A 72089-nucleotide genomic window follows, 5' to 3' on the forward strand; every position below is an offset into this window, starting at 1 on the left:
ATGACTTCTGACAATTTACAGCATGTCCTACGAAAACACACACAAAAAAGAAAAGAAAAGAAAAGAAAAGAACACATTGTTTTATAATGAGACGGATAATAAGAATCCCAAGGGGAAAAGAGCTAGAATACCACACCCACACAGTTTCACAAGCATGAATGAACAAAATTCCTCAACCATGATCTAAAATATATAACATTGGGAATCGATAAAAATTTGAAGAGTTTGATAGCAAAAACCGATAAGTCCATTTTTGAAGATTTTGAAGTACGGTCTCTGTCATAAAGTACAAAATAATACCTTTTAAATTATATATTCGTTACTACATATAAAGGTACATTTTTGAAGTTATGGTCAAAAGAAGCAAAAAATTTCTTATTGTTCTCTTTATTTTTCTTGACCTTTAATCGCAAATATCTCCATTTGGCAAATATGGACTTATCGGTTTTTGCGAACAAACTCTTCATTTACACTTTTTTTAAAAAGCAGAGCAACAAATTCATTAGAGTAAACTATATGCAGGCCTAAAGCTGAGGTTTGAATCTGCTGTCCTATAACCTGCCTATGACAATAATATGTTGTTAGCGTTTGTCATTTTGTTCACCAAATTTGCCAACAGTCCTTTAAACACCACACATGTACATTTTGTATTTCTGCAAAAGCAATATAAACTGGTGACAAGAGGTGCATCAGTGCTTTGAAATAAATTACATAATCTTCAATTCTCTACACAATACGTAATTCCTGCGTGGGTATAAATGCAATTCAAAGTTTTACCAGTCTAGGTGCAAACTTTAAAAGTGTGCAGAAATCGACCACACAATGACTGGAGAATCATTAAGAGCATTTTCCTTTTGTGCTTTTAAAGTTTAGAACTATGAATGACTCCACTTCTCAGATTGGCATCTGGTCTGATCTCATTACGTCTACCCCCCCCCCCCCAATACAGTTGATTCAAAGCTGTTAAATGCAAATTATAGTGAAACATTATTACTGGTACATTGTAAGTTGCAAATACTGTATTGGGATCATAACAAAACATGTGACCCTCCATCACACAAACCAACAAAAAGTCGCCTGACATGAATATTTGGTTGACGGCAGATTCTGAAAGAGCAGCTATAAAATACACTATATTAAGTCAATGCAAACGAACTTACCTATCCTATCTACATATTTCTCAAAGGTTTTCTCAGGCAGCATCAGTGTGTTTTCTTTGACTCAGCTCATTCTTGGCTAGCGTAGGTTTCTGGTCGATGCTGTCAACGGGCTATCGGGCTAAAACTGTCATTCTGATCGATGTATTCTTTTGGTCACCCAGCTCATTCTTGACTAGCCCATCGGTTCTGTTTGATGCTGTCAACGGGCTATCACAGGCTGTCATTCTGGTCGATGTATCGTCTTAGCCACACAGCTCATTCTCGACTAGCCCAGGGTTCTGGCTGATGCTGCAAATGGGCTATCCCGGGCTCTTATTCTGATCGATGAATTCTTGTGGCCGCCCAGCTCATTCTTGGCTAGTGGTAAGCCTACGGTTCTGGCCGATGTTGTCAACGGTCTGTCACGGGCTGTCTCTCTGATCAATGTAGAGTCTACCTTTTTCCCTAACCGCACCAGCGACCCAAACACGTACGTACTGCTTCATCGTCCCGGCCAGAGTTACTTGTTCCCTGGTTTCTGTGCATGTTGGTGTGTCCACTTCCCTGATATATGAATTGAAAGATACAATAGACCTACACCGCGTTAATAAAACAATGTCATTGCTATAATTCGATAAACAGATCTAGAACACGGCATTACACGGCGTGACTCCTCACTAAGAACAAGCCTGAAAACATACTGAAGAGATTTTGACCTAACAGTTAGGCCTACTGGGCTGTAGACAGACCTCTAATTGGCTCTAACGTTAGCACAGTTATACATTGTAACTTATAAGCTTCTAACATTAGATAACAAATTTCCTTATTGCACGTAGACGGTATAGACCTTACCCCGGGGCACTCCTTGTACACAGTTATCTTTGCGTTCGGCGTTTGGGCTATGTTTCGGAGTTAGTAGACTCTATTTTTGATAGGCAAAGAAATGTCTAACGTTAAACGTTACATGCATGTAGTTAAGTAACTTAGCCCGGCCCGGTCACTGTAAAAACGTGACAGCCATGCTCCGGCCCCGCACGGCGTCTGTTCGGGCTAGCCCAGAGACTCCAACTCTCCCGTTTTCGACGGGAGATCTCCCGCCGAAAACCCATTTTTGCAAAATCTGCCGTTCTCCCGTTCGTGACTTCGAGATTTAATTTCTCCCGCCCTGGCTCAATGTCTCTCGTTGGAAAGGATTTCTTACTTATTGCTATCGTATGTTGCAAAAATAAGCCTTAGATAGCACCAAAGAGCATCTACAACCCTAGGAACTTCGCGCTTCGCACACATAAACTTGGGTCTCCCGTTTGCTAGGAGTTTCAGGCGGGAGAATCTCCAGATCAGAAGGTGCTTGGGGTTGGAGTCTCTGCTAGCCCATGAGCCGTATTGCTATGCCAAATTTCTAATTGTAAAGTGTCAGCTCAGCCTAACATGTTATTGATAGATCTGGATCTACTGTACCTGGTAAACATTACACAAGATAGCAGTTTCGATCAAATTAGATCTAACATTAGGATCTAGCTAACCGTTAACTGTTAAAGGTTAATCACTGACTGAAAACAAAAACTGAGTGATGAATCTAACACGTAACATTCTAACTTGATTTTGTACCAACGTCGAACGAATGTCATCTAAAAATGAGATAAAACCACATTAAAACTAAAAATCTTACCTCTTCTCCTAAATTGTGATGACTGCCATGGCGAAAATGAAATTGACAGTGACACGTTTCCAGTCCACTTTGTCAAAAGTAATCGTTACCGGGTGCCGTTCGTTATGGGTGTGATGTGTTTGTGTAAGTGTCTACACTATAGCCGGCTGCCGCTGCATGTATGTAGGTATTGCATTGGCACTCTGCCGCTATGTGGTGGTAGGTTTGCGATAGGCGCAGGCAGGCAGCACAGGGCTACATAGCCGCGGCGCGTGCCGCCGCGGTTACATACTAGTAGTCCTACAGTGCAGTACTAGTATGTGTACGTTTACGCGTACGCATATCTGATCGAGCGCTAAAATTGGATGGTGGCAGCTGTCAGTTGGCACGCAGCCAAGAGAAGTCATTAGTCTACGATAAAAACAATATGTACTTTTTATTATCACAGCAGTAGAAACACATACAATATCTTTGTATACCAATACCACAGTTTTGGTGATTCTTACATCTGACATTCGAATATACAGCAAGGGGAAAAATGAAAGTGGACCTAAAGATATTGTTTGACCTGCAGGAGTACCACAAATAACACTCGGGGACTGGGTCGCATACTAGCAAATGGTGACGAACGGAACCATTTCGATTGGGAACCATTTATAGGTGCTCATCGGAACCATTTTGCGAGAACCATCTGATGAGAACCATTTTGGAGCCGACGAGAACCATTTGAGAACCTTTTTTTCTTAGAGTGTAGAATGACGGCAAACAATTTGCCGGTGGATTGACGTTGATGAAGCTTTGTCTCGCCGTTCAGTAATGACTTCCCAACCCCAAACTGGGGAGCTGTTTTCCGGTCCTCAAAGGGTGGTCGTATACTAAATGAGAAGAGGGGGGTTGGGCGTATATAAGGACCAAGCATGATGAAGAAACAAGGTGGTGGGACCTCAAACAGCAATGCCAGTGCCTCATCTAACACTTAAACTTACAGTGGCAAGCAAGACGATGTATTTACGTGCAGGGAACCAAGAAGCTAAAGAGACACACTGGTGTTTGGGAAAAATTCACCCTGAATGCACCATAAAAAACATGAGCAATAGTAATCTAATCAATCATCTTAGATGATGGAAGTGCTCAGTCTCAGGTGAAGATTCAACCCTTCCCCTCCCCCTCTCATTCCCTCTCTTTCTTCTTCTTTTTTTTCTATCTAGTTATCTGTGAATGTTCACATTTTTCCTTATCTTCATTTTCGAGAGGAAAGAAGTGCTAATCATTCATTACCACAATCACCACCATAATCTTAATGATGAACGTACGTGTTGACCTGAATCAATGCAATTTGCCTGTACTGTATACCTCATCATATAATGTTGACTTCATGAGTTTTTAGGCTTTACTCCAATGATAACGAGCAATGATATGCGAAATACGTCGTTAATTATGAAATACCTTTGTTGACTTAAAGGGGGTGGCTAGTAACTGACCAGTGGGAATCAGTGGGAATGCTTGGGGATGATTGTTCCAATCCTTGAGGGATTCATTTAAGAGTACATTATATATCTATTGTTGTGTGAAAATTATTTGCTTCAGAATGGTTTCATACTCAAGTAATGTGCAGTTCAACGGGCCGTTAACGATCGCCCCGACACTGTACAGGCATGCTAACCTGGAAACATTGAAATGCACATTACTTGAATATGAGACCATTCTGAAGCAAATAATTTTCACACAACAATAGATATATAATGTACTCTTAAATGAATCCCACAAGGATTGGAGCAATCATCGCCCAGCATTCCTACTGATTCCCACTGATCAGTTACTAGCCATCCCCTTTAAATCATATAAAATTCTGTGATTGCTGCATTGGCCTTCTCACCTATAGCTATTCAAATTTTATGACATTATTTTGGTATGTGATAATGTACGTATTGTGCATAATCTCTGCAAGGTACAAAATCAATCAAATTACTGGAAGATAGATAGGTCCAACATGTTATGTAATAAATCTTAAAATTCCAGACAGCTATCCGATCACGCATCTACAGCTTTACATCGGTGATGACGACGTCGATGTCGAGCCAGGCCTCAGCATTCCCAGCTTCAAGATGACGAAAATCGAAACGAAGAACATCACCGTCCCATACTCCACGGGTACGTTGTCCTTGTCTGTGTGTCACATGACTAGAACATGACCAGAGGGCCCCCCACACACACACACATACACACACACAAACACACACTCACACACAAGCTCACACCTACGCTCACCCACACATACACGCGCGCACGCATGCGCACACATAAACACACACATACACACACAACACACGCACAATCTAATTCTGACTTGTTTCACATCTAATCAATATTTTCTTTCCCTCCTTTCCCGATCACTGGGTCCCGGTCAACCGCAAATGCATGTCATCCACGGTAGACGTGCATGCGTTTTTATTCTTTAACATCGACAGTGATCGATGATTTATTCATTAATTTGTCACGGTACTTACATCCAGATTTGAAAACACTCCACATGTTTTTTAATGTCTGGATATTAATGTATAATCTATTGTTTGCTGTTTTTGCTATTCTAACGATTAGATTTTCCCATCGGTGCAAAAACGTTGAACTGACATGGTACAATTTCATGTTTGCATGTAGTTTTCTTTGGTCGGTGGTTGCTTTTTTGCAAGTTACGTTGATGATCTAATAAAGTTCACCTTTCTCTTGTACCAATTTGATATTGAGTTTGCACTATATAGACGTGTAAGGTGAATGGTGTTGCACCGTCGGGTCTTGGGAGCATAAATACTGTTTGTATTTTAGGCCTTTGAAATGTTTTGCGGTTAGCTAATGACTGTCAATTTTTTTAATAACAAACATCCTTCCTTTCATGCATAATCCCGCCATATTTAGTCCCATAACCTTTTGCGTTGATGAAAATTAAAATAACCAACCTTTATCCCTGTACCCATTCTGCACTCTTGTCTTGATCCCTTCCCTCACAAATCAGTGTGACAGCACACTAGAAAAAAAAAACCCAAAACAAAACAAAAGTTGAACAAACAAACAACATAAACACGGATATTTCAGGATGATAAACGTGTTTCCATGGTTACAATGCCCCAAATGACTCTCTTCCTCTATTTTATGCCCATCTTTCGACACGAGCAATTACCTTGATGGCAACATTCCAGCTAAAAGTAAGCCGTGTGCGTGACATGAATGTGAAAAAAAAAAAAAGATGACGCTAACGAGCAGACAGCGAAGTGTCTTACTAATGCTATACTTAGTCATCCCGTATAATCCTCGCGATGCACGGAAGGGCCAATACGCGATTTGGTGGCTCTGTTTAATGCTATTCAAAGTGGAAGGGGAAACCACGGCTGTTCCTGAATTTTGGCACCCTCCTAGCAACGATATTTCGATTCGACACGCGCGTCATAGGCTAGAAGGGAATTTACCCCCACAATGATATTGAAGCGAAGGAGATAGAATGATAACTTACTGGCCGAAATTAGTCCAGCACACTTTGAAGTATCACAATAGCGACTCGAAATGTAATACCCAGAGTAGAATAATGTTGGTCAATGATTGTAACTTAACTTTCGGGGAATTCCTCATCACTTTGTTCTGTGCTCGATTCTCACAATAATTTTCTTCAGAAAAAAAAATGGAATGATTCCCCATTGTATTGGAATTGTATCAATTCTTTCCTCGACGATAGGTGTTGGTCACAATCCACAGACGACCATTTTATACGGTGCCTGATGCGGCAACATCTTCCGATATTCTAACGACTGAGCTTTTATCCAATGTCACGTGAATATGAATAGACAAGATGCTTGCACTGATCTCCCTCTGATATTGCAGGTCAGAGATTTTCTTAAATTGACGCAAATTCACATGAGTGCGAGTGCTCATCACAGGGGGGTTAGACCGGGCATGCCGTCCATGGAAACACGTTTAACACTGCAGGATGAGATGGAAGGGGAAGGGGGGAAAAATCTGGGAAGGGAATTAAGAACTTGGAGGGAAGGAGAAACGTTTTGGGGAGATGATAGTGACACCCCTTCACTCCTCTTTTTCGGGGCCATTTCTTCATCCCGGGACCCCTGAAGCAGGGAACTTTAGTCTGGCTGTCGTGCAGTTCCACTTCCAGCGGCAGATGCAGTCTTTTCTCCTCACCGTCTACATCCCGAGTATCCTGCTGGTCACCGTGGCCTGGCTTTCATTCTGCATCGACGCCCAGGCAGCTCCGGCCCGCGTCTCACTCGGCATCACCACCGTGCTCACCATCACTACCATGACGGCCGGTATCCAGGAGTCTCTCCCCGTGGTCACCTACGCCAAGGTAAAAGATAGAAAGAAAGAAAGAAAGAAAGAAAGAAAGAAAGAAAGAAAGAAAGAAAGAAAGAAAGAAAAAGAAAGAAAGGCGGAAAGAAAACTACAACAAGGAGATTCTACCCACAAACATACCTCTAACCAAAAATGTAATAGTCACATCAATCTAAATCTGAAACCCTATCCCAAGCCTATAACCCTAACCCTTAGTAAGTACTTGGAGAAAACATTGCCGGTACACTTGTCACATTAACAAAATGTCGTGTCGCCTACACTGGCAGGTGGATTATGTGTGCTCAGAACAGAGCCAGAAGGACCAGAAAAAGCTCCTCCAGATTGAAGCATTAACATTTCCCGTTCATTAGTATGTCCACTCCATAAGTCAAGTTTGCATTCGTTTTAAAGACACAAATCAGACAGAGGAGAAAACGATGATGATTGTGATAATCCCATAAAATGATAAGCAGATAAGGGGATAAAAATCATTGCCTTACGAGTATACCGCATGACAAGAAACCTTCGTTTTTATTGAGCTTCAAACTGATAACAATAATTGTTACTTGTGAGTACTGCTTATGATGCTTCAACAATAACGAGTAATATGATGATTTTTACTTCATTCAAGTATATATTCTACAATGTATTATATCTTAACTCTTCGACCAGCATGATCTAAGGAGGCAAATCAGCTTTTGAGACCTATTATTCGTGTCGTTTTTGTAGGTTTTGAACAATAAATATCTGTTGATATCGTCCTTTCACCTCGAGTGATTAGGTTGATTATTTGAATTTGGATTCAATTGACCATAAGTTTATAGCTATACGGCACATTTTGTGAAAATATATTTTTGCATTTTTTTCTGATGATTAATAGTTGACATATTTATGGGTGAAGATTTTGACGCATTTTCGTTATTTCCCCCATTTTCCCAGGCAATCGATATATGGCTGGCTGCGTGTCTTGTCTTCGTGTTCGTTGCCTTATTAGAATACGCCTTGGCCAACTATCTCCTCCTGCTGCAGGTAACGGACTCTATGCCCCATGTGTTGTTGATGCTGTTGTTTCTTATATTTTGCTTTGTTCTGTTTTTAAAGACTCAAAATCTGCCCATGCATTGATGCCCAATCCATTAATCCCTTTGCAAAATGTCAGCGCGGCGCAGTCGCGACGTCGAATGTTGATGAGGAGACTTGACAAGGACAATACAACTGCCATGGGAAGAATATTATCATAATATGCCACTGTCTTCTTGAGTATCCATTACTCAGTAAAAGGAGAAGGCAATATCCTATGATATTCATACCATCCTTTCAATCATTAACCGTTCAGCAAAGTTGTTCAGTGCCAAAATGGACAATATTGTTGGCATCATGGGGGACACAGCGGAAGGTATGCGTTTACGTTACACACATAGCAGATTGATGAGTTTCAGAAAGTTGAATGTCCATATAACTTAAATTCAAGTATTGAATCTCTTTTATTGCAAAATTTCATTGTCGAATTGAATTGCCGACGTGATGAACATTTTATTTAACAGATAGCTCAAGTGGATGACATTATTTTGTAATGAGGCTGGGAGGCAGCGGCGCTGACAATGACGAGTTTGAATTACCTTCGAAATGAATTTTTCGATTCGCTTGATTGTTCGTTTCTTGCCTGCTTGGCATTGACGTGTTATTCTACATTTGGCCGAGAATAGTAACGTTGTGTGCTATAAATGCGTTCGTGTTTCTCCATGTTTCGGACAACAACAAATTTTTCTTGTGTAATCATGTCTCTCATACGCGTTTTTAATCATAGATAAATAGTTAAGAGCCGTTCAAGACGCTGAAGTTAATACAATGTCAAGCTAAGTAGGGTCCAGCCCAGCAATCGTGTTTTTAAATAAAACTGTTTAGCGAGCCAAAGGACGCCCATACAGTCGAGCACAAACAAAATAATCCAGATCGCCAAATGTGAATGAAAATAGTGCTGGTATGAATGTGGTTCAAGGTGTAAAAGAATGAGAATGATGATGATTATGTTGATGATGGTAACAAAAATGATGATAATAATCATAGTAAAACTAAAAAGTAATAATGATAATTGGTTATGACAATGATAATGATAAAAATGATAGTAATGATACTAATTCAAATAATAACCCTCTATTAGCATGAAGCGCCTTTCTAAACTGATGTTTCAAACGAGTTCTTTTTCAAGTCTGAATTCTCTTCCTGTCGATGAGCATGACAATAATATGTACGCGTGTTTATCTGTTTATTATAGTGTACGACTCACGTCGTCCTAACATAAATTTCTTCTGTCGTTACTTACATATCCCATAACAGCGTTGTCAGACTGCTTACCGAGAACAAGGACGTATCAGCAATGATACCTCCTTGCCGAGGATAATCATCCTGTCATGATTTAGTACATATAGTGATGACGTCAAATACCAGAGTGTATAGTACATGCCATATAAATTTCAGCATTTCTCAACCCGCTCTTCAAAAGTTTAAAGAAGTGTTAAACGGTCGAGGAGGGCTTGTATTAAAGCACCCAGACGGAGAAAAGAAGATAATCATAATGGAAATGGGTCGCCTTATTGTGTCGCTAGACAATAAGAATGTGAATTATGATAACAATGAGGAGGTACTTGGTGGTGATGATGATTACACCAGCATGGGGATTAAACATCTGAGGTTCTGCTTATGGTAAAATGTGTCAATTAGCTGCTTCTTCTCAGTGGTCGTATGCCTACATGGAGATAAGAAGTGGTTGAACTTGTGAAACACGGAGAATTCTCCAAAATTTTACATAAGTCATGCCTCCTGCGTGACCCCCGGTTTAATCTTTAGTTTTGCGTCTTGTTGTTTTCGCTCGACTAAATGAAGGCCAAGCGAGAAGAGAGACGTAAGGCACGGGCTGCCACCGAGTGTTCCCAGACCAGCGACCGGGACAGTCCCCTGTCCAACAAGTCCGGATTGGACGAGGAACGGTTGAGCAGGTACCAGACCCAGTACTTCTCTCCAGGAGGCAAGGGTGATAACATGTCCGGTGCTGGACACTGCGAGGAGAACCCACCAATGGTGTACGGCGAGGAGATGTACTGGACATCGACTCAACTCGACCGAATGGCCAGATACGTCTACCCGATGCTCTTTCTCATTTTCAACCTGGTGTACTGGCCAGTTTGCATTTGGGTGAAATAGTTTAGGAGGAGGAGTAGGAGGAGGAGTTAGGAAGAGGTGAGAGTTCATCTCCAGACTTTGTTGTTTCGAGACCGAAAATTAAAGATGTCAAAAATTAATGCTGTTTTTTAGATTTCTTACAAGGACTAAAAGATACAAGCTGTCCAAATTTCAAGTATTCGATGGTACGCACCAATTTTCATTGGAGTGAATCAGCACAGACTTTTTTTCTCTATTTTAAGAATTTACAGGGGCTCAGAGACGATATTTGATTTTGATGGTCATGGTCTCGCGATGAACGATAATCGGCCCAATTTCAGATCTTGTATACTGACGAAACTTTTTTTTTTAATCGTATTGAACGCTCATTGGACTTCAAAATTTTGGGTGTTTTCTTTCTTTCTTTCTTTCTCTCTGTGTATTGACACATGCAATTGATAGCTCAAATTATTATATCATACACACATCCCCAGTGGTGCTACATCCATATTTTGTTATTAATATGAGAATATGAGTCCGATTTTGCCCCAATTGAGTATCACATCAAAATTGCAGACGTTTGACGCACGAGAGCGGGGTGCAATCGCTATAAAAATGGAACATTAATATGCTGCGGTGAGTGAAGTGTATTCATGGTTAACGATAAGGTTGTTTGTGGCATTGGTATTGGTCGGTATTCTACAGCTTGTGACGTCAGCGCTGTATACTTCGATACGAAAATACCTCCTTGCAACAATATGAGAGCAAATGTAACGAAAAGAGGGCGTTAGATCAAGCGGTGAATACCAAGACTTTTCTAGGTCTTCATTTTCTTTATTTGAAACTATCGAATTAATGTGGAAAGATAATGATGCCAATCGGTGATTTATTTGCCATTATCATTTCATACGGATTGTTTCTATTTGTTTTTGTCCGTCTGTTTCTTTGATTAACTTAATTGAAAAGTGTGTGAATGAAAACTCAAGTATTAAGCCGTATGCATCTTATTGATATTGTCTGAAAGATTATTGACAATTGAAATTAAGCATGTCCTTTGAAAATGTTCTGCCTTATTTCATGGATCTGCGAAAAAGTCCGTGTTCGTTGTTCTTTAGATTTTCTTTTCAAAGCTTCTTGCTGTCCAACCAGAAGATGGCACTATCAGCAAATAATTATGTGAAAGACATTATACAAGGCAACTGACAGCAACTTGACTGTTAATGCAAATGCATGTGAGCTGCTGTGCGTAGGAACATGCAATCTCAATTTCGGTGATTTTGCATAATCATATACATGGCATGGTGAGATCGTCATTGGACATGAGGGGTTAACTCATCAAAATGACGAACTAATGAACTGCATAAGAGATTGCTGTATCAAATCAGAGTTGTTGTTGTTTTTTTTTTGAGGGTCAGACAAATGGTTTTGGAGTGAAAAGTATTTCAGTTTCATCATTTTGCTGCTTTGAAATACAAAAACAAAGTTTGGTATGGCTGCGATCGGACGCATGGTGATTGGCTGAACGTATCCATTACGTCATCAAACGATATAATGAGTATAGATTTATAGATTCACCCATGGAAGTGGTTGAAGCCTTTAGTATGCAGCTCTTTTATTTTCAATTTCATGCAGCTTGCATCTTGTTCCTTTGCGTCGCGTGTTGTATGATACGACAAATTCACAAGAGCAACTATTTGAATAATCCTTGTAAGCTTTGATGCAGTTTCATTCACAGTATCATTCATTATTAATTTGTTGTTTGAGTTTTTTGTTTTGCTAAAAACAGCACATGAACGAAGACATTTTAATGTGAGGAGAGCATGTAAATATCGAGTTTTTGTGACTGTGATTATCATAGGTGTCTAGGAAACGTAATTGGACGTTGGTAGTTCAAGGGGTTCGAAATCATGTTGCCATGACTACGTAACTGAGTGACAGACTTGATGTGTAGCTGATGAAATTTTGTTGCATTTTTTTTTTTCCATTGAAGGGGCGCCTCCGAACCTTGTTCGGGCGTGAATTTATTCAGATATCTTTCACGACTGGTTTTGTGTTTCACGGAATACTGGCATTTTTGTGGTGACGAAGAAAATGATATTGAGCATGCACATTTCCAACAAACTTTAATATGTACATTGGTCCTACGGGGGTCTACGAAAGACTATCTATACCTGCGACCATGATTACACACAAGACCAATATTAATATGTATAGAACTATATTCCGGAAGGTATTTGATATAACGACAGGATAGGCATGTAACGTATGACCATACACACAAGACCATGACGCACGACCGTACTCATACGACTGTCAACGTTGGACCTTCACAATGCGACATGGTACGTGTGACAATGGTTATACATAGGAACATTGCTAAATTGTACGTACCGATATACGAAGATAATGTACTTAATGTGGACCCCCTGAAAACCAGCCTTTGGTTGACGAGGTATTCCACCCCATGATTGGAAAATGAAACTTGAATTGAAATGAATTGAGGGGAATTGAATTGAATTGAATTGAATTGAATTGAACTGAATTAAATTGAATAGAATTGAATTGAATTGAATTGAATTGAATTGAATTGAACTGAACTGAACTAAATTAAATTGTATTGAATAAAATATACGTAACACCATAATTATATCATGCAAATACGCAAATTTGTCTATGTATTTATCAGAACTGTGTTATACGAGAGCACAGGACATAACTTTTGATGCACGTATAGGTGATGCATTCTAATACTCATCAAAGGTTACGAAAGTTATGTTCCCGTCGTTATATTTTACTGTCCAAATTTTAAGCAGTATCAGTTCTTCTCAGGCTCAATACTTTTCTTGCAGATAGTGTATGATATCTCTGGTATACATTTTTGGCAGCTATGAGAAGCTGCAATGAATGTTTTCATAGTTTTATCTCAGGGTTGCTGGAATAAAAAATGAAGAGACCCATGCAGAATACAGAATGGAGAGATGATTATAATACTGGCACTATCAGTGGCTACGGGGATGACAGTATATTCGCCTATCAAATTACTACTATTAACTGGCGCATAGCATTCAATCTTAGACGTAGCACTAAAAGTTCTGACGCTGCATGAGTCTGGAAAAAAAATCGTTTGATGACTGCATCTATCCTGTCATCGTCCGGACACAAACTGGCCAATGTACAGCAATTCAGCCGGTGTTCGAATAGACAAGGAGGTAGGCCTACACTATCAAAGCTAGTACGTCTGTGGAATAACTTTGCTTATCGTAACTTTGGATAATATTGCAAGAAATATAAAAATGAAGGAAAGCCGTGCAGTCTGCGTTTGTGATGTGTGGTGTGCCATAAGATAGCTCTGGCTTGCTCCTTTCGCAATTAATACAGCATGAGTGCCTTGGACAAAGGCTATACTCGGTACGGCTCTGGTTTGTAAAAAGGCTCTCTGGATAGGAGGTGCGTAGTCTCTACCCAGGCTGATGAATTGTTTCTTTTGACTTGCTGCCAATGCCCAAAGAAGTCAGTGTGTATTTCAGAGTAAGACAGCCTAAAACCGGATACACTGTACTGTCACCTGGCCATGTATGTCAACATGGTGTAATGAATGCCGGGCTATAATGCTGCTCAAAAGAATGAAGTTATTGTAACGTTAAACGTTATCATTGAAACGTTGGAAAGGTAATTAATATTGATGCTTGTGCTAATCACATTTGTATGTTTTTGCAATAAAATATTTTCAGTACATTGTTAACGCCATTCAATCTATCATTATTTTCTCATGAAATAACGAATACAGAATGTTGAGAATGGTAAAGAGTGTATGTAAGGTGAATGATTAGAATCACACGAACCCGGAGTTCGAGGGAGCGCTGTTGACTTTGGTCTAATAGGGAGATTGAAGATGTAACCCTAGTATATTTACAGTATATATACGCTTATCAAATACATGATTATTCTCGAACTTCCCAATAAAGCCGATTCGACTGGTGAGTAGGCCTATTATGTCGAAATGGTCGACATATAAGCCTACCCGTCAATCCCAGTTCGTTTCTTGATTTGACCGTTGTAACATTTGGTACGTATAGGCCTACAGCGAACCGCGAACTCCTATTGAACGTGTTCAACAATCACATATTATTATACAGCAAATTGATTTAAGACAGAGTATTCAAGTATACTTTTAAAGCTGAAAAAGAAAAATGAGTAAGCGCATAATCTGTAATATGTACTTGTTCAAAATTGTTGTTATTGGCAAGGAGAGGCCCTCGTAAATAACAACCGTGTGGAGAAGTGGGCCTCTCAATTTTGGTGAAGATGGCGGCGATTATACGTCATTGTTCAGCAGCGCCCTCTTAAATCCCAAGTCCGTGTGCCTTTAAGGGGATGGCATAGTATCGGTTGAGGTGAGGATTCAGCTCGAAACATTTTTGCCAGATACTTATAAACCACTCTATGAAAAAAAAAAGAAAAAAGGATAAGAACATAAGAGGAATTGAACGTTTATTTGATGAAAATCGGGTTTGAAATGGCTGGTGTATCCACAAAAACACGATAAAACACAGCAATATGATAAAAGGTGGGCCCCACCTTTTATTAGGATCGCTTTGTTTTGGATATCTTAGCCATTTCAAAACCAATTTTCATCAAATTAACTTTTAATTCCTCCTGGAATTACAATTTCTTTCATATTATTTTCATGAGAGCCAGGTTTCTCATTATCTCACAAAAAAGAGAGCTGGAAACCCCATCTCAACCGGAACTATACCATTCCTTTAACATGATGGCTACATGATATCATTATATTTATCAAAATGATAATGAAATACATCACCCAGTAAGGCCTTGTCAGAGCTGTATCCTTCCACAATGATTGCGAATTCACAGCTCCATCGGCTAATATTCACGTTTTTGAGGCTGTTCTGTATATATATACCTCCTGATACTGCATACATCCATTAAACTCAAATTCATGTTTACATTTTGATTATCGCAATGTCACAGCGGTTGTCAAATCAAAGAACTTATTTTATAGACGCTGACATGATTTGAAGTGTCTATATAGAAACACCTTCGCCAATGTTCGTATGGAGGTTGGGTTACTCGTTACGCACCTATGCAACAAAAAAAAAAAAAAAAAAACTGATAATGATGGGCCTTATAATCTTTTGAAGAATACAATCAGTTTTCAAACAGTTCTCATAACACAAGCGAAGAAGTACCTGTTATTTCAAAACGTACATCTATATATTGCAGAACTATACTTTTTATCTAAACTGAGTCATACATTTTTGTGAGGATTAATAAGAAATATAAAGACAGTTACACAGGATCGAGGTACAGAACGAGCAGTGATGAGTAAGAGAGATGAGAAATGAAGCAAACGAAGGGAGAAAAAAAAAAGAGGTATGAGTTTGAGCGTATCAATACATATGTGTACATCTATGGCGCGCTTTTGGGTGTAAGGAGTCTTCACGTTTCCGTGCTCGTGTGTGGTGTATGTGTGTGTGTGTGTTGGGGGGGGGGGGAGGGAGGAGTGTATTTACATTGACGTGATATTGCGTGCACATAGAAGATACATGTAATAGGCGAGACCTATCATAATGCTTGATACTGAGATCCCACAGTGAGATTTGTGTGTGCATGGAAGAGTGTGTGTGTGTGGGGGGGGGGGGGGAGATGTTGACCATAAACGGGACCTCGCCTCTCTTACACCATTGCAGACAAGAAGGGAGGAAACGTTTCGTATTCAAGTGGAACCCATGTTCTCGATCGTCAAAGATTGAAAAAAAAAAAGAAGAAGAAGAAATGAGTAAAACACCTGAGAAATCCATCATATCGAGATTAAGACTGCCAGAAGAGCTGTCATCTTTCAGCTCATGGGAGCGGAGAGTGGGGTCAGGGAGGCGCGAGCATCATGGAACACCAGTCCTAAGGAGTGGGGACGGCGTCTGTCACATGGGAAACATCTTCACACATCATGGCTTATACTTAAAGGGGAACGGTCCCCTCAAATATAATTATTCGGTAAATGTAGTAATGTTAGCGACACAAACAGTGAAGTTTTGAGGAAAATCAGACAATCCGTTCAAAAGCTATGATTTTTTTTTTTTGTACAGTTTTGGTCAAATCAACTACAAATATTAGTGATGTGACTGCAGGGCAACCTGCGTCAAACAGATTTAAAGGTCCTGTTTACCTTTGGGAACAGCGATTTAAAATAATTCAAGATACGACATTTAATGCATATGTGTATATAGGTCTGTTGTACCACAAAACATCGTATCATATAAAATTTTTGCTATAAAGCCTGAAATATAAGGAAATGTGTATTTTTCTCAATAAACCGTAACTATAGACGGTTTAGTCTGGAAACATTTTTACTATAACTATCGTTCACATTTTGTATATTTAACAATACTTAACATTGATTTTACCGAGTCAAATTTTAGTGGTGGTTTCTATCCCTAACTCACATTTTAGACCTATTTTAAAGCACTAATGCTGGGTTTTTGTTTCATCTGCAAAATGGTAAATTATACCTTTAAAGATATTTTCATTTCGTATAACGGAAGAGCACTTTAGTTACCTCTTTCAGAAGGCAGAGAATAACATTACCCTTATATCAGTTTTAAGTATATCTACACGGAATGTGTACTTTTCATTTAAAACAGAGTGTCATTTCAATTACATTTGGGTTTTTTTTTTTTTTTAAATCGTTGCCGACTGTGACATCACGATTTGTTGCAGTTTTTGTTTGCATTATCCAGTCATGACAACCTATATGAATTTAACTGAAACGTTAAAAATTCATGCCTTTTGATCGAGTGTTCCGATTTTCCTCAAACTTCGCTGATGTGTTCTGATAAGATTTAAGCATTTAGTAGATCCACATTTATATTTGAGACAGATTCCTCTTTAAGCTGTGAAGCCCAACACACCTGCTCGCATGTAGTGCGACAAAGACGGATCCCCCTGCACCAGCGGCGATCTATACTCCCCCTAATAGACCGCATCTCCTCTTCGGCAGTTCAACGCCAGGCGACTGTCGGTCTTCCCCTTTCGATTTTCGACTTCTAACTGTAGTGTTCAATCCAGGGTTATCCCATGATGAACCCTGGCCTAAAGGGAAATGAAACCCAAATATGCATGCATGATGGATTGAGTGAATGCAGCAATATCAGTAGAAAACATTAAGCAAAAGTTTAAGGAACATCGGACAATCCGTTCAATAGTTATGAATCTTTAAAGTTTTGGTGCGCCATGATTGCTGGATGAGAAGACTGCAACATTTTAATTGTGACCCCATGGTAAACGATATAAAAAAATATAAACATAATTTGACAAAATGTAAGTTTTTTTCATTGTTAATGAAAAGTACTCATTCCCTCGACTATAATTATGCTACCGACAAAAGATAAAAATCCCGCTGTTTTCTGAAAGAGGTAAGTCAAGTGAAAATATGTTGGAACTTTCTTTGCATTCTTTTTTCGATCGTTTCCCCATGTCACGTCACAAAGTATCTTCTCAATCAGCGATGGCGGCACCGATATGTATGCATAACTTTCCACCTGATTGTCCAATTTTCCTTAAACTTTCACACAAGGTAAGTGTTCTACCGGGCTACTTGGGTTCACCCCCGCCCCCTTCAAGGGCATACAGAATATTAAATACACGCTGTGAAGAAAAGAGCTCGCAGATATGCATTATCATCGCTATCTGCAATATCGTCATTATTTCTTCGTACTATTTATTCCATCTGTAATAATCATACACACATACACATACACACACACACACACACACACACACACACACACACATATATATATATATATATATATATATATATATATATATATATATATATATATATATATACATATATATAAAAAACTTATCAAACGTGGACGTGGCAAACTGGAACACACAATGATAAAACATGCCATCTATTATACTGTATTACACAGAAGAACCTCGTCATCTGCAGCATCATAGAAAGATGATGTCACTATCTGACATTCCGTTTCCGAGTCTGATTCCGATGTATCTTTTATCAGTCTACGATGGGACATTGAAATTCACTCCGAACATCACTTTTACAAGAACAAAGAAAGACAATGATGCTACAGAAACTTGAAAAAAAAACAACAACGTATAGGAAGTTTATTTTGTCCATAGTAACTCTGTCCATGACATATAGTGACGGGCTGGTACCGCAACACACTTTGCATATACCAATGCTGCATTGTACAGATATGCACAGACTCAAAGAAACACACACAGACACACAAACATACGCAAATATATATTATATATAGTAATTATATTCACCCTCCTAACTCCACAAAAAAAAAAAAAATCAGATGTTTCCAATTAAGTTGGTCCCAATGAAATAAAAGACTTAAACTTAGACAAACATAATTCTTTCATGTACAACGTGAATGACAAACAGCCATTTCAAAATCGGTCATTTCTATGTACACAGTCTTGTACCAGGACATTGTAGCCAAAAGTCTTCTTATTTCATACGTTGCACAAAACAACATACATACATGATACACTGTAAGCACTGCAAAGAATACACCGCCATGATTTGTCAAACAAGTGAAACAAACACCAAGTGGACGTTCTTACGTGCATATTTCTCACCTTGAGGTTTCCCATTTTCATTCTTGCAAAGGGTATAACATGTACACAATATGACTGAACGTTTCTTCAAACGCAAACATTACTGTCTCTGCTCCACAATGCATTAAGACAAATCATGTTTGTTTTACACATTTTCAGCCACGAGCACAGCTGAGACACTGCAACAAAGAAATCGTGAAAAAAAAAAAATCTGTCGAAGGTTTGTGATCAATTCCAGAACGTGATTGATATGCAATACATCAGCCAATCAAATGGGCTTTTAAACTTGTCATTATTTTTACTCAAAGTCTGGAAGACTAGATTGGATGAATAAGAGATGAGTGAATTGCTCAAAAGACAACTCACAAACACAGCATGCACCAGCGACTTAAAAATACAATTATTAGACCAACCCTCTTCCTAAAGTCCAGTGAATTTTCTTATTCCTCCTAATCTCAACAATAATGGTTTCTTTTCTTCATATCAAACTCATTTTGTCTAGGACTGAAGAATACAAAAGTTAAGCACACCAATGAACAGTGGAATCCTTCAAAACCAACAGTAAAACACCCATTAATGACTTGATATCAAAATAATGCCCAGACAAAAGTAAATCATATCACTCATAGGCACTATGAGCTGAAGCATTATACCAACCATCTGAAAACACAAGGTTAGAATTTTGCATTGGACCAAAGGTACAGAAAGAATGGCACATACGGTACCAATAGAAGTGCCACTACACACCTTTGAGCCCTGTGCTATTACACATAATGTATATTATAAAACCATATAATTTTCAGAATGAAATGAATACTATACTTTGTCAATTTAGTGGTGTAATTCAAATTGATCACTTTCATGATTTGAAGCACATACATGTACTCCCCACAGACAAACAAAAGATTAGAACAATTATAAGGATTTTCATCATGCTGTGAATGATTCAGATTAATTTAGCATCATCTTTCCCATTCATGCACATCTTGTGTGAAACATGACGTTCAACATTACATTACGTCTGTCAAGTCAATTTTTAATTACCTCGCCTTGAGGACATGATAACGCTATGGAAATGATACACTGTACATATGTATATCGATTCGCACTGAGGGCTGACACATGATGACGTCATAAATCATTTTTGAAGCTCCGTGCACACTTTGAACTAAGTGCACACACTCTGTGCCATCTCCACTGATGTGACATGTGTACAACGATATAAAGAAAACAAAGAAAATTCAACATATTTTCACTTTTCTCGCATAATAGAAGAACGCTCAACTTACCTCTGTCAGAAGGCAGGCGGAATAATATTTCCCTTCGCATACATCAGTGACAGGTTGAGGAAATGTGCACTTTTTTTCAAAAAATAAAATTTTGTGAAATTCTCTTTATATTTTCCTTATATCATTGTACACATGTGACATCAGACAATGTAGTAATCTTCTCATCCAGCAGTGACTGCACAGATAATTTAACAAGAGACCCGCGGGTCTAGCGCTCACCTGAGTATCGCAAGTTCACCTCTCACGCAGTCACTAATCTAAATTATTCACAGCTCTACCAAAATTTGACCAGGCATTCTCAAGTAGAAGATGAAAATGTACAATAAGGGCCCAAATTTTTTAAGATTCCTTAATTTGGGGGGATTGGGGCCCCCTGGGGCCCCCTGGGTGTGGCATGGTGCCCATTTTGATAAATTGAGATCCTGACCCCCTAGGGATGCTACCTGCCAAGTTTGACGAAAATCCATCATGAGGTTTTCAGGAAGAAGATGAAAATGTACAATTCAGGCCTCCATTTGGACCTTCCCACCCCCCCCCCCCCCCCCCCCGCCCCCAAGAGGGGCACCCATGGATCTGCTATGAACAAACTTGAAACTACAGTCATTAATGTACTCACTCATAGTATTATCTTAGCTCTATAACTTCTGATTCTAGAGAAGATTTTTAAAGATTCCTTCATTTTGGGGGGTTTGGGCCCCCCTGAGGGCCCCCTGGGTGGGGCATGGTGCCCATTTTAACAAATTGAGATCCTAACCCCCTAGGGATGCTACCTGCCAAGTTTGGTGAAAATGGGTCAAGGGGTTCTCAAGAAGAAGAAGAAAATGTACAATTTAGGCCCCATTAGGACCCCTCCCCACCCCCCTCCCCTGGGTCCCAAGGGGGGCACCCCTGATTCTGCCATGAACAAACTTGAAACTACAGTCATCAATGTACTAACTCATAGTATTAACTTAGCTCTATCACTTCTGGTTCTAGAGAAGAAGATTTTTACAGATTCCTTAATTTTGGGGGTTTTGGGCCCCCCTGGGGGCCCCCTGGGTGGGGCATGGTGCCCATTTTCACAAATTGAGTTCCTAACCCCCTAGGGATGCTACCTGCCAAGTTTGATGAAAATCGGTCTTGGGGTTTTTAAGAAGAAGATGAAAATGTAAAAAGTTTACGCACGACGCACGACGGACGACGCATGACGGACGCCGGACGAAGGGCAACCGCAATAGCTCACTTGAGCCTTTGGCTCAGGTGAGCTAAAAATTCATAACTTTTGAACAGATTGTTCGATTTTCCCCAAACTTTTACTTGTGTGTTCTAATGATATTGCTGCATTCACTAAATCCACATGTATATGAATGTGAACTTGTCCTTTAATACCAGCGGATATGAGCAAGTCTACCGTTTTTGTTTTTGTTTTTGTTTTCTTAGTAGGCCTATCCTGTCTGGTAATAATCGGAGCAGCCAGGATGCCTGCTGTACAAGACAACTCTGCATGTCAATATACAAACTGGCAAAGTTTGCCATGGGCGTGTGTATATGCCATTTTCCTTGAAAGGAACTTGTGACAAAACAAGGCACTCTAGAACAGCCATTGTGGTTCTTAAACATGAATATTCATGAGTAGTACTGTAATTTATACAATAGATATCTCGTAACAAGCTGCAGGCAAAAATTAAAAAATGAACTTGGGAATGTAGAAATGGAAGACACATACATAAACACATCCAAAAAAGATATCACCAGTACTCTAACCCAACAATGCTATCAGCTTCATTAATGCCAAATCAATGTAAAATTAAAGTCAAATCATGAGCAGCATGTGAGCCTATGTAATTAATGACAATCAACATTTTCAAATTTTGAAATCTTCATATTTGATATCACATACACAGATAACACACGGGCTTGACTGTACAATGAATAATTTTCTTTATCACAGTGCAGTGTAAAGTGCAGGTGGAAAAAAGTGCATTTACCTACAAAAATATCTATTTTTTTTTATGTGGCAAAAAATTCTTAATATATTTCTGAGTAAACCAGATGGCAAAATCAGATTTTTGTCACTCAGGTGCGCTCAGTAACTGCCTTATATATTTTATGTGGAAGATGTGATACAGATTCTTACTCAAAGCACTTTGGTACATGTATCGTACTATGTTAATGTACTGTGTTAAGTGCTTTTGCTTCAATAAGCATACACATGAAGTGATTTATTCCATTCCATCTTTCATGGCTAGACATTTTATATAAACATAATGTCACTGGGCGACAGGACCTCGTACCTGAAATTTTGGGTGAAAATGACTTTTTTGGATTAAAATGGTTAGACAATCAGTTACTGTAAAACGAGAAATGTTCGCATGCATTTTAATTTCGCGAATTTCGCGAGCGCCAAGATTCGCGAAATTAAAATGCACGCGAAATTTCTTATCTACACTATATGCATTGAACGCAAGAGGCAATTCGCGAAAATTTCTTGCCACGAAAAAGGCCGTCGGCTCCAATTCGCGAAAATTTCATGCCGCGAATATATCATGTTTTACAGTAAGTGATGTCCTGTCCAAATCCTAGCTGTCTTATTCCCAAAATAAAGCCACCATGGCATATCAAAGAAAAGGCAATCCCATTTGATACAGTGCTTTGGTTGGCATGTTTTTTTTTGCTCTCCTGAACATTTGACATGTTTTGTGGATATGAGGTCTTGTCGCCTCAACGACAATATAACTAATGACATGATTAAACTAGGACTGATTTTCTTCGTTATATAAGAACGTCGATTTGTCATCCTACACATTATAATCATTGGAAGATCGATTGAGTTATAATCGCATTTTGTGTGTGTATGTGTTAAATGACATGAGTACATGCAAGCTGCATATATTTTTTATATTAATCTTCAAACTAAAATTTCTTCTCTACATCTCTTTAAGCACTACAAACAAAATCTACAGATGATGGAAGACATCTTGGTGATGTTCACCTGAAATGGAATTACACAAAATGATGGCAAGTTTGGTTTTGGTTGAGTTGGTTAAGTCTTGAGTTTACCATATGCACCAGGTAGTTACAACAATAACAAGGAAAGTGGTAATGCCACAGCACAGTGTGTATGACATACAAGAAACCCTTGGATTGCCATTTTTTTTTTTTTTTACATGATTGATAAGATTACAGTAATGCTCTATGCCCTTTGTTTTTGTGGGGGTTTTTTTCTTTGTAAAAGTACACACATTGAATACATTTTAGGAGACACTTCTCTTATAAACTAATTCTGTACAGCATCCATGTACTTCACTCCAGTTTCAACAAAATCAATTTCCATTGTTAAACACTATCAGTTGATGCATCGTAATAACAACTACCCATGAATTCTTCAAAGAAAAATATAAATATATGTATGGTCATGACATTTCTGTCTGAAGATTGTCAAAAGGAATATCAAAAACTTTAGCATAGTATATGCTCCTAGCTAGCTGGAGGCTGGAAAGCTTATTTCAGAAAAAAATCTGATAAAACTGTTGGTTTCAAACAAAGGTGAAAAAATAAAGAATGTTTGTACCAATGGCATAAATAATAGCATAATTCTTAAAAACTTGGTCACAAACAAAGGTGATAAAATAGAGAAGAATGTTTGTCCCAATGGCATAAATAATAGCATAGTTCTTTTTCCTCCCTCTCCTTCGGGTAGTTTTTTTCTTTCTCTCTCTCTCCCTCTTTTGTTGATGTTGTGTATCACTTTTTTTTCATTGTCTGTGAGAAAAAAAAAATACTGAAAACAGCAAACCACACACAACCAAAAGTATCTTTTTTTATTTTTATTATTATTATTATTTTTTTTTTTTTTTTTGCGGGGGGGGGGGGGGGTCAATTGTGAGTACTATCTTAAATATTTCATAATGAGTCCACATGATTCACACAAAAAAAAATGCCCGTCTTTCTTGACAAGAATCTTTTTCTTTGTTTTTTCACAACCACAACCGTTCTTGCATCAAACACTACCGTTTCAGGTGGATATAGCAAGATGAATGTCCTAGAAAATAAGACCGTAATACAGGCAAGAATAATCCCAGCTCCTTCCCTCTCTGAACTGTACACATGTACTGTATATGCGAATATTTCGCGAGTCGGGTGCTATCTGCAAATTCAAAAACACACAAAAATATTAACTCTTTTCCCGACATGAATGTAACGTGCACGCATACATTTCTCTGTTCAGTATTGTGCCCACTTGCAAATTGTCGGAAAGTTCTGATTCACAAAAATTAGACTCGTTAAATATATGGCAAATACAGTACCTCATCTCAGCAGCATGGTGGCGCAGTCATTGTGGAACCAATATGTATACTCGAGTGACCCGCACCTCGTCACAGTTAATGTTTATGCATGTCTAAATAACACTGCGCCACTGAAATTCTATGAAATCCCACTCACATAAAGGAAAAATGCTGAGATTCAAATGGAACTACAAGTTCAGTGATCGATACCAGAAATTTGCAGCTATCGTCGTCAAATGTGAACGATGCAGAATGGTTGTGCACTAAGGAAGGGGCCCGCACCTCATCATCCCGCGCTCCCATAGACAAACCATGTAAAAGATGTGTGCGGGTGACCGTGATGATACTGATAACACATATTCCTTACATAAATTTAAGATTTTCAAGAAAAACTGTTTGGTTTTCACCTCAGTTTGCTTGGTTGTGGTAACCTTGCAAAGTTTCAAGCATACTGAACACAGTCTCGGTTGTACATTTTTGTTCAGTGCACTTGCAGCAAATTTTACGCAGGGTGACGATATAAGGGCCCCTGACGAGGTGCGGGTACCAAAATATACATCCCAGCGTTGTAACATATTTCCCAGAATTCTCTGAGATAAGGTCAAGGTGATGTTTCTCTCTTCACACTTTCAGTGCCAGTGACTTTTGAGAGTGTATACAATGATACAGGGTTTTCTGTGCCAACTGTCACTCAAAGCACACAAAGGATTGAAAGAAATGACAACTCTTGGTTTGATTTATTTCACGGTAATCTTTTGAAAGTTTCAATGAATCAGTGGAAACTTGAATGAAATCAAAATCAGGCAAATAAATACGAAAGTCACAGATTTTTTGGAGGGTAAAAAAAGGCAGAAACAAACACAAGGTAGAAACAGACAAGTCACGAGAGAGGGGTTAACCAAACTGGCCACAACTTGCAGACTTGTCTGTTTGCATTTCACACAAAACTTCATTTAATCTTTTAGCTTCTTCTGATTCATTTTTGTTTCTTTCTATTCAAGGTCCAACCTTGTGCTTTATCACACAGAATGAATGTCTGCATGCTGTATCACAATTCCACACAAACAGATCATTTCAATCACAAGGCAAGGTAATTGCCAGATTTTGTCACATCTGCTCAGGACAATGTGGAATGCACTCTCTCATGTATGGACTGAATCAAGGATAGGCATCCATTTTGATTCGGTAGTCCTGTTTCCAATCACAATGGGACAGGCGACACAAGAAACTGTGACTTCCACATCCCATGCCCAATTCACTTTAAATTTTCACTGACTCATTTAAATTTCCATGATGTTTATACTGAGGATAACTTGACACAAGAGTTTTGGTGTCCCTTCAAAGTGTGCTTGATGGGAAGGGCTGGGGTGGGGTGGGGGGTGGGAAGAGGGATAAAGTTGCCGATCACCACACTGTACACTTCTTGTCTGCATTCATCGGTGTTCCAGCTGAACAGTTGTAGGCTTCTGCAAATTCAGGCATGTTTGAGACTGCACCATTTACTCTGCAGATATGAAAAAGAAATGGAAATGGCTATATGAGTTTCTGTCAAACAAATTTCCTTGCTCAGGTTTAGTCACTGCTAGAAGAAAGAATATTAACAATTAATCATGAAAAAAAAAGGAATGCAGAAGACCTCTTATATCTGAGCTACAGTAAAGTCTTGCTGCATTACGGATGAATCAGAAGAATGATTTGCAGTAAGACAGAACATTTATTCCTTGCAATCATCATATCACATGATTGTTATGACAGAACTGCAATCAACACTCAAAATATAATCAGTATGTCATGTGCGACAGCCTTACACAATATGACTTCTGATTAACAAACTGCCCTACATTGGCATAAACAAGCACTGAATTGATCAGTGTTTTAGTAGTAGCCACAACAAAAGAAATCATGGGCATACATACTCAAGCAGGATTCGAGTCTGTTTACGTCAAATGTAGAACAATTTATTACTCAGTTGCAATGAAAACAACTCAACGGAAGGATTTCATGAATTTGAATGATATGACCGCTCTCCGGGTTACATACACTACCGCACAAATAGGAGAGCAGGGGAGAGGAGTAATACACCACAAAACCAGAAGTGACACATTATTGATAAGTAGCTGTATCACCTGTATTTTTCTGCCGAGTGTGGGTCTACGTAGACGGACAATTCTGCACGCTGAGGGGTGACGAACGAACACCAGACCTGGCTGAAGCCAAGGAAAAACAGCTGGTCATCGGTCAGTCCGAGGGACGGCAGCTGGCGAGTCTCGTTGTGGGACTGTCGCCACACCTGGTAGGCCTGGTAGGCAATCTTCAGCCCGCCGTTGTCGGCGATGTTCTCGGCCAGGGTGTACTCCCCGTTGAGCTTTTCCGAGAGGAGGTGTATAAAGAAGATGGATTATCCCGTTGAGGACAGACTAATTTGCTATAACATGCATTTCCCAAAGACATTTATCCGAGTATACTTGGGACTTGTCCTCAATGGGTTAACATTTCAAGTTTGTTGGCGAATACACAGGTAAGGGTTTTCATAATTTTACATGAAAATCAGAGCAATATGTTTGCATGCGTGATACTTTTCATCCTGCAAGTCTTTTGGGAAACATTCCAAGCAAACCACTCTACTCCTACATTCTTAAAGGTATTTTTTCTATCCTTAAGATGGCTTGATCTGTCCATCACACTGTTATCTTGTACAAGTAATTAGGTAGTGCATTCTTGTCCATCATGATCTGTTGATGGAATTATGCTCCACTCTACTGAGTCTTTTCTTTTCCAAAGTGCTGCATTCGTTATTCCGTATTAGTCATTTTAGCCAGAGACAACTTGATGGTGAATCTGTCCCATGCCTGCTCCTTTTTTTTTTCCGAGTTGATAAAAGTATTTTGTGGTCTGAAAGTATTTGCCAGATTTGTCCTCCCTTCAAATTGCAGCAGTTGGATCTGTATGCTGTCCGTATACTACATGGAAATGACTGAGGTGATCTTACGCACCCACCCATGCGCAATATGTAGAGTTCAAACTAGGTCATGCTTTCGGTGCCGACCTGTGCACTTTAGGTAATGCATAGTTATCGTGCAGCAGGCATGGGCAGAGCGTATATGCAGCAATCACATTCTAATCTTGCCCTTTTTATCATGACTAAAATGCAGTCACTTCGCGAAAAAAAAACCAAAAAAAAACACACAAAACAAAACATGTATTTTAAGATTAACAGTGGGACTGCAGTTTGAGTTTTTAGTTATAGGTGACTGGCAGAATCAAAGCAATAAGAAGTGTCTACACTTTTGACACTGCTGGTACTTACATGATGGCTTCCGACCTTGTAGGCTGAGTACTGGTCCACCATACACACCGTCTCATTCTCGTAGGCCTCGGCAGACACATTCCCCCACCAGTCCCTGAGGTTACCCTCGAGGTCAAACTTTCGGCCGTGGTTGTCGAATCCATGGGTCATCTCATGACCCATCACCATGCCAATGGCCCCAAAGTTCATTGACCTGACAGAGAAGGGGGAGGGGGGAGAGGGAGGAAGGGGGTGAAGAATTGCTGAGGAACACAGGCATGGATGAGGCCAAAATTCTGTCTGTTTTCTGGTTTCATTCACAAAGATATGATATGGTTTCTGAGCAGACAAACTTTCAAAAAACATTTACTGATCATTTAAAGATGAAATTTTCTTTAAGAACATTTTGCAGACTTTCCGTATCACATAAGAACTGTTTAATCGTGGGTAAGCTATGATGTATGTATTTATGTCATTGTCTGAGAAAAGCAGCTCAGTGCAGTACAAATAATTTCCACTGTCATTTTAAATCAAAGAAGGTAAAAAAGCATCACTTAGATGATATAATCTTTATCTAATTTAAACCAGGGTTTGATGTCGTGTTGAATTATTTCAATACAGCATGTTCAAATACAAATATGAGGTGGAACAAAAGACTACATTTGAGCAAAAGATGATTAATTATGCACAATTTGCATTGCCCTGCCTTAGAGCTCACTTCATAACTGTTCATTAGATCACAACCTGTCTCTAACCCCTCAGTATTTTCCATTAATAATTATATTGATTTGTGCAAAAAACAAACAATACAAGTAGATGGTGCAAATGCCATCCAGTATTGCAGAAAAACAAACAACTGAAACATTCAAAACCTTCAAATATACAATACAGTACAGTTCATTGCAATGCATTGTTTCAACTCCTGTATCAGTCACCAAAATATGTAATGCTAAACACGCACGCTTGCACAACAATTCTGCAAAAGCTTGCATCCGTGAACTTACATAGGGTACGTGACATCATAAAAGGGTGACTGGAGGATGCCTGATGGAAAGACTATTTCATTGAATGTTGCTGAGTAGTACGCATTGACCTCTGCTGGGGTCATGTGCCACCTAGATTTGAAAAACAAAAACAACATGAATACAACAAATATTCCTTTGTATACTTTTGTTCATGTTTTAACATTGCCTTACAGTTGTGAAATACATTGAATATAGTGGATGAGTATAAATGTGATAGTCTCAGCTCTTTCCATTCCTACCACAGTCTACCAAGTATAGTATCAAAGTGTGATGTCAAAGCCATTCATCGCCACGGAAAATAGTTCTAAACAACGTCACACAGCTAGAACATCTGTGAAGACAACAGTTACTGACAATGCTCGGCTGGAAAAAAGTTTGTATTTCAGTAGAATGGAGCTGCTCTTCAAGACAACCATGTGAAACAAAGTGACTGCTTGGGTTTATGCCGCCAACAGAAATAGGTAGGTAGCTTCGAGAAATTGAATTAAATTGCATGGCAGATTAACCTACTACATACAAAAACTAGCTAAATCCTGTGCAAAGGCTAGGGCGGTTTCAGAATCTCGCAGACGACAGGTTAAAAGACATTACATCCTAACATAACTTCCCCAACTTCACCATGGTATACAGATGTCGACTGCTTTTTTGTCGCATTGTTGGTCAGCTCAACTCCATGCTATGTCTCAGGGATAACAATATCAACAATGCCCCGATTGAAACACTCTATATCTGTTGGTTTACTTACTATATGAAATGAAATGAAATCTTACTTGGTCGATTAGGATTACACATCCCCGCAAAACTGCGCTATCCAATTCACCTGTCTGTGCTGCCATTGACATCTGCATTGCGGTCGCATTAGACAAGGGTCACCTCTTGACATACATGTATGTAAGCCAAGCGTTGGCAGTGTGTGTGTACGTATGTGTCACTACAAACCAAAAGAGGGCACCTTAGTATTACAGGGCATTTTTTAGTCCTATGGGATAATGTATACACCGAATATTTCGCAAGGTTTTTATTTTCGTGAATTTCGCGAGTCAGGTGCTTTTCGCGAAATTAAAGACACGCGAAAATACCGACTCTGATCCAGAGGTGAATGTGACATACACATGTACACTTCTCCGTTCAGTACAGGCTTCCACGATCGCGAATTTAACCACTCGCGAAATCGTCTGGAATTCCCGATTCGCGAAAATTTAGACTCGCGAAATATATGGCATATACAGTAGTTTGGACACAATGGGGCTGAAGGCAATCATAGAATTTATACCCCTGAAGGCCATCGCACACTATACGACTTTTGGTCACACAACTGACGGATTTTGGATCTGAAATAAAACAAACATGTTTATTCTGAGGCTACTGTGATTATTTCGGATCCAAAGTCAGTCAGTCGTACGACCAAAAGTCGTATAGTGTGCGATGGCCTTAATTTCATCCACTCAGAATAGAGGATTTATCATAATGAGGAATATAAAGGACTACCATAAATGCTTACTCTGTTCGGTCGACTGGCTTGCCGAGATGCTTTCTCATCCACTGCAGATTGTAATCCTTCAGATTCAGGGCGTTCTCGAAGCGATTGGAAGACGATATGTTTGCCTGGAGGTATAATGATATTTGAGGAATATTCAGCCGAGGGAACATAAAATGAGTTAAAGAATAACCTATACTCTTGCATCAGTAATTGCTGTGCATATGTTGTCTGCAGATAATACAAGCCTTAGCACGTAATGTCACACTTTATATCTGATCAAAATTCTGTCATACACAGATATACTGTATACGCCAAATATTTAGCGAGTCTAAATTTTTGCGAATCGGGAATTGCCGGCGATTTCGCGAGTGGTTAAATTCGTGATCAAGTCCTGAACTGAACGGAGAAGTGCACACGCGTACGTCACATTCACATCAGAATCAGAGTCAATATTTTCACGTGTCTTTAATTTTGTGAATAGCACCTGACTCGCGAAATTCACGAAATTCAAAACCTCGCGAAATATTTGGCATATACAGCAGTCCACTTAAAAACATCAATGCTTTCTCACATATGATCAGGCAATTTATAAATGATAAAAAACAAAAAACAAGAACCAAACCCAAAAAGCTGCAAGACATTCAAACTTGGTAATCTACCAATAGTGAAATTTAAAACTTCCATCTATCTACCCATTCCCCCCACCTCCATCCATCTAAACACAGTGGGAAGGGGGCGTGGCCACGTCATGTTAACAAGAATAGATATTTACCTCCACTGTGTTTTTTTTAAAATTTCAACGCTGTGAGGTTCTCTTTTCTTCTTACTGTGGCATAGTAGTCGTCCAGCTGCTCACGGTCCTCGATCCACACCGGGAACCCAATCTTTGGCTTGATGGCCTTCGCCTTCTCGGCCGCTGCCGCTTTGGTTTCGTTGTCCATCCACATGACATCAGGGATGTTTTCGAGGAATGCGTTTCGGATGTACTGGATTAGATCATCCGTCTATCAAAACATGTGAAAGCAGATGTTCTGCTATTTATCAAACTGACTGGCCTTTGGGGCCACTGAAATGTAGGATTTAAACAAAAGCAATAAACTTCCAAATTTTTAGACTTAACATCATCATGACTGCTATCATTGCTATTCATATGTTATCATTATCACTACTACTATCATTATTATCAACATTATTATCTATCATTATTAAAATCACAATTGTTACTGTTGTTGTCATTGGTGATATTGTTATCGTTATAATTATCTCATAATAACTATCATTATTCTCATCACTAATATCAGCATCATACCAAAAGATGCTAAATTTTCTACTACTGGTCTCAGTCTCTGAGAGAAAGCACTGCCACGCCAAGTGTTCGACACAGTGCACTCACCTCGTTCTTCAACAGCGGCGTCACCATCTCCCTGACAAAGAGGGCGCCAGTCACAAAGCCAAAGTCATTGTCTGTGCGCTTGAGGCAGGTCTCCCACAGCGGGAAGGAGCTGTTGGAGCCGCTAAAGATAGCGTTGTACTCCTGGATGATCTCGTCGTAGATTCTGGGGAGGTACTTCAGCATGGGCTTTATGGCGCACCAGTTGAGGTAGTCGGCAAGGAGGCTTATTTGGGGGGAAGCGGTTTTGAGAGACTTTAACATGCAGAGGTTTTGATTTAAAAGGTCATATATCCGTTTTACATACGTCACAAAATTTTGCACACTTGAACAGATAATGCCTCGCAACATCATGTATGAAATCTTAAAGTAATAAATGACAACTGTTTAAAAAAAAATGAGAAACTTACTCCATGTCATTTGAGAATACGCTCCCCTTTGGTATTGAGAATATAACAGTGTGAATTTTGAGTAACTTCACTGGACTTCAATAGTATTGTTCCTCTCCATCATACAGAAGTTTCTAGTTTTATTATTCAGAGGAAAGGTCTGAATTATCTACCACTACAATATACAAGCCTATGGAAGACATACACTTTTCAGGGTTGCAATAAAGGGACACATACCTTTCATGCATTGAATTCCCCACACAGACACAAATACTTACCATCTACATTGCACATTGGCAGTATGCACTTTATCTACATTTGTAGTTCAAGCCACATAGAAATTAATGATTACATTAAACATCAACATAAATGTATAACTTAGAATAACATCTAGCATTTTCCTAAATCATGATATGATCAGTGACACGTTTTAACAGGTCAACATACAATTTCTACTTGACATGAAAAAAACAATAATCCAGCACTTGAAAGCACGTGGGCTGCAGAGCTGCAAACACATGTACAGTTCGACCTCGATTATCCGGCCTCCTTTTATCCGGAAATCTCTATTATCCGGACGTGTTCACGCAGTGAAGGACTTTTTTTTTCATCCAAAAATTGAGAAAAAACTGTGACTTTAAACTCAATCAAAATTTCTACAAAACTCACACGATATTCCCGACAGAACTAACATAAATTCACACCACATTATCATCGTAAAAGAAAGGGATTACAATTTTGCGCAGGCTAGCATAGATTACACCACCGTTGCGGGGTACGCTACCTGCCTAGCTGCCAGTGCACTGGGACGGCAGCTTGGACGGCAGCTATATACATTAACATTGTGTCTCCCATAGCCGGCCAATTCACTTATCCAGATGAGCCGGATGGCCGGATAATCGAGGTCGAACTGTATTAGGACATCAATGCAGTGATATAATTGATGCAAGAAGAGCATACATGTATGTCAGTGTTTCTGTATCCAGTACTGAAGATTAGATTATCAGGTAATGCAGTGCTAAGGTGTATTTCTTGAATGAATTACAGTCCAACCCCTGTTATCCACCCATGTCGGGACTGGCGCCCAGCCAAAAAAGTGAGATATGCTTAAAGGTAGGGAATCCCATTTGCATGCCTTAAATGAAGAGTTGTATAAACACAGTGGTATGTTGAAGAGAGTATCATTTTAGAAACTCCCTTAAAGTAATGAAAGTGGAAGGTAACATTTAGTACATTTTTAATGACCGTTAGATTTTGAATTGAATTTTTTTCGGGGCTCACCATAAATTCCAGTACATTACTAGGCTACCTTTGCAGACCCATGCAATGCATGTGTGTCCATCATGTAAATTTTGTGAATAAAGTTCATCAAAACTTACAAACATTTCTATATACATTCTTGCTACACACTCTATATGTTATTACATCAGCTCATATACTTTTAGATTTGTGTTTATAGATAAAAGATACAGAAGACTGCAACAAAAAGGCTTAAGTGTGGCTGACACACAGAACTACTGAGTAGTTGAGTTTTGTGCATTATTCAAATTGTAGATAACTGTTGACTTCCAAATTTCTAAGCAGTGGCCTAAACAAGTCCACTGAGGTTCATATTTAATGTTTTGCTGCATTTTAGGAGTTCTGTAAAAGGTATCCCCTACCTTTAAAGGGTGGGTACAGTTCTGGTTGAGGTGAGGATTTAGCCTTAATCGTTTTGTGAGATAGTCAGAAACCACTTTATGAGATGTCAAAGAGCATGCAATTCTAAGGGGCATCAAAAGTTTATTTGATGAAAATCGGTTTTGAAATGGCTGAGATATCCAAAAACAAGGTGAAACAAAGAGATCCCAATAAAAGGCGTGGCCTGTCGCCTTTTATTATTATCACTTTTTTGATATCTAAACCATTTGAAAACCAATTCTCATCAAATAAACATTGAATCCTTCTTAGAAATATCACACATACAGAAAAATAGAAATTCCATCAAAAATGGATTTGAAATAGGAAAAAATATGGAATCTGCAAGGAGGACTAGGCTGCAGTTGCTAAATCATCAACCCGAATAATAATTTCTGTCATATTATGCGACTGCCTCTGAATTTCCTCAATAGTTTGAGCACAATGTGATCACATAAATCACATTTCATGGTTAATAATTTGGCAACTACACCACACGCCCCTCCCCCTCAAAAGACATCATCATGAAGATAACACAACTTTATAAACATCATATGCAGGAAATAACTAAATCTTTTTTTTTATTAAATATCATATAACAAGAAGGGTCATTTTACAAAGCTTTATGGGACAGTCAAAAGTGAGGCAGTGACATAATCAACTACAATACAAGTAAGACAAATAATTGCTTCAAGAAAATTTTGAACTAAAAAAAAAACAAACAAAGTTTTCTAGATATTCTCGTTAGATATGGTCCTGGATCTCTTCATTAAAATTCTCTGATTATGGCCTGGAAATGTGTAATAATTAAAGAAAGGGGAAGGGGAGGGGTTTTAAGGGAAATCATGAGAGAGTTCACCTCTTTGGCGTCTGCTCTAGAAGGCCATTCAGTTTTTCGAAGTAAGCGAGGGATGGAACCATGACATCTTGGTCCAGAGGAATGTTATCAGCAAACATTTCGTTGACATACAGGCTGATGTTGATCTGCAGGGAATATAATAATACATCATCTCTGTCTTCCAGACAAACTCCGCACTGTATGACATGACACCCACAACACATGATATCTTCACTCTACTGCTATTTGAATATGAAAAGCATGAAAGCACACTAGAAAGTGACAAGAAAAGCACATTTAGTCTGTGTTAAGATGTGTTGCAGTCACTCAAACATCCCTCATACTTTTTTTGTTGTTGTTCTACTTTTTGGAGGTTTCTCTACAACATTCATGTAATTATACAGATTGCACTGAATGAACTAGGAAGGAGAATATTATTCTACAATGTAGAAAGCATGAAAATTCAGTAAAGTGTCATCTGAAAAAAAAAAAAAAATGGTAAAGACATAATATGTAGCGTAACATTGGCACAATTCCGAAGTCTATTTAGGCACCAAATACACAATTTCTGGGTAAGAATGCATCAATGCAAAGTCTGTCTCCAGAATTTTATGAACGGGTAATGCTGATCTTTAACCTCTCACCAAGGACTCACCAAGGGAAGCATGTCAGCGAATTCTCTGAGGGGCATCTTGTTGTAGAGCTTCACCGGGTCGTCTTGCACATCCTTGGGGATGTAAATCTGTGATGAGAAGCGAGTGAGCAGGTGAGGGTTCATTTAAAGTGTTTTCACGCCTGTACGTCATTTTTCATCGTAGTCCACGTTCGCAAGGTCTGCTTGATTCTGGGCATGAATTTCTATTCAATGTGGATGACTTCAAAGGCAAGGTGGTGCTTGATTTGATCATTTATTCATATTTCCACCATGGTGAGTGGGTGTACATGTACATATCTCCCCTTGTACCTAAACATACAGGGAGGAGCATGTTTGACTGGTGTGCCATGGAGTTAGTGACAAAGTTGTTTTATGGATGGACATCTTACAGATAGTGAACAGCAAAGGAGACGTGTCTAATGTCCAAACACTGCCTACATTTTAACCCCTTGAAGACAGACTGATTTTGCTATAATACACATCTAGTATAGACACCTGCCCATCAAGTATACTCAGGACTAGTCTTCGACAGCTTAACATGTTTGGAATGTGTTTCAGAAAGACAATTACGAAAGTTCTCGCCCTGTATGGAAATAGATATGCGCAGATTCCTTTCAACTTGTTATTGTAGAGAAAGGCTTCGTCTTTCAATTTGACTTTCCTGAAATATCTTTCTGACTTAAAGGGGATCAGATGGCTAGTAACTGATCAGTGGGAATCAGTGGGAATGCTGGGGGATGATTGTTCCAATCCTTGTGGGATTCATTTAAGAGTATATTATGTATCTATTGCTGTGTGAAAATTATTTGCTTCAGAATGGTCTCATATTCAAGTAATATGCAGTTTAATGTTTCCAGGTTAGCATGCCTGTACAGTGACGGGGCCATTAAACTGCACATTACTTGAATATGAGACCATTCTGAAGCAAATAATTTTCACACAACAATAGATATAAAATGTACTCTTAAATAAATCCCACAAGGATTGGAACAATCATCCCCCAGCATTCCCACTGATTCCCACTGATCAGTTACTATCCATCCCCTTTAAGCTTGTCTCTGAGCATTACTGATTTACCCTACTCAACACCAGACCAGTTTAATTAACCATCTACCGCATAAATCTTTGCTGTGATGTAGACGAGACACACTAAAAGCTTGTGACATGGCTATCATTTGCGAGTCATGTGTTTCTCTTACTGTTACTCTACGTAGGTAAAATCACACATCCAACAGGTGACATCATTAAGTAGGAGAAAAAGAAGGAACCTGCCAATGATTTGAATCCTTGACCTTCTGCTTAAATACTGGGCAGTGGCCCTCCTACCCAAGCTCCAGCAAGTTCACGGCAGTGACACATGAACATTGGAATGAATATCCAATACCTCGGCTCTACTTCGTTCTGTCTATGTCTTACTCATAATTCATTTGCCCCAAGAACATTTAGCACTATGTCAAGGGACGCACTCTTGATGCTCAAATATCCCTCCATTCTGATGTAACAATGTCTGCCAGAGTCCAAGCATACTCACGTCGCTCAGGTTGGCTTCAAACTCTACGATGCTATTCATGCGGGCGACGGCGGGCGCGAAGTTGGAATGCTGGGAAATGTTGTGGATGTCCACAACCTCTCCGTCTGCGAGACTGAGTAGAACGATGACCTTGGCCCCGAGGGCTGTATAGGCATCCTCTTGAGTCTGGGCAGGAGAGAAAAGACGAAGAAGAAAAAAAAAATTCATGTTTGGGTACCGGTATATATCATCACACATCCCTGCAATACACTTTAAGTTTCCAGCCATCTGAACTTGATGTAGCACTATGACTGGTACATGAAACTCCTTGATTTGATTCTGTCATGAACTTTGGAATCTCACATGATATACATGTATATATACACCCTATTGTCTATGCAGTGGACTTCCCTTATAACAAAGTCCTCGGAACCGGCAGTTTCCTTTTGTTATATCAAGATTTTGTTATAACCAAACAAATAAACAATAAGAATAGATAAAGAGGATAATGGTGTGGGTGTAATTTCTACTTCGTTGTGTGAACAGGAATTTTGTCATAACCATGTTTGTTATAACGGGAGTGCATTGTACAATTATCATTTCATCCCCCCCCCCCAAAAAAAAAAGGGGGGTGGGAAGGAAGTGAACATTGAAAAGCAATTGTCATGAGCTTGGTTTTATTATCAAGATTGTCTTTATCTTTCATTTGAATTATTTCGTGGCTCTTACTACATGAAGCTTTCATATGGCTTTTCATGTTTTCTATTAAAGGTTTTACACTAATCTTGTTACTTTTCTCAGAGTATTTCACACCATCCATTTCTCTCATTTGTCCCTCATTTTTAAAGTACTGTACGAGCTGAAATTTTCGCAGTGGTTTTATTTTCGCGAATTTCGCAAATCGCCTTTGAACCGCGAAAATAACAACACGCGAAAATAACAACGCGCTAATAGCTAAGTTCAGTTTAGACCCTCGCAACCGCGAAATTAACAACACGTGAAAATGTCCTCCAAGTAGCAATTCGCGAAAATATCTGTCCGCGAAAATTTCAGCTCGTACAGTAATACACTGTTTCTTTTTCCATATTCCTTGACAGATAAGATTTCTACTTCATGATATAAGATTTTCCTTCCTTGGTTACCATATATAAATCTCATATTCATTTTCTATTTTGCCCAAAAGATTCATGGTATTCCCATGCCAAACAAAAGGGAGAAAAAAAAAATGCACCAAGCAACAAAGGTAACAGATTCACCCTATTTTCAAGAATCATGAACAGTAAGAAAGATACAGAACATTCACATACTGAGGTAAACACTGCACTAAAAAAAAAAAAAAAAAAATCCTATTTTACATCATTTCTTGCCAATACTCACTGTGTCGTTGTCTGAGTAAAACTCTCTTGCAGCAAATCCTATACCATTTTGGTAGAACTGGACAAAAAGACAGAAATGGAAGAAGAAAATCAGTTTATCATCTGGCCAGATAATGCATTGCAATTTACTGCTGTACAGGCAATAAATGGAAACAGCCAATTGCTCCTTTAAAGGGATCGTAGAGTTTTGGTTGGGACCTAATTTCAGGTTTCTGACATTTTTGGTGGGATAATGAGAAGTCTCTCATGAAATATGAAAGAGCATGTAATTCCATGAGGAATTCAACGTTTAATTGATGAAAATTAGTTTTGAAATGGCTGAGATATCCAAAAAGAGCGATTCTAATAAAGTGTGGGACCCACACTTTATTACAATCGCTTTGTTTTACTTTGTTTTTGGATGTTTCAGTCATTCCAAACCCGATTTTCATCAAATAAACTTTGAATTCCTTTTAAAATGGTATGCTCGGTACTATATCATAAGTGCTTTCTTGGTATCTCGCAAAAAGTTAAAAGCCCGATTCTCATCTCTAACAATACTGTACTATCCCTTTAACTCAGTTTAACCATACTGATATTATTTCTGATCAATGTTTGTTACTTTTGCCTCAGCAGTTCATTATAGTGATCATGGGTTTGGAGAGAGAAAGGTTCACACATTTTCAGCATTGTATGGTAATACAGTTACATATATCATTTTTTACAATCCTTGAGGCCAGCTTGATCAGGTTTGTGCAGAAGCAAAGTAATCCTTGAGTGAGACACTGAACTATCTCACAGTAATGCTCTGTTGAAGCATGTATATACACGTGTACTTGTGCCATGATTGGAGCATTTGCGTGCTCTTTGGAGCTGTTTGAAGAGTCAAGATATTAATTCTTCACAGTACTGGGCTTGTTTCAAAGCAAATAAGTGAGCAAGCAACTTTTATATTACCGGCAGTAAATCTTCTTTTATTCATCCCAAATCTGTCATTATATGCACTTAATTGTCATGCATGCAACATAAGTATGAATGATCCAAAACAAGAGACCCGGGGGTCTTGCGCTCACCTCAGTATCACAAGTTCACCTTTCACACAGTCGCTAATCTAAATTACACACAGCTCTACTAAACTTTGACCATGCATTCTCAAGTAGAAGATGAAAATGTACAATTAGGGCCAAAATTTGGACCCCCCTCCCCCCCCCCCCCCCAAAGTATCATCACTTCTGGTTCTAGAGAAGAAGATTTTAAAGATTCCTTAATTTAGGGGTGGGGGTTGGGGGACCCTTAGGTGGGGCATGGTGCCCATTTTAACAAACTGAGATCCTAACCCCCTTGGGATGCTACCTGTCACATTCAGTGAAAATCCATAATGAGGTTTTCAAGAAGAAGATGAAAATGTACAATTTAGGCCCTAATGTGGACCTCCCCACCCCTCCCCCTGCCCCCAAGGGGGGCACCCCTGGATCTGTTATGAAACAAACTTGAAACTACAGTCATTATTGTACTAACTCATAGTATTAACTTAGCTCTATCACTTCTGATTCTAGAGAAGATTTTTAAAGATTCCGTAAAGGGATCATATAGTTTTGGTTGAGACTTAACTTCAGGTTTTTATCATTTTTGGTGAGAAAGTGAGAAACCTCTTATGAAATATGAGAGAGCATGTAATTACATGAGGATTTCAACGTTTATTTGATGAAAATTGATTTTTATATGGCTGAGATATCCAAAACAGAGCAATTCTAATAAAGTGTGGGACCCACATTTTATTACGATCGGTTTTTTTTTTTACTTTGTTTTTGGATGTTTCAGCTATTCCAAACCCGATTTTCATCAAATTAACTTTGAATTCCTCTTAAAATGGTATGCTCTGTACTATTTCATAAGTGTTTTCTCGGTATCTCGCAAAAAAGTTAAAGCCCAATTTTCATCTCAACCAATACTGTTCCATCCCTTTAATTTTGGGAGGTTTGGGAGGTGGGACACGGCGCCCATTTGAACAAATTGAGATCCTATCCCCCTAGGGATGCTACCTGCCAAGTTTGGTGAAAATCGGTCATGGGCTTCTCAAAGAAAAAAAAAGAAAGTACCATTTAGGCCCCATTAGGACCCCTCCCCACCCCCCTCCCCTGGGTCCCGAGGGGGACACCCCTGATTCCGCCATGAACAAACTTGAAACTACGGTCATCAATATACTAACTCATAATATTAACTTAGCTCTATCACTTCTGGTTCTAGAGAAGATTTTTAAAGATTCCTAAATTTGGAGGGGGGTTTGGGTTTGGGTTTGGGTTTGGGATTGGGTTTGGGTTTGGGTTTGGGTTTGGGTTTGGGTTTTCAAGAAGAAGATGAAAAAGTAAAAAGTATACACACGACGCACGACGTACAACAAATGACGGACGCCGGATGAAGAGCAATCGCAATAGCTCACTCTTCGGCTCAGGTGAGCTAAAAATATATACATGTATATTTCTGTACAAATATCACTGACAACTATCACTCGAACACCCACATGATAAATTTAAGTCTACATGAATGTGACGCATTGGTGTATGTAAGTACCGGTAAACAATGTACCTGTACTTGATACTCCACCATATGTTCAGCATACATAAACACGGCATGTAAGGGCCTGACTGTCGTCTGGTGATACATTGCTTCGTATCAATTATGGCTCTTTGAAGACCATTTTGAAGAAACCAAAGGGAGAAAACTAAACATACTTGTGCCCCTACCTGAATGATGTTTGCACTTGAGTTTTTCTGATCAGATGACAGGAACATGGAGAAGAGAGGGGCAGTGTCCAGTTTGTGGACAGCAAGGATGGCTTGGGTCAGATCGAAGAGGCCCTCGTCCCAGTTGTCCACTCCAGGGGTATCCCGGGGTAGCATGCTCCAACCACCCAGCTGATTCAGCAGCTGAGACAATGAGTGCATTATGTATAGAAATGGTGAGGCGGGTCAGGATGGTCATCGTCAATACATCTCTGTGCTGAAATCTCTCAAACTGAAGTGTGCTTGAAACTTCTTCGACACATACGCTTTTATCACTGATTTCAAAAGGACGTACACAGATCTCATTGTCCCATTCAAGCTGTACACACATGTGAATGACGCACCTCTTAAACATAACAAAAAGATAGACGCCAAAACTATCTTTCCATAACAAGAAAAACCAAGTGAAAGACCAGCCAATTTGCTTTTGGTCCTCAAAGCATGATTTTTGCAGATTTCACTGACTGAGAAATGTTGAACCATTTGTCGTGCATGTACAGCTGCATTGGCCACAATAATGAGCATCTTCAACATAAATGACAAATATTGATAGATCTGCATAATTATGTAATATTACAGTAACTACAGAGACAGAAACAACAATACTGGCAGCATCAGAACTGCAGGTATGTGTATTTTTTTATTTTTTTCATCTAAAACTCTGATGCAGGCCATGTATCAGAGGAAAATTTATTCAAAACTTGGCAAGAATAAGTGTGTTCAAAGATTTTGCAAAGGTCCTTCCAAATAGTTTGTAATAGAGCAGCAAAGTGATGATGCTACATTCTGATATCACTGCTTAGTGCTGGTTCCACTCAAAATACTCTTGCACAAGGTTTCCGGCAGTGGGTTGGAACCAGGTATGAGCATTGTTATAGCAACCTTCAAGTTCACAGCTATTTGGGCCAAGGGGGATTGTTTAGAACCAATTGCCATGGCGATGAATGGCTATGAACGGCAGTGAGATTTTGATGGAAGAGGAAAAAGGACAAAAAAAAAAAAAAAAACCTCTCCCCCCCCCCCAAAAAAAAAAAAACAGGAAAAAAAACTCTTCCCCAAACAACTAACTTTTTTGAGAGGTTCCGATCCAGCATTTTCCACCGCTGTGACGTTCATGCAGGCGCGATAGTAATCCTTGGCCTTACGCATAGCCTCGCTTTGTCCACCGTTGTACTCACTTCCTTCCTCTTCAATCAGCTATGGTGGTGGTTAAGAAAACATTATGAAAGGAGATTTATGGAGGCTTCTGTCATTGCTCTGTCATGATACACACTGCAAAAATAGGTAACGTTCTAAACTACATGTCTTTTATGGGATACGGGTGGTGGAGTAGTTGATGCCTGCATTCATATGAATAACATCTGGATATATATTTTTATGAATGTATGTGCATGCATTTGTTTATACACAGTGAAAGATGGATAGAATGTCTGATTTTGATGATTCAAAACATAATGACCTCTATACAGAGTGAACTTATTCATGTTTATCTGTTTGCCAGGGATACTCCTTTTCTGGGTAGATGCTCACAAATCTTCATACACAACTGAAGTTTATTGTCATCTATAAAAATGCAATAACCTCGGTGATTCATCACAATCCACAACCATATTGCACCAAAGAGAAATATGCTGTTGTAGGATTGTTTTCCTTACACAATGGGTGATTTCAAGTTCAGTGCTAGTGCTAGTGCTAGTGCTAGTGCTATCTCAGCACTAGCACCGGCGATAAAACCGAACTTGAAATCACGTCGTTGTTGGGAGTTGACCTCAAAATTATGACATATTTCCGGTTGCTGGTGCTGCTTTGGTGTTGAATGTCGTCTGCTGAACCGAGCTCCGCCGTCTGTGTTAGCGATTTACTTGCTTTTTCCCTATTGACTAACATTAGCCCCTAGGGATTATCATTTTCTTCATTTCAAGTTTGGTGTTGGTCTTAGCGTTGCCGTGCGAGACCCGTATTCACTTCCATAAGAGATGCACGTTTTACGTGCGAAGTCTATGCTAATGCAGAGGTTGCCCACGTAAAGAACACGAACACTCCAGACATGGCTATAGAAATCTGAGCCTGGGAGCAAAATAAAGATAATTCTGTTTTAAAGAAGGGATGAAATTTGTGGCATTCTAATCAGTCTTCCTTGTTATGTGCCTAAAACGAAGCAATTTTTACTACATCTTTTTATTTTTGACTTTAACTATGTGCCATCACTTTTTTCGTCGCACAATTCTTGCGGAGCTCGTGGTGCTGTGATTCCAACACCTAGTGCTGGTGATCAATAATTTTGATCGGTATCGCTTCGTTAATGTGACCGTCGGTGTTGGAGCTCGATTTAACGCTGTCATTTGGCGGCTAGCACTAGCACCAGCACTAGCACCGAACTTGAAATCACCCATTGTCATACCATCAATCATATTTATCCACAGTAATGCAATAACCATGCAAATTAATCACACTTTATTTGCTGTGTATTCATACAGCAATATACAATGAGATATACTTGATTAGTTTAGACCGATGCATTTTCTCCCAAGCAAGCTGCTTTGAATTTAATTTGGAGTACTGTTCCAATACATGACTAATCTGAAATGATAACATATGGTGCGACAATCTTCATCGTCTGCACTTCATCATGACATCTCATTTCACAAAAATAAACAAACCCCACCATCCTGCATACATGTGTACATGAAAATTAAAAAAGGGGATGATTTTGTGGCCTAACAAGTCTTCTCACTGACGTAAGCAACAAAACTTTCTGAATTCCTCCTTTTTTCTTACATAAAAGGAAAGAGAGAGAGAGAGAAAGCATGTTATTCTTTATATCAAAATTTCGTTGTGTAGCACAAAGCCTGGATTGAGCTCTTACTCTTTTTAACAGTTTCTGGTTTCTGGCGTAGACTTGTTGAAAAGTGCCCCACTTCGAGTGACCCTCTGGTATTTCGTTGTTATTGATCCAGTTTCCACATGAGTACTGGTAGAAATCCTGGCATGGGTCTGCAGTCAGGTCCATGGAGTTTTCTATAGTTTTACATATGTCACAGGCACTCTGAAAAAAGAAGAGTAAAAGATATGACAATGACAAAAGAAAAACACATTTCTATACATCATCATTAATATTATCTATGTACATATCTGCTGAAAAATATGGGAGAAGCCTTCAATTTCATCTGTTTTTATTTATGTATGTCCATCAATCAGTAAACTAGTAAAATACTGTAAAAGTATGTCCCCCTAAAAAAATTAAAGTCGGATTTCCGCTTTAATAACTTTCAATATGGTTAAACTGTCCAAATGTTATTTCAGGGTCCAGAAGTATGACATCTTACCTATATTTTGCAGGAAACCACATTAAATTTGGTTAAGTGGTCACAGAGAAATAAGGATAGTTGTGAAGCATGTCATGGGTCCGTTTCTTCCAAGTTTAGCCCTTGGATACTCTTGGAATTCTGCATAATATGTGAACACAATAGCCAGAACTTGGAGGGAGGGAATTCCTGACACGACATGCTTTTAATACAAAGATCCTGATTTCTCTTTGACCACTGAAGCAAATCAGAGAGGGTTTTCTGTAAGAATGGGTGATAAGTTATAGTTTCATACCCTAAAATTGTATTGGATCGATTCACTATTTTTAAAGTTATCTTTGTGGAGGGTCCTGTTGTAATTTTTTTTTTTTTTTTTTTTTTGGGGGGGGGTGACATACAATACATCAGTTTCATCAATTGATACAGGCAAAAATTCATTCATCCATCCATCCATCTATTTGTCAATCTCAATCTATCCATTGATTTCTTTATTAAACTATCCATGTGTTAAGCTTTCCATTCATCTTTCTATCTTTATACAGCCTATCCATCTTTTTATCTATTTATGCCTTGATGAATCCATCTACAAGTCTGCCAACCTCTGCAGATCCAAAACATACTGAAGCACAATAAAAGATGCAATTAGAGAATAACGATCACTTTGGTTAAAAATGGAGAAAGCCTACAATCTAAGCATGCCAAATGAATTTCAGAAATCAATTAAGAACATATGTTCATATTTTTATGAAGAAACAAATTGTACTAAATATCAATGCACACATTTACTCCTTGGTAGCCCTGAGTCAATCTGTGCCTCCATCTCCACACACACATAAATTCTATAAATTTTGGTACAGACTTTGCAATAATCAGTGATTACATTCATCATAGTTCTAAAACTGATGGGTTGTGAAGTGCTAGCATTCTCACTTGAAATACAGATTTGTCTCTCATAAGCAGAAAATGAGTAAAGTGCAATGAACAATCCATAGCATTGAGGGGTGGGGGGATGAGGAGTGGTGATTGAGAGGGTAGGAATTTTGACCGACACTGACCACATAGTCCCTTGTGAAGAGAAGACAAATGAAAATGCCTGTGACAACGAGTAGGAGAAAGGACGCAAGCGTCATGATGGCCAGACATCGATCTTGTTTCTGCTCCTGGGCGATGGCGTAACGAAGCGCTGGCCCTGAAATGTGAGGTACATTTTGTAAAACAAAGGGACAGAAATGAATGCATACAATTTACTCATTGCAAGTTTTTTTTTACTGTTGTTGCTTTTTTTTTTCAAAAAAGGCAGAACTGGAAGTTTGCAGGTTTTAATGTTCCACAAATCTTCCCCAGCAAGAACAGCTGTATCCTCACAGCATACATACAATGTATATGCACAATTCGAGTTCAAAAGCCCTGAGAGTTTTGCTAGAGGGGTATTAAAAAAAAAAAAAAAAATATATATATATATATATATATATATATATATATATAGATATAGATATATAGATATATTACTACTTACATTTTGTTCCACTTCCATGTGCATTATGTTACTCTCTTTGCTATTCAAAGATTTTCAAGACTTCATATCAAATTGTGACCAAATTTACCTAAATCTATGTGTCACCTGAATATAAATCAGAAAACATTTTGCCCAATATATGAATGATGTGACCGCACTACAGTAAAGAGTGAATGAATTAATAAGTTTCCATTTGGGGGAGTACAATACGGGGGTTCAGAGTATACCAATGATCAATGCACAAACATTCAGTTATGAAACTACATGTGCACACAAAGATCCCACAAAGATTCAGGCTTCAGGCAGCAACCATCACACGTTTCTATGCACCAATGAATAAATCAAGCAAAATTGCAATGAAAATCTATGAAGCAACATCTGAACATTACAAGCAAAAGCATTAAAAAAAAAAAAAAAAAAAGAAAAAAAAATCAGCAAGCTACCATATAAATCAAACCCTGTAAAAGTATGTGTTTCAAAAACCACACAGTAAACCTCCCATACGTACCGGTAGAGCAAACGTCAGATGTACACTGGTACTGACAGTACGAGTGATTTGGGAGAAGCACTGGAGCAATGGAAAAATTTGCCTCAAGAGCATATTGCTTTGCTCTGTGCTACGAGACAGTGATGATTTACGATGGATTCAGAACTGAAGCACTTTTTTTTCATATTGGATATCATGTTTACGTGATTAGGTCAAAATGGTAGGGCACATTCGTAAACTTTCTCTCTACAAAGGGCATCACAGTGCTTGAATCTAGGCCAAATGCAATAAATTGTGAACTCTCAAGCCTATTACTATATTTTTCCCCCGTAACTGTCAGAAGATCGGGATAACTATCATCGCTTGTTTTTCTGGTACCACGATGCAGGAGTATGTTCGATTCAAATTTCACAAGTTCTCCCATCTCCAGTGATATCACAATCATGTACCAGATTTGATGAATTTAATAGCTGTTTAGTTTTTATTAGTGTATATGCACATTCTCACACACAAACACACACAAACACACACACACACACACAAGCACATAATACATGTATGATAATTTTCAAATTCTGAATTGTGGTTATGTTTTCTGTGTCAGGTATTATGAAGAGGGTGAATTATGTAATTGAGCATTATGTAAAGTTTTAATGGTATATTGTGAAGTATAATTAATAGAAAGAGAGTGGAAATTATAATTATGTACATAATTATGTATTGTATGTGTGTACAACTGTATGTGATACTACTGTACGTACAACAGTAAGTTTGTACAATAGTATTTGAGTAATATATTTTTTGCTGTCTCATATTTTACCAGTGAAAAACAAATCTGTCTCCATGAATGAACGGAAAAATCGATACTCATCATATCATCATATCATATCATATCATATCATATCATATCATATCATATATCATATCACATCATATCATGCCACATCAAGTCATTATCATATCTGTCACTGTATACAATAAACACCGTAGCGCAAAAGTGATTCAAAACATGACACACAGACTGAGCAAGAGAGAATGGAGGTACACCAAATGATGCATAAATGTAATAAACCATTAACAGGGGCAGATCCAGGAATTCCGTAAGGGGGGGGGGGGGGGTTCTTTATAAAATTTAAGGGGGTGCATGCACCCCTATTTTTTTCTTTTTATTTCTTTTAACAAAAAATAAAGGGGCGCGTAGCAAGAGCTACAGTACTCACTGAGATAGTAGTCTTCCATGCCATCTGAACCCCCATTTATCATCGGCTCTAGCTGATCCTTTTCTCCAAGTGTTACCATGGTGATGTATTCGTTCTGCTTCTTCTCAAATCTTCCTCTGTTTTCATGCCACCGTGCCATGCTCTCGTCATCTATGACACATTCCCATGTCCACAAAGGTCACAGGTCTAGGCCAGTAGATAGCATACATGCATAAATGAGTCTTTGATGTCTTTTATATCAAGCTAAACAAAATTAGATAAGATTTAAAGTGATGTGGTGAGTAAACAATGTGGAGAGTACATCACATGTCACATGATATTCATAAAGGAAAAGATTATATACAGTGATTCAAGGGTATCTCAATTCATTATTCCGGTATAGTTTAATGAGAGGAATACTTATATCAGACTCAAAAGGACACACAATACTATTAAAAATAGAATTGAGCAAAAGCTAGAAATGTCACTATGGCGACTGGTATGGCGACTGGTATGCCTCCGCCATAGTGCATGATTCTCCCAATACATACATGTACAGTTGTATGTCTATAGTACATACATGGGGACAGTGTGTGATGACAATTTCACATAATTGGCAAAATATCAAAATGACATGTTTGTCACAGATGTGTTGAATGTTCTTCTTCCTTGACCTAGGTTTAATTATATGAATGGGAGAGCATGTACAATGTATTTGAGGACTTTTACTTGACTCTGGTCTTTTTCTAAGTTCATGCATTGAGTGATTTTTCAAGGTATGGAGAAAAAGTGCAATTTCTGCGTTGAATAGTAAATTGTTACCATTATTACTTGGCCTTCGACCTTTGCTCTATGACTCTATAATCCATAAGAGAATCACTGTCAGGCAGAACATGCATAAATATGTACTAAGTTCCAAGATAACTTTAGCCACTTCCAAGATATGGAGAAAGAAGTAAAGTTCAGCACTTTCACTTGATCTTTGACCATTTTGGCAAAAAAAAAAAAAAAAAAAACTTCCAAGAGAATCTCTAATCGGTAATACATGTATACACCAAGTCTTACAGCAATTGCATAAATATGAGGGAAATAGTAAAGGTTTGAAGAGTTGACCTTGACCCCTGACATTTGACCCAATGAACCCCAAATTCCCTAGATATTGTAATCACTGCCAGTCAGTCATGCGTATACATGTATACTGCATGTATGTTCCATGAAGATACCTTGAACCATTTCCAAGATATGGAGAAAAAAAAGTGAAATTCAAACATTTTCACTTAACCTTTGACCTTTGACCTCATGACCTGAAACTCTAACCAGAGAATCTTGATTGGGTAGTACATGCATACACTAAGTTTCAAGAAAATATATTCAGGCATTGCATCGATATGGGGCAAAAGGGAAATTATGAGTATTTGACCTTGAACTTTTGACCTTTGACCTGATCATGTGCACCCAAAACAGGCGCGGTGGAGCACCCCAATTTGCATCTCATTATCGCCCCATTCTATTTGAATTTCCAACGGGCATCCACGGCTGCCCGAAACTGTGTGCATGAAAAAGTCAAATCTTTACCTTCTCCTTGCGCCGCTATGCGTGCCGCTAGTAAACTCAAACTTCCCACACTATCTAAGTTTTTAAAAACCTTCCTTTTGATGAAAAAATTATGAAATTTGCTGCACTAGAACTTGAGATATTAAAGCATTTTGAAAATCACCTCTCGCAAAACATGCTCTCTGTTTTTTTCCGACTGGACTATGGTCGGGCTCCAATGTGTCCGAAATTGGCAACATAAGTTCATCAGGCCTCAATCCATATATGGTGAAAGTTTTCGCTTGGTTCTACCTGTACTTTTTGAGAAATCAACTTGTTTCTACAGGGTTTGGAATAGAAAATTGTAGTCGGCGAAACAATTGAAAATGACGTCATTTTCTTTTCCCGTAATATTGGGCATGCGTGGTACGTGAGATTCAGGATTTCGTGCTCATTGTTGGTTTGCATGTGACGCAGTCAATTTTGCTGAGTGTCGCACGGCGGTGACTGCTGAGCTGCTGCCGCGCACGCTGCATGAAGCAATGCGTTGTGTGTGCTGTGACATGCAACGCTACAGTGACGCGATTATATATACATGGGACCGACCTGTACGCTTTGCGTTCGTGTCATTTTTGACATCACCTTCTGTTTTTTTCCGACACAACCATGGCCGGGAATATTACGGTATGAAATTTAAAATGTAAGCAGATAAATAAATTTTGGTGTACTTTGTTCGAATGGCGCTTTGGTTCCGCAATCGCACTTCGTGAATTTTAGGATGATTTTCGAGGCATATTTTTGGTAATTTTGCTCGCCAGGTTTTCGCTAAAATTTCACATTTTATCATTGTCAAATCCTTTAATATGTTATATGTGCATGTTCGGACATGTTTTCAAATTCAAACTAACTCAATTTTAATCCGAAAATAGGTTTCCTTAAATTGTTATTAGCTTGAGAAGTTGTTTACTTTTTCTCAACTACGCGAGTACATGTTTTTTACTTTATGCAAATGAGGCTCGGCTGCCGATGGATTTCTGCGAGATAATTGGGGTGCTCCACCGCGCCTGAAAAGTTGATAGGCACAACTTCATCCCCTCATACCTGTGGACACAAAGTTGATTACAGACGAATGGACGTACAGATGGACAACCCAAAAACATAATGCCTCCAGCACCACTTCGTGGCGGAGGTATAATAAAAAAGTACCCCAAAATTTGAAGTTTAACAAATACAGTCACAGCGAGTGTAGTGACCTGCAAGCGGAGCTGGGCGAGCTGTGTGCTGTGTGAGTCTACTGCTCGCTGTGACCAGCGAGGTGAGACGAAAACTCGCTGTGCTCAGTTCTTTGAAAATCGTAATTATTATAAACCTGCGATAATTTGTTGTAGCTATTGATGCAGTTTAACGAACTGCACCAATTCATGGGTTTATTCATGATTCTTTGCAGAAAATTCCTTCTTTCTTGTCTTAGCCTGTCTTGGTCTTACACAAACATATTGGGAAAGTACAGCTCACCTGGAAACTTTCCTCACTCAACGCTAGGTTGGCACACTTTTAAAAATCCCACAATTCCAAGCGGCAGTGTGTCACTTTTCAACTGAGAGTTAACAATCTTATGGAGTGTGTAGGATCTTTGATGGCATGAGCTTACACTAAAAATTGACCCCAATGCAACACACATACAGCGGCAACCTGCCTATAAGGTAAAACTCCTGTCGATTGAGTGGTCGCTCTAATACAGGTTTGATTTTACATTAATATAAAATATGCCTTCTGTACAATGATCATTCTATTTAAAAAAAAAATGATGGCAATTCAATATTCTGTCTAGATTTCTTTGGTGTTTAGATAATCTATTCAATTTTTGAGATGTTAGTTTTTCATTTCAAGAGTGATGGACAGGTCCATACACATTTTCTAGGCATTTGTATGACCCAATGCTGTCACAGTTTATGGCAATAATATCTTCCACAGTTCTAAGCAGAACTGAAAACACACACATTCCTAATGTGATATCCAGTATATTTAAAAAGAAAACAAAACTGAAAATATATGGAAATACAATACACAGTTTGGAGCAACACTTACCAAATTACGACCCACTAAGCATCCATTAGTATTGCACACAAGAAGCCGGTTCACGGGTCTCCACTTCCTCTGATGAAAGATTGCCCACTGAAAGAAAACAACAAAAAATCATTTAGCACAGGTACATAAATGCTGGGATTGAACATAATCTCATGCCAGCACAAAAAATGCCTGATGATTCTGACAATGTTAAAAGCTACCCTTTGGTTAAATGGCTGTCGATAGATGAATAGGGCATGAACGACAAATAGCACTGGGAACGGGTGCAGCTGTTCAGAGTTTGTTGCTACGGTTCACAAGTACTGCTGGCCAGATTGGGCAGAACAATGATTGAAATGCAAACATTGTGGGAGACAGGATAACAGGTAACCAGCTGTCTTTCTAGTCAAATCTAAAATCATGTGATTCACATGCATAACCTCAGAGCAGTCAACATATGCTACAAAAATGTCTATAATTAATTATTGTACGATACAAGTGACTTGTGCCGAGTTGTTTTCTTTGCAACAGTGAAAGATGATAGTTATATTATATTGGATGGCTATGAATGGGATACCAGGGAATATTGCACGAGTTAGGGCCAATATTGCACGAATCGAAGATGAGTGCAATATTGGCCCTAACGAGTGCAATATTCCCTGGTATTCCATGAATCAAGGCCATCCAATATAATTATTATCATCTATACAATCAAGTAGAGCAAGCATAAACTGCACAAAATTACCCGGCTTCTACTCGTCTTTGAAGTTGACTCGGCAGTCACATCCCAGCGCTGAAAAGGGGAAGCCCCTAAAACTGCGTACATGAAACAAACAACTAGCAAGATGCTTGCGCGCTTGTGAATTGTAACAAAAACGACGCGCACTAGTAGCAAGCGTTTGCGCATCGAGACAGAATTGAATATGGTATGAAAGTGAACGGCATGTAACAACGGTAGCCTATGGGGAATTAATACGTTGGCCTATGCGTTTCGTTCAATATGCTCCGATATTGAACGGTAAAAATTGAGCGGACTACAATACGCGTTTTTAATGCGCCGCTAAAATGTCCTACATAGATGATAATGATAGAATATTGAAATTGATGAATATACACTGGGTGATTTCAAGTTCGGTGCTAGAGCTTGTGCAAACTAGTGCTATTGCAGCACTAGCACTGGTGATAAAGCTCTCTTTCTATTATCAGTACATTGTCACCATCAATGTCATCATTATCACCATCATTATCATTGTTGTGGCATTTACTCAAAACTTACATCCAGAGGCTTTCCACTACCATGGTTGTAAGCTGCTCTTCTTGAACCAAACTTATGTAACTGACAATATGTAGCTTAAATAACATTTTACTAAGCCTGTAGGTGCATTATATGTAACGTAATACTTTAATCTTATTCCGACGCGATTTTTTTTTCTTTTGTGTGTGTGTGCATGTTTTAGGGTTTATTTTGTGAGGCGAGAGAAAAAGCTTGACTGGCGTCTGAGTGCAAGAAAGACCCTTGAGGTGTGAGACTTGACTTGTCATACAAATAATACCAATGCTTATTGGGTATCCATACCTTTGTGAGGGACTCTCACATTTATACATCATCATAATTCTACTTCCTCTTGACGATTATAGCATATAATATGTGTCACAAGATGCTATGCTTCACTTTAGCGTGCGACTGATTTTGGTACTTACTCAGTCCTCACATATCTTTCATAACAATCATTTTCCCAACTCACATTCGCTAAACCAACACACACACACACACACACACACACACACACAATCCATTCATTCATAGTTTTTTTTTTTCTTTATTTGAATTTTGTTCCAAGCCATAAATAAATGTTTTTCTTCTTTTTTTTTCTTGCTGTAAACCAAACAATTAAAACACAGAAAAACCATCAGGGGCACGTTGCATAAAAGTTACAATTATGGTAACTTTCCCATCCAATGGTAACTACCATGGCAACACTACTCAACAGCCAATCAGAATCAAGAATTGCATGGAAGTTACCATTGGATGGCAAAGTTACCATAATAGTAACTTTTATGAAACGGGCCCCAGGAAATGGAATCAGAATCTAAATTCATAAACAAACAAACAAAACACACACACATACACCATGCCACCAGGGCACTAAAAATTTCTTTCAGTGAGTTCATTAATTATGCTCTTTAATCCTATTCTATTCCTAGACGTAATGTACTGGCAGCTGTGTAATACTGTCACATACCACAGGTCCAGGGTCCTAGCTGAGTCGAAATCTGTATAAATTGCCTCCTGTTCCACAATCAACGAATATTATTTTACAACACAACAGTACAAAAAAAGAATTTAAAAATAGATAAAACTAGATATATCGCTACGGCGACTGATATGCCTCCGCCATAATGCATGGTTCTCCTAATAGGTCTATAGTACAATGTCTTGACAATGTGTGATGACGGTTTCAAACAACTGGCAAAATATTAAAATGACAGGTTTGACACTAATGTGCTGAATGTTCACTTTCCTAGAACTAGGTTCAATTGGATGAATGATTAAAATGTCAGAGTGCAGGTATTTGGGGAACTGATGATTTTTACTTGACTTTTGACCCTTTTATAAGTTTATGCATTGAGTAATTTTTCAAGGTATTGAGAAAAAGTATAATTTCAGTATCAAATGGGAAAATAGCATTATCTAAACCTGGCCTTTGACCTTTGACCTCACAGTTCCAAAGAGAATCACTGTTAGGTTGAACATGCATAAATATGTAAGTTTCATGATGATACCTTGAGTTACTTTTGAGATATGGAGGAAAAAGTGCAATTCAGCACTTTCACTTGACCTTTGACCTTTTGACCTTTGACCTTTTGGCAAGAAACTTCCCACAGAATATATATTGGGGAATACATGTATACATCAAGTTAAAAAAAAGAAAAAAACCTTCATTCATTGCATAAATATAAGGAAAGTAGTGATATTTTGAGGAGTTGACCTTGACCTTTGACCCCCTGACCTTTGACCCATGACCCCCAACTTCCCTAGATAATCACTGCCCATTGGTACAAGCATATATACTAAGTTCCATGAAGATACCTTGAACCATTTGCGAGATATGGAGAAAAACATGAAATTTCAATTTTTTTTCTCACAAAATAACCTGTGACCTTTGACCTTTGACCCTGTGACCCTAAAATCCACACAAAGTATTATCCCCCAAGGATATACCCTCATACCAAGTTTGATGTAAAACCACCACACGGTTCTTGAGATATCAACAAAAACAAAACGGGACGGACGTACGGACGGACGGACGGACGACCCGAAAACATAATGCCTCCGGCCACTTCGTTGCGGAGGCATAAAAAGGAAACAGCATTAAAACAAAATGTAATAACAAAGGAACACATATCTTCAGAAACAGCATTCATGATGCCAACGATAGTATTTCAATTGTAGGCTCAGCTATTAACTCTCATTTGGTAGGTTTCATTGCATTGCACTGCAAATGTAGCTCCCTCATCACACTCATTTCAGCTATGGGGTCTATCAGGGAGGTGGTATCTCAGAAAAATTTGTCTTAGATGTGGAAGAGTTTGACAACATTTTTATAGGTTTGAGTTTCTTCAGTTTGTCTCCCTCTACTCTAGCAGTTGCGATCTTAACAAATTTTCATTTGTAGAGGGAGACAAACTAAAGAAACTCAAACCTGAGCCTTCACCCCTCTGAATAATATCTTTCTTTCATTTTTATACTTTTACAACCCTCCACCAGCTGACCAGAGGAGATTCTGTGAAACCAGGGGGCATTTTATAAAGTGTTTTGGTCGGATATTCTTCTGACAAACTGTTATAAGCTACTGAAATCTTTTCATTTGATTGGCCCAATGCAAATTTGTGAGACAAATTTGTCGGACAAAACACTGAACATGAAATGCCCCCCAAATGTAGGCCTGGTCTCTCTGCTGAACATACAGTGTATCCCCAATGACAAGGTAGAGACTGATCTTTCGGTCAAAGTTAAATGCTGGAACATGAGTCTAGTCATACTGCTATTGAGCAACATTCAATAAGCAAGAGCTGCCAACAGCCATAGGCCTGCGACAATGTTAATTTTTGCATATAAGAATCTTGACCCTACAGTGTGTAGCATGGATACCATGGTAGTTCACGAGTTATAAACTACTATAACTGCATGTAACCCAATGCGAACATCGGGATCGTGTTTGTTGGGGTTTCCAGTGCTGTTAAAGGGCAATTCCATAAATGTGTCAACCAGCAGGTCAAATTTTCAAATTGAAATTGAACACACCAAGCTAAATTACACATCAACTGAAAGCTTATAGTATGAACTTTCAGAAATCACACGTAAGAAATAGCTTGCGCCAAGGTCAAGGTCACAAAATCCTTTTCAAACAAGAGAAAATATTAGGTGCATTTTGTCTGTCTAATGCTGTCTAATTGTCTTCATTATATTTCTTCAGTAAATGTGAAATTACCACTTTTGGTTTTGTGTATGAAGAGTTCAGTTAAGTGAACAAAAATTTGTTAGTGACAGTCAATTTGACCTATGTAATTACTCTGTACTAACCATTTATTTCAGCCCATTGGGCCATGTACGTCCATAAAAAAAAAAAACATGTTTTTTAAGTTTTCAAAAAAATTAAGCACTCAGTAAAGAGGAGAATACTAATGCAAAGCAAGCTCATAACCCTCTTCTGAAACACTCATAAAGGAGACTTCTGCTCTGTAATAATTAAGTAGTTAATTATTGTTTAAAAGTGTACGTCTGTAACATGTATATGTCTGTAACAGACACATACAGTGTGTATGTGAGCTTTATAATTTCATGAGGTATGATTTGTTGATTTTATTTTCTGATGCTTATTTATGATTTAATTGAAAGGTAGTATGGAACATCTTGATAACTACAATTAAGTTGGAATACTTGTTAATTAAACTAATTAACAGTGGTTTTTTTGTTTTTTGTTTTTTTTTAAATTGCATTGCAGACATATATTCAAAATTTCCAAGAAAGACCTATGGAAATGCTAAATTGCGTAGATCTCTCATCTTTTGGCCACAGTGTATCAGGAGACAGAGAGTCAGAAGTGGCCTCTTATTGCGATAAAACAAAGAGCATTGTTACTGTGTCAGATGAGCTATACAACACAAGCAAAACATCTTATGTAGATCTACACAGTTGTGGAGCATATCTTGATTAGGATTAAACAAAAATACCCTAAACTACCCACAGTCGATGTGGTTTCAGATGGTGCACATATATACCCAGTTCAAGCCTTGTCTTACTTGATACAAAAGTAGAAGGAAAGTATCAATGCAGATAATGATGAAGTGGTTTTTTGTCACTACTTCTCATGGTAAGGGTGTGTTCTCAGTGGATGGACAAGATAGTACTGTAAAAAAAGAAAGAAAAAAAAGGAGCAGTTTGGAGATACATAACATCTGTGAAAATTGGGCGGGCAGCTACATCAACTCCACAAACAACCTATGAGGTAGAAATACCTGTACTAAGAATCCCACAAAAGATGTGATTAATAAAGGAAATATTCAATTGACAGTCTAGATGAGATACCTGAAGATGACACTTCAGTGAATGATAAACTTGATGTAAATTTGGGGGATTTAGTGTTTTAGATGAATATCACAAGGAAACATTTCCTGGTGAGGTTCTATAAATGGGAGCACTAAGAACAGGAATCTCAGGATCAATGTCATGCACATATTGCAAGTGGTCATTGGAGGTGGCCTCAGCCACCAGATAAAAAAACACTGCCAGAAAAATCACACTACAAATAGTTGATGGCAATCTTGGTCAGTTTAGCTCGAGTCTGGGACTCGCTTTCAAACTCTTTGCTCTGTAAATTATGTCTGTCTTTCTATTAAAGTCTCCATCATTCCATGTTACACTATTTTTAAGACAAAAAAAAAATTGAAATTAATTCAGTTTAACCATACAAACTAGTATGATTTTGTTTTTAACATGCTGAGAGATAAAAGATTTTGGGAATACTTACAGTTCATAGGACAAGAGACACCATGATGTGTTTTCAACATCCACATTAAAATTAATAGATTCCCCTCGTTAATGGCTTTGTTCTCACTAATTCTAGTCACCATGATAGTTTGCTGTCAATTTGTTTTTATGTACAAATGTTCTGGGTTTTTTTTTCAAAACTTTTATCAGGTATAGCTATAATTCAGATGTTTCGGAAAAGGATTTTGTTTAAAATGCTTGCAAAATATAGTAGGCCTACACCATTAATTTTTCATGTGTGGTGCAAACCATTTTAACACTGCTTTGTGTGTACTGCATACATGAGCAATGGATCTGTAGATAGTTTTATGGTAGCAATTGATTAAATTTGATTCCAATATTAAATTAATTCATTTTCTACAAATTAATGTTTTAGACCATAATGTGTCTGTCAAAGTCATATAGGCTATTATGACCAACTGACAAGCTAATTTACCAAAAAAGGATATTTCTTTGGTTAACGTAATCATCCTGTTGCTCAGTGAAGCACGAACTGTATGCAAGATGAGATTGAGAAGGTGTTTACAGATTTCCGTAAAAAATGTGATTGTCATCTAAAATTATTATAAGATTAAGACCCTATATTAAACATGAGAAGACACTGAATTCTGGTAAAAGGATCTTAAAAATCCATCAAAATAATGAAATTAATAACAATTTCAAAATGTACATCTGTAATTGAAATTTTGTACGACTGTAATTGTACGTCCGTAACACAAAAAGGGTGCAATTAATGCCTAATTAGAAAAGAAAATAATTCTTCATTTCTGCACTTTTGGGTTACTTAACATCTAATTGAAATGAAAAAGAATGAATTTGCTGGAAAGTACCCCACAACTCAGTTTTCCACTTTAAATTCCAATGTCAGAAAACTGAATTCGTGTAACGGCACTATTTTCCATCATTTCAAGGTTAAAGTATTGATCATATTGAATATAATTTTGTGATCAATTTACCTGAGATGGATGTTAGAAATTAAAGGTATTAAATCTTGCGAATGAAATCAAGTCTAGTTGTGAGAGCTTTATAAAGTGTACGAAATGTACATCTGTAATTATGGGATTACCCTAAAGAAAATTTGACTGCTTGTGAATTGAGAGAATTCATCAATATTATTAGAACACATTGGTGAAAGTTTCAGGAAAATCAGACAATCTTCAAGTCATGAATTTTTGAAGTTTCAGAGCCACTATCGCTGGATGAGGGACTACCACAGCATGTGATATCAAATGTGTAGAATGAAAGGAAAATTATTCAACATATTTTCACTTTTCTCACGTACAAATTGTGTAATAAAGGAGCACTTGACTTGCCTCTTTCAGAAGGCAGGGGGAATATTACCCTCAACATATGTCAGTGACAAGTCGAGGAAATGTGTACTTGTTTTTCATAATATGAAATTTTGTGACATTCTCTTTAAATTTATCCTATAATTTATATCCTTGTGACATCATAGACTGTAGTACTAGTACTGTAGTCTTCCCATCCAGTAACCCTGGGGCGCTCCTTGGGGCCTTGTACACAGTTATACTTAGTGTTCGGGCTGGTCGCAGTTACCCATCGGCCATCCAGCAGTGACTGCATAGAAACTTTTAAAATTCATAACTTCTGACAGGATTGTCTGATTTTCCTCAAAACTTCCACTGACGTAACTAGACCCTACTAACTCTATAAAAAAAAAAAATGTTACTGTAGATGTAGATCGGTATTCACTCACTTCACATGCAAATGAATGAAGGTGAACTTGTCCTTTTTTCCACTTTAAACTGCATGGTTATTTTAGTAGACTATGCATGTATGTATGTAGGTCCTTTGATAAGTGTTAACTTAAGTGCGACCATCCCGAACGTGCACCCACCCAAGGTAGGTAGTGAAGCGCCCCGGGCCGGTGAATAGTTTGTCCTCCGCTCTGCCTCTGGTATGAATTATCAAGTTCAAGAAGACTGTCTACATGATACACTAGTTTGAAGGAATGGGACTAAGCATTTCCTTGACTGACTGCGGAATACACAATACGTACAACACGGAAGTGCAGTTACTGAGTTAGTTTCGATTCATTAATTTCGTTGTGAATATCCAAGCCCAACACTAACAATGACACTTGTAAACAACGTTTCACGGTAATATCCACGGCAAAATATCGTTGTACGTCCCATCCATCACTTCCTGAGCCTCATTATAGCAGTAAATGAACAAAAAGTGAGCAGACAGATAATGCAAAGTTGTACTGAGCGTGTAACATGTACGAGAATAGGCGCAGCCCAGCCAGCTAGCCGCCAGGCGCGGCCCGCGGACCGGGGCGGTGGCCGGTGGCCGCCGCGCCGGTGCACAGTGTCATCAGTGATCATGCATGCTGATGCAGTCTTACCTTTAAATCTGTGGCACAAGATTGGCGACACAGTGAGTTCGAGCTAGAATAAGCTTATTTGGAGTTGTGTGTGCAGCTGTAGCGGTTCAAATGAGGTTAATTATTTTTGACGGTTCATGTTCACAGGAATATTCCGGAATTCTATGCCCTGAGCTGAGCTTTAACCAGTATACGTCGTCATACCGTACTTCACAGTCTGGTATAAAATGCCTACGTACAGAGCATTCATCTGCTGCATGCATGTACCATGCGCGCAGCTCCAGCATGATAGCAGCGCATGTGGTTCAACGTTGATCCTGTTGAGAATCACGAGCCACGAGGGGGAGGGGAGGGGAAGGGGAGGGAGGTGGGGGAGGGGGGAGTGGAGGAAGCAGAGCAGACTGTGAAACCGCTCGAAAAGCTGAAGGGTTTGAGGGCTGCAGCCTCCTCCTCTCCCCCCCCCCCCCCCACCCTCCCGTGTCCGGGAAAAAACAAAAACAAAAAACAGCAACTCAGTTTAAAATCGGACACACAGAAAAAAATAAAAAAAAATGGGCTAGGCCGATCCCTTTCATTTCGAGGAAGAGTTGAAAAGAAACCCCAAAACGCTGCAACTGTAAGAGCTACAGTATAAGGCCCTAGGGCCTTTTGGCATTATTTGGAATCTCTTCTTTTTTTTTTCTACATAAATTATTATGAAGATAACACATAATTTAACAGTATTAAAAGAGATTTGGAGTTTCACACAGCAGGACCGCTAACACAGGACCAATAAAACTGTAACTGATGGCATTGCAGTCACTGATCCGATGGCAAAAGCTAGCTAGGCGCTGAAACAGTTCGAAAGTGTTTTCACCAAGGAAACCCGATCGGCCTACCTGATGACTTGTATTACTCGCAATCTCAGATTCTAAAGAAATGGAGGATATTTCCTACCTCAGGATGTAGAAAAGTTGCTTCGTGGTTTGAAAATTCCAAAGCTCCTAGACCGGATGGTACACAGGAGTCGTGACAGGACCTACACCTCCACTAATCTTGAAGCAGTTATTGCAGGAAAAAAAAAAATCTTGCTCCCGTTCTTTGCTGATATTTCGGTTGTCATAAGTATGAATTCAGTGAAATACCAAAATGACTGGCGAGAAGCAAATGTTGTACCAACCAGGGAGGTGAGACCAACCGACAGTCTACACAAGAAAGGAAATCGATCCACTCCCGTAAACCGATGTCCCATTATAAGCTGACATGCATCTGCTGCACACTAAACATGAAACAGGTCTTAGCTAGCAAAATCAAGATGAAGAACGGGAACTAGAATAACCCTTATCCATCCCCTTACCATGGCTTTCGAAAGAACACATCATCAATTGATTAAAGGGATGGTATATTGGTGGAGATGAGAATTGGGCTTTTAACTTTTTGCGAGATACCCAGAAAGCACTTATGAAATAGCACATGAGCATACCATTTTAAGAGGAATTCAAAGTTTATTCAATGAAAATCCGGTTTGGAATACCTGAAACATCCAAAAACAAAGTAAAACAAAGTGATCGTAATAAAGTGTGGGTCCCACACTTTATTAGAATCGCTCTGTTTTGGATATCTCAGCCATTTCAAAACCAATTTTCATCAAATAAAAGTTGAATTCCTCATGGAATTACATGCTCTTTCATATTTCATAAGAGGTTTCTCATTATCTCACCAAAAAATGGTAGAAACCTGAAATTAGGTCTCAACCAAAACTATACAATCCCTTTAACAACAATATTAGGATTCTCTGATTCACAAGCGATCTGACAAGAACATGGATGGAACGGACGTCTTGCATAGGGGGCATTGGCGTGATGGGAGGGGGATCGGATTCATATAACTTTCTCCATGGAAAAAGTCAGAGGGTTTTCTTGGAGGCATCAAAACTTATTAGAGCCTAATAAGTCTGCATATAAGATCATTGTATTTTCCTTGTTTCTTCCAATATAATGTAATGTATATACGACATGTACTTTTGAATGATTTGTTCGATATTAATAGAGTATACAAACTAAACAAAAGCTAACCTCTTTTGCTCCATGTCGCACGTAGAAGTTAGTGGAGGGAGGAAACTATAGTTCCCATCCCCACCGGACCCCCCCCCCAAAAAAAAAGAGGTCTATAATTCGTGTCTATGGGGCATACAAATTCGAGGGAACGCATTCAACTGCCCCCGCCCGCTGCTGCATTGGTCATAAAAGGGGACTTGAGTTGTATTTTTTTTAATGTAAAATTCAATTTGTTCAAGAGAACCCCCTCCTCTCTCATAATTATATAGCTTAATTTGATTTAATAAGGGCGGAGGAAGGGGTGTAACACTGTTCCATTCCAGAATCTGAACCCTTTTCTGTAAGTCATCACAATAATTATGCTTTTCTTTGTCTCTTTGCACGTATTGCATGCAGAAATGTGTTTTCTCCCTGAAAATTATTGTCATGGTTTATTCTTTTATTTTCGCTCCTTACCGTATGCATCGTGAAACAAAGAGAATTCAAACTGGACACAATTCCCTTTTATAGTATGACTGTGTTTGTCCCCAGGGTGAGGTGATATATTTCAATATTATAGAGTCATCTTTAAAAGCAGCAACGAGAACGGCAGTTCATTTCACAATTATCTTCAATAATCAACATATATTTATGTATATTCCTATGCACAATACAAAGGAATCGAAGACGTTATCCTTTGAAGAAACACTGTTACTCCCCTATGTTTTGTTTTGTTTGTTTTGATTTGTTTTTTATATTATTATTGACCAGTCACAACACAGACAATAACTTATTGACATGACTGAACAGAATGGTTGTGGAAAGAGGTATAATCTTGTGTATACAGCTGTTTAAGGGAATCAAGATGCATTATCTTCATTTTTTAGGAAATCATGACAGATTTTAATTCGTTATCACAATCAAGAGTATCAACAATCTTTATCAGAATTGATGAGAGAATAAGTGATGGAGCAATGATATCACCTTCCAACGTTTGTAGTTTTGATCAATCATAATATGATATGTATATTATGTTTGCGCTTCTTATAAAGATTTTTCACTGACATAAACTGTTAACATATAAAGTCAAATACGGTGTACAGGCCTAAATATAAACAGATAATGTTAACATTAAAATTATCATCAAAAGCAGATTATTACACAACGCAATCTTGGGGTATGTCTTTATTCGGATCTTTTTCAGCGCAGCAACGGAGATATCGGTATGGTGGTGAAGGCACAGTGTGGTGTTATTGCACCGGACGTATAGGGCCTAATTTGCGGTTTGTAAAATAAATCTTATCTAATCTCATTATAGAATCACAGTTTACTTCTTTTTTCTTCTTTTTTTCAAGCGCTTCTATATAGCTTGTCTATACAATGTAACAATGTAAATACCTTTACTATTATTACCAGGGCTATATGCACTCACGTCTGTACGTCGTCTTGTCATCATCTTGGATTCCTGGCCATCAAATGCAGGCCCGTAGCCAGGATTTTTCAAGGGGGGTGCGGTCACTAAAAAAACGGACCTTCGGCACCAATACCAATGATCACACACACACACACACACACACACACACACACACAATTATATATATATATATATATATATATATATATATATATATATATATATATATATATTTATATATCATATATATTCTTTGGACGACCGAACTACAAAAGTTGTATAAGAATTTGCGCGCGAAGCGCGCCGCAAATTGTGAATTTTGACTGTTTTAATGACGTTTTAAAGTCTCGAGGAAATTGGTATTTTTGTCTGTTGCATGCAATCGCGTTACGGTATTTCATCTAGGAAATAGTAAAAACTCATTTTGCCAGGAAGTTGCAAAGTTTAATTGTGTTCGAGACTCTGCGCGCATAGCGCGCCGCAAAATTGAGAATAGTGATTTTCCTGGTGTTGTTTTAACTTTTATTTTTTCTATTGTATACCCGCGTTATACCAGCAGGCCTGAAGCCTGGTATGCGAGTTTGTCAAAAACGAAAATAAATAAGAAAATTTTTAAAACAAAATGAATTGTAAATGTGAACCATTTATATTTTGCCTCCTTGTGGTAGGATATTTCCAGCATTTCCGAACTTTCAAATAATCATTTTAGATTTAATAATATCAAAGGTAGTAGATCCGATTCGCAAACATCTCCAATATCAGTCAAATGTCATATTAACCATCATGCTAGTGGAAGGTTTTCTTTGTGAAATTTGGAGGTCAGTGAAATTCAAAAATTAAACATCCGTTAGCCATTGGAAGAAGTTGAGTGCAAATCCAGACCTCAGGCTTAATGCTCAGATGTTTTCGAGTGATTTGATCTGTCTTACTGTGCACACTAAGAAACATACTGGAATGGTTATTTCTTATTTATTAAATTATAGTAGCATATTTGGTTACTAGCTGTCTCTAGGCATTTTCGAATTTGGGCTGCAAAGAGATCCACTACCTTTAAGTTAGAAGAGAGATAAGTAAATAATGATAAAATAAACAAACAAAAAAGAATGAGTTTCTTTTGTAATACTATCTGACAAACTTTTTACTTTACCATTTTACTTCATAGCTCAGCATTTTCCATTCTCTCTCATACCCTCTTACCCATTACATTTAAATGAAATACAACTAAAATGAGTTTGCGTGCCTGCATAATACTCTTTGGAAATTATAAGTGAAAATGTTCTTAGGTTTTGGCTCACTTTAAAATGAGAACCAATAGAACTGTCCCAACATGAGAAAATGTATAAGTAATAATCAACACTACATTTCCGAATTTGGCCTGCAAAGAAATCCCCTACCTGTAAGTTAGAAAAGAGATTAGTAAATAATGATAAAATAAACTACAAAAAAGAATGAGTCTCTACCGCCGTATCCAGAACAGAGCCTGAAACGGTGCAGGCTCAAGAAATCGTTTGTACTATATATAATACGTCTTGAAGTACTGTGTGATACTGTTGACTCAGACTTCTACAAAGCTGTGAGAATTGTAATCCAATCCGACTCATTACCTGAGATATTTATGAAAATATATCAATAAAGAATGTAAATTAAATAACGATGCGTCACAATGCAGTCTAACGCTCTCACAATGCTATCATACATAGGGTTTTTCACTGACTGTTTTTACTCCGGAGCTCTTGCAATATTCAGGCTTTTGTAATACTGTCTGACAAACTTTTTACTTTACCATTTTACTTCATAGCTCAGCACTTTCCATTCTCTCTCATACCCTCTTACCCATTACATTTAAATGAAATACAACTAAAATGAGTTTGCGTGCCTGCATAATACTCTTTGGAAATTATAAGTGAGAATGTTCTTAGGTTTTGGCTCACTTTAAAATGAGAACCAATAGAACTGTCACAACATGAGAAAATGTATAAGTAATAATCAACACTACATTTCCGAATTTGGCCTGCAAAGAAATCCGCTACCTGTAAGTTAGAAAAGAGATTAGTGAATAATGATAAAATAAACAACAAAAAAGAATGAGTTTCTACCGCCGTATCCAGAACAGAGCCTGAAATGGTGCAGGCTCAAGAAATCGTTTGTACTAATACGTCTTGAAGTACTGTGTAATACTGTTGATTCAGACTTCTACAAAGCTGTAAGTGAGAATTTTAACCCAATCCGGCTCATTACCTGTGTTTTTTAATGAAAAATATGAATATAGAATATAAATTAAATAACGACGCGTCAGAATGCAGTCTAACGCTCTCACAATGTTATCATACATAGGGTTTTTCCCTGACTGTTTTTACTCCGGAGCTTTTGTAATACTATCTGACAAACTTTTTACTTTACCATTTTACTTCATAGCTCAGCATTCTCTCTCATACCCTCTTACCCATTACATTTAAATGAAATACAACTAAATTTAGCTTGCGTGCCTGCATAATACTCTTTGGAAATTATAAGTGAGAATGTTCTTAGGTTTTGGCTCACTTCAAAATGAGAACCAATCGAACTGTCACAACATGAGAAAATGTATAACTAATAATTTGTTGGAACCGTAAGCAAATGCCAGCTGAAGGCGAGAAGGCAAGTGTGTTTAAAAGCATTAGATTATGCACGGAGATCGTACAGTTACTTGATAGATGATCTTTTCTCGAATATTGGTACTAGCAAAAGGGCTAGAAAAAGCAGCTATTATAATTCGTTAGGCATGCATAATGGCCCGATGAGTGTTACAAGAGAACTGGAGTAAGACAGATCTTTCATTTTGTTTTGTCTCTCCTGATCGTTCGTAAGAAATGCTAATCCATGACCACCTTTTCACAATTTGATTGGAGCATGCATTCATAATGGAAAATAGTTGACATAATAATCTATCCCCAGGCATTATCATGCCAACATACATGTACTATATCTTTGTGAGACGTAGATATAAAATGTCTCAGGTTTTCGATTATAGTAATTTCGAGGAAATTTCTTTAATTTTTATCATATATGTAAACTTGAGGCTATTAGATTTTCATCCACTCACCTCTGTTCCTGTGAAAAAATGCAAGTGTCAACCTCAATGTCATCCACGAATCGCACGTACTCGGGCGGCCAGTGGAAAAAAAAAAATAAAAAAATAACACCGGTCACACGTGCCAAGGGCCATGGCATGCAGTGCCAATATAATAATAGCTCGCACAAATTGATACATAACATTTGTGTTTGTGTGCATGGGGACGATCCGATGGTTCATACAACAAAAGGGTTTCGTACAATTATTTTTAACATTGTTAAACGTACTCTTCCACATTTACGTAGCATATAATGTGTCTTTATATATTTGGATTGTTATCTTGAGAATTGCTAAAAACAGTTATTATGAAAAAGTGGACCTTTCAGAATTTGGGGGGGGGGGGGTGCGTACGCACCCGACGCACCCCCCCCCCCCCCCCGGCTACGGGCCTGAAATGTATACGATGTCGAGGATTAATTAAAGATCGTTCGGCCTGTATATCACACTGTTTGTCTGATCCTAATTAGGCCCTAATGCACGCAACTAAAGGACTAATTGCAACATTAACGACAGAGAACAAAATTATCATGAGCGGCCCGATTCTTTCGCTGCCCGCATTCGAGGTACATTCTTTAGGAACCACGAATAGCACAACGAAAAGACGACGCGTATAATATTAACGAGTCTTCGGATCCTAACTGCGAACTCTGTATTGATATATTTCATTTTCGTATTAACCTTCGGAATAACAAACTGTAACCCGGTCAGTTATGCGCATCGAAGCGTACGTTCAAGTCGAGATTCTTAGACTGTGTGCGTACTTGACTCGAGATCGGTGATAAAGCGTTAGATACACAATTCGTAAGGGAGCTCTCAAATAATCATATCGGGACCGGGCCAATACTACAATCCATGGTGGTATCCCTGTGCTGCCGGGTATTCAAAAACGGAAGAGGCCAATGACAGAATCATGTCAGACGAGCAGGCAAAAGCAAAGACGACCAAACCCGGTGGGGATTCGGTCTTCGGTCAAATAATACGAAAAGAGATTCCAGCTAAAATTCTCTATGAAGATGAAAATGTAAGTGAATTCACTAATCCTCGAAGTATTGAAGAGGCGTGATTACAATATTATGATGTGCCAACTTATGGTTGGCACATGATCTCTGGCTGTGTTAATTGTTATATCCATGCCTTTGTGCGGCGACTGGTTGTCGGTCGAGAACATGTTCTGTCGCCACGTACTAGTATTGAGAGGTATTTATTTATACGGCTCGACAGTGTGATAAAAATGTGCTAACCATCACATTTTCCCTTTAATATCTCCTCATGTTAATTGAGGTATTTACTTGTAGTAGTGCACCGCCATATATTAAGTGCGCGGAGTTGGTATACCGTATTCTTTTATTTTGTTTTCCGTATGTGTGTGTGTTTGTGTCTGTGTTGGAAGGGGTATTAGTGATATTTTACATTATATTTTTGATCAAAAATTTATTCTTTGGTGATTGGTTGAAAGAGCTTCACGTGATTATTGGTATTTTTAGCAATGTCAGAAAATTTTAGACTCTCCATAAAGTACTATTTGCAAAATGACGTCACTTCTATCACGACACTTTGTAAAGAGTATAGCATTTATCATCATTATTATTATTATTTGCAATATGATGTCACGAGACAATTCTGAAATTGTGCGCAGCTTTGTACCCGTCACTCTGTGAAAATGTAACATTTTGAACAAACAATTGTGACATCACAAAGCAATTCTGACATCGCGCACTGCACCGTACTGTCACTCTGTGAAATGTAACAATTTCTAACAATATTATTATAACAATTGTAACAATTGTGACGTCATGAAAAGCAATTCTGACGTTGCGCATTGCTGCGCACAGTCGCTCTTGTATAATGTGTTAAAAAAAAACATCGCAAAGCTGTTCAAACATCGTGCGCTGTGCTACATGCTTCTTATGGTCAATGTAGGATCCCTTCACAACATCACATCCACCGTGTATACGACTTCTCTCTTTGCATTTCCCCCATTTCCCCTTCTTTATTTTAATTTTTTATTCAAAATATAAAACAAATTTACTTTGCCTAATTTCGGCTTTATTGTTAAAACTATAGGCCTCTGTCTCTCCAAGAGAACTATACACTTTCTCTATCAGTAGTGATTGGTTGAAAGAGCTTCACGTGATTATAAGTATTTTCAGCTGTTTTAGAATGTTGGCATGTTAGACACTCCATCATGGAGTACTGTCTGCAAAATCACGTCACTTCTATGATGACATTTTTGCAAATAGTATACTGTACTATTTGCAAAATGGTGTCACAATGCAATTCTGAAATCCTGCTCAGCTTTGTACCGTCAGTATGTGATTTGTAACAAGGGATGTCACAATGCAATTCTGAAATCGTGCGCAGCTTTGTACTAACCGCCAAACTGTGAATTGTAACAATTTTAAAGGGAAGGTAAACCCAAAGAGCAATGTGGATTGAGTGAAAGCAGCAACATTAGTAGAAAACATCAGTGAAAGTTTGAGAAAAATCGGACAATCGATGCAAAAGTTATGAATTTTTAAAGTTTTGGTGTTGGAACCGCTGGATGAGGAGACTACTAGAGGATATGACGTATGAGTGGACAACAATACAAAGAAAATATAAAGGATATTCAACAAAAATTCACTTTTCTAGAATTATGAAAGAGCAGTGGACCAACCGCTTTCAGAAAGCAGGGGGAATAATTGCTACCCTTAACATATGTCAATATCAAGTTGATGGAATTTGTAATTTTCATGAAAAATGGATTTTTGTAGTATTTTCTTTATATTTTCTTGATATTGTAGTCCACTCATACGTCATAACCTCTAGTAGTCTCCTCATCCAGCGGTTCCAAGACCAAAACTTTAAAAATTCATAACTTTTGCATCGATTGTCCGATTTTCTTCAAACTTTCACTGATTTGTTCTACTAATGTTGCTGCTTTCACTCAATCCACATTGTTCTTGGGGTTTATCTTCCCTTTAACAAAACACTTATGACGTCACAAAGCAATTTTGGAGTGCGCACTGCATCGTAAGGTATGCCTTTCCAACATCGCATCCATTACACGTCGGCGCCTCGCATTTTTTTTTTTTTTTGCCATCCCCTTTTTTTAAAGTTTTGATCCAAAATATAAAACACATAGATACTTTGCCTATTATACTTCCGAGTTTTTGGTTAAAACGTTAGTCCTCGGTGCCTCCAAAAGAACTATCTACTCTGGGGCTTCGCTCCTCAGTGAATAAATATAGTTCCTTTGGAGTCGCTTTTGTCAATAGTTTCAACCAGAAACTCTCAGGGCAAAGTATTTTGTATATTATAGACAGAGCACATAAGGCTGTATAGCTACCCAAGTGACGATTGCCGTACAGTCTCGATTTGTTTTAAGTGTGAAAATGTCAATTCCATCCACATTGCTGAAGTCATTATTTGTGCGCAAACATTGACAATGTTCACATTAATCCTTTATGGACTTAAACAGTTTGTTTTCAACCATCTCCTCTTTGTGGGGCTCCAAATGTAAATACTTGCTTCAGCGCAACCGCGGCGCCGCCTATGAGAGCGCCCCCCTTTGATATTTTGTTCATTTTAAAGAAAAATATATGTATGAAATCGCACAATGACCCTTGTCAGCCGACTGTAGTGGCACCAGATATTATTAGACTTTTTTTTTTTCTTTGCAACAGAAATACTAGTATAAACTGCCTTGCGCCCTCCCCCTCCCCCCTTAACTGAATTCCAGGATCAGCCCTGTTATTATCCTATCAAAGATCAAGTGTTCTGGTTTCTCATTACTGGAGATTTCACACAGATTTGAGTGATAAAAAAAAACGATCATGCATGTATAGTCTTGCCTTTACCACATATTGATGGTGATTAGCACTGTAGATTTCACACAAATTTGAGTAATAAAAAACAATCCTGCATGTACAGTCTTGCCTTTACCACATATCAATAGAGATTAGCATGTTACACCACGTACACTCCTGCAATGTATACTCTAGATTTTGAATATTTAAACGTATGGAAACTTCCATACAAATTGCACTCGACTGCAGTGACGTTGGTATAACACACCAATTACATTTAGTAGGGATACTGGTTCTGTATAATAATCGCTGAAGAGATAATCGAATGAGCACTGTATATTAAAAATACAGGAGAGCTGAGAAGAGTATTCTCTTTCACTGATAAACAAGTAGGGATAACGTGAAATTTATTGCAATTCGACCAGACTTAGTAGAGTACTCATGAAAAAAAAAAAATCATCTTTTGCTGTATTTTTTTTTCCACAGACAATTGCGATCAGGAACAGAAACCCCCGCGCTCCAACCCATTTCCTTGTCATCCCAAAGACTCCAATCACTGGGATCTCAGCAGCTGAAAAGGAACATGTTCCGGTTGGTTTTTGAGCTCATTCTTTGTTACAAGAAACTTTGCTTTGATACTTACAAACTGATTTGATGCTACATAGAGAACAATAAATGTCAGCAGTGCTAACGTAATATACCTCCTGAAAAGATGCTGCTAACATTACAGAGGAGATGCAAATACGTAATTATAATGGCCAATGTCACTATGTGTTGCCTTTAGATTTTTGTTGCTTTTTCAGTAGGTTCTATCGTGATGAAAATGGGCTAGTTTATACATCTTTAATTCTTAAAGATGGACAACATATGAGGAGATTTCATTAATCAATATACATGCCATATCTGTAAGTACTTAATATTGACTTTTGTTATAGTATTTCTCTCCCGAACAACTAACTTTAAGTAGAAAGAAAGACAAACATTCCTCTATCAAAGAATTCTTATATCAATCTCATGCGAAGCAAGCAGTTCGGCGCCTGTTAAATCATCATTCATGCTTTAGCAGGTTTAATTCTAAGCAAAAGATAAACAAATGATATTAATCATCGATGAACTTCAGGTTCGGAACAAAAAAAAAAAGTGGTAAATATGTCACGCGTACTAATGTCACTCAGGAGAAAAAAAAATCAAGCTTAAAAAATAAAAATGTCAAAAGTAAGAAATAATGTCAAGGGTGAAAGTGTCAGGGATTAATATATTGCAGAATATGCCACAAGCATATGTGTCATGGGAAAAAAAAATATCAAAAGTAAATGTAAGAGGAGACAATGTCACAGGTATGAATGTCAGGGGTAAGATTTCATGGCTACATATGTCAGGGGAAATATTTCATCGGCATTTTTTTTATAATGTCAAGGGCAAATGTTTCAGGAGAAAAGCATGAAGAATATTATTAAGGTGAAAAAGTGTTAGGGGGTAAATATGTAACTTCAAAAATATCAGGACCAATATAGGGCAAATATGTCAGGGAAAATATTCAGAATGACATATGAAAGGCGAAGTATATGAAGTGAAATGTCTCGGGTAGAAATGTTAGGGGTAAAGTTGAGGGCAAATTTGTCCGGGAAATTATTAAGAGTAAAAATGAAATATAAGGGGGGAAAACGTGATGGAAATTATCAGAGGTAAATAATATGTCAAGGAAAAATGTCCTTTCAAATACGTCAGGGGAAAAATATCAAGATTAAAAAGAATGTCGGTCTAGAAATGTCCAGGAAAAGAATGTCATGGGTAATTATGCCAGAGGTAAAAAGACAGGGCCTTTCCTCATAAATAATCAATAAGCACGCTCCACGAGTCGGAGCGTTGTCTATGATACATTCCAAATATTTTTGTCCAGTATCATTGGACTGCCACACATTGATTGATTCGTTTATGCAATTTCTCAAATTTGATCTTGCTTGCCAAATTAAAATATCTGTCATGAGAATTATTAACATAATTATTTAACTTAGATTTGTTTATACCAAACATCATGAAAACTCAAAAAACTCTCATTACTCTTTGGCTTTATCTCCTGTAATTGTGTCTCTTTTTTTTTTTTTCTACACACATTTTGACTGTTTCAAAAATGAATGAAGATTCGTTATTTCTAAGGTTCATTATTCCGAAACAGACAAACTCCCTCTATCTAGAGGTTTGCTAACCCGAAAATGAAATAGAGTCCCTTAATCCGAACACTTGTGGCGTGTGTTATTTCGAAGGTTTGTTAATCCGAAAATGAAATAAGATTCGTTATTCCGAAGGTTCTTTAATCCAAAAATTAAATAAGGTTTGTTCCGAAGGTTCGTTAATTCGAAGCTCATTAGTCGGAAATGAGGTTCGTTAATTCGAAGCTCGTTAGTCGGAAAT

General features: G+C 38.3%; 3 protein-coding genes across 3 annotated transcripts in view; 2 read left to right on the top strand and 1 right to left on the bottom strand.

Moving 5' to 3' along the window:
* The window catches only part of LOC140237863 (glycine receptor subunit alpha-3-like), a 77702-nt gene extending 67379 nt beyond the window's left edge, over positions 1–10323 (top strand). Inside the window, exons 6-9 of the mRNA XM_072317794.1 lie at positions 4807–4938; positions 6909–7138; positions 8062–8151; positions 10006–10323. Coding sequence (XP_072173895.1) covers positions 4807–4938; positions 6909–7138; positions 8062–8151; positions 10006–10323 — 770 coding nt within the window. The remainder of the gene's footprint in view (positions 1–4806; positions 4939–6908; positions 7139–8061; positions 8152–10005) is intronic.
* A 15507-nt stretch (positions 10324–25830) lies between these two features.
* Positions 25831–51182, bottom strand: LOC140237691 (endothelin-converting enzyme 1-like). Its single transcript, XM_072317618.1, has 17 exons — positions 50971–51182; positions 47371–47556; positions 45203–45336; positions 43709–43888; positions 41911–42039; positions 40804–40986; positions 38082–38138; positions 36726–36890; positions 35195–35281; positions 34561–34685; positions 31639–31861; positions 31073–31249; positions 30267–30370; positions 28745–28855; positions 27762–27954; positions 26581–26819; positions 25831–25958 (listed from the first exon to the last, which is right to left on the bottom strand). Exons 2-17 carry the CDS (start codon positions 47507–47509, stop codon positions 25859–25861), a joined length of 2346 nt encoding a protein of 781 aa, XP_072173719.1. The 5' UTR covers positions 47510–47556; positions 50971–51182; the 3' UTR covers positions 25831–25858.
* Positions 51183–66799: 15617 nt separating this feature from the next.
* LOC140238056 (uncharacterized) overlaps positions 66800–72089 on the top strand; it is a 6359-nt gene continuing 1069 nt past the window's right edge. The window contains exons 1-2 of the mRNA XM_072317979.1: positions 66800–66910; positions 70164–70268. Of these exons, the coding sequence (XP_072174080.1) occupies positions 66800–66910; positions 70164–70268 (216 nt within the window). The remainder of the gene's footprint in view (positions 66911–70163; positions 70269–72089) is intronic.

Source organism: Diadema setosum, chromosome 14 (genome assembly GCF_964275005.1).
Source record: "Diadema setosum chromosome 14, eeDiaSeto1, whole genome shotgun sequence".
Classification (NCBI taxonomy): domain Eukaryota; kingdom Metazoa; phylum Echinodermata; class Echinoidea; order Diadematoida; family Diadematidae; genus Diadema; species Diadema setosum.

Coding starts and splice junctions, on each gene's coding strand:
- LOC140237691 (XM_072317618.1), bottom strand. CDS start 47,509: ATGGCACGGTGGCATGAAAACAGAGGAAGATTTGAGAAGAAGCAGAAC. Junction 34,686..35,194: donor TCGCTGACATGCTTCCCTTG/GTGAGTCCTTGG, acceptor TATTCCCTGCAG/ATCAACATCAGCCTGTATGT. Junction 31,862..34,560: donor CTAGAGCAGACGCCAAAGAG/GTGAACTCTCTC, acceptor CCCCCAAATAAG/CCTCCTTGCCGACTACCTCA.